The following is a 58,373-nucleotide window of genomic DNA, read 5'->3' as shown; positions in this document are numbered from 1 at the left end:
AAGACTGTATTTATTTCTAAGTCTAATACTTTCTTTGCTGTTATCTACAATTGAACTTTTGCTCTTTAGGGACACAGAAAAGGGTAAGTACATCAATATTAAGTCTATGTGTTTCAAACACCTGTGTGACTAATTTTACTTAAGTGTGATATAAATATCACCTTGTCTCAGACCGAAACCAGAATAGCTTCCGGCTGTAACTCACCTCTGTCCTCTGTCTGGCTGTGAGTCATCTATGTACTCTAAGTATTTATAGAAAGTTGTTAAGACATGCAGTAAATGATTCAATAAATGTGTGTGAGACTGATAGTGCTGAGACTTTCAGCATGTATTTCCAGCACATAATGTCTGCCTTTACCTCTGCAGCTAGTCACTGTACACATCTCTTCATATTTAAAGCTATCATTAGAAAATAGAAGACAGTTCAGAAAAACTATGCCTCCCTTTATGGTCCTTTGAAGGCTAAGACTTTGCACTGGATTGTCCATAGTGCTGGCTGGGTTTTATTCTCAAGAAATGACTAGGCTATCCTACCCAGTTAGACTATAACCAATAAGTGGGTAGGACAGACAAAGGTCATAATGCCCCTATTGCAAGATCCTTTTAAGCAAATTAAGTTTCCAGAATAAACTGTGTTAGTCCCAAAAGAGTTTTATGTTTTATGTGTATGTTTGTATGTCTACTGTGTGTGTGTGTGTGTGTGTGTGTGTGTGTGTGTGTGTGTGTGTGTGTGTCTTACTCAATCATGCTCCACCTCACTTTTTGAGACAGGACCTCTCACTGAATCTGGAGCCTGATGATTTGGCTATACTGACTAGCCAGAGAGTCCCAGGGATCCTCCTGTCTCTGCCTTCCCACCACTGGTCTTACATGTATGACTTTCTGGTCTAGATTCTGGGAGTTCCAACTCAGGTCCTCATAGCCATGTGAGTAAGACTTGTCCCTTGCCCTGATTTTATACTCTAAATGTATAAAGGGTATTTGAATTTGGGCAAGCTCATTAAGTCATCAACAGTTAGAGCACAGTAATCTCTCCTTGTTTTCATGTACTTTGTGTACTTTGGTTGGGATTTCCACACAACAGTGGCATTATTTGACTCCTGATTTGTCCCTGATGAGATAAGATCAAGTATCAGTTCTAGAAGTCACAATGTAGGATGCTCTGGGGGAGGAATCACCGACAAAAATCTGACTCTCAACCAAATTTGCTGTTGCAGTCTTGAATCTCACTGCTTCCTACATTGACCTTAGTGAGGGAATGTGATATTCTGACTGTTAGTCTACCACAGGAATTCTAAATAAATATATATTTTATTTATACTTTGAGTCAATATATGTGGATAATGGAAATGTGGTACATGTGTAGAATGGAATACTATTCAGCTATAAAGAAAAAGGAAATTTGCAAGTAAAAGGGTAGAACTAGAAAATGCTAGGTTGAGTGAGATAACCTAGACCCAGAAAAACAAAGAGTATATATGCTCACTCACCTGCAATTCATAGAAACATACCCATGCAGGCTACACTAAAGGGATTCATTGATTTCAGTTATATGTTGATTCATTCACATGTATATGTATTTGTAGCAACAATGACTAAAGAAGATGAGGCCTTGAATTTGGAAGGAGCGAAAGAAGAAAAATTATGTAGTTGTGTTTTAGTTTATAGATAGATAGATAGATAGATAGATAGATAGATAGATAGATAGATAGATGAGAGAGAGAGATGAAAAAGATAAAATAACAATAACAAACCCACCTTAAAATTCGATCTGGAAGAGTCCTTCCTCACCAATCTCATCAAACAGAACTGTACTACTTTATCCCCTAAACAACTTTCATTATGTCCAGTGCAAAATTCTATTTTTCTCTCTACATCCAAAAAGCATTATCAATTTTCATGCTTTCAAGGAGCATTATAGATTTTCATGAGTGTTGGCATGGTGAGATCATAAGCTTGGATATTATTCTCAGCTATGTCGATGTTTCCCAGTAGAGTACTTTGAATGAGTTGGGGGTCTGAAACTCCAGTTGAAGTTGGTCATCTGCTTGTCCTTTTCCTGTGAACTTTTGGTGACCACTTCATGACCCTAAGTTATTAACAAAAGGAGAAGGTTTAACCAGACCTCAATCACCTTATCAACACATTCAGGCTGATCTGTATGGAGCTGATGACTACACCAACCAGTATCCATTTATGTTCCTTCTGATGCATCCTATGAGAGAGTCCAAGTGAAGAAAAAGTTATCCATATTATTTATTGAAAAAAAGGGTAGGGGTGTGTGTGTGTGTGTGTGTGTGTGTGTGTGTGTGTGTGTGTGTAGTATATGTGTGTGTGCACTCACAAGTGTGGGTATATATTATGTGTATATATATATGTTTAGGCCAGAGGCAGATTTCCAATGTTTTTCTCAATTAGTTTCTATCTTATGTATTGAGGCAGGGTCTCTCACTTGTGCCTGGAACTAACTGTTAGTTATTTAGCTGCGTTGTGTTCTTACCCTGCAAGGAAACGTCACGAAACACGACAGAATCCGCTTATAAGAGTTTATTAGAAATAAAGGGATAGAGTGCGCAGGCCTGTGGGAGAGACACGTGCGTGGAGAAGAGGGACCGGGAAGCATGGCGCTCCACTTTAAAACCGGCTGGGGGCGTGGCCAGGTCACGTCACTACTCCACGCTTGTGCGTAGATCACATGGTCACGTTGCGCGCTTACGTGACCATGTAACGTCACGGACCCTGATCACGCGAGACCCCTTGGCCCGGAACTTGCTAGGTGGAGATGTCCGGGTCCGCCGGGTATCCTGGCTACGAGAGACGCTTTGATCCGGAAATGGCTAGGCGGAAGTGTCCGCCTGGTAAATAAACCCTTCATTCCCGACTCTTTTATTTTTAAAAAAAGAAAAATTGTGGTTGACTGGGTACGGGGGCGACGTTTCTCTCAAAGACTGCTTCCAGCTGAATAGTGGGCATTGGTTGGCTCTTGGGGGGGGTGAGGGGTATCTTGTGAAGTCCGGGAATGATGGTGGAGGTCCTGGAATGACATTCTGCCGTCTCCTGGTTCTGCGGCTGTCCATCCATGCTGTAGCTGGAGTTGGTGCCGAAACCGAGCGGGCGCTCCCAGGCGCTTTGCACCTGGCAGCCCGCAAACCGGGGAATCTGCTCCGTACGCGACAGACCGCTCTCCATTCGCCTGAATCGCATCCAAATTGCATCCAACACCACTCGGATTGGTGAGTTCCCCCATTTTTTGGCCAGCGTAAACGGTTTCCTGAACCTGTGAGACCGACCGTTGATTGTCCGGTGCCTCACACGTGTTCTTGAGACCGGGGAACCCCCGACCACGGTCTTCACTGGCTACGGTCGGCCCCTATCGCAGGCCTAACTTTTCTAGCCGTCTCCCACGTCTGCAGCCTGAGATATTTTTCGTGTTGGGGCCACCGTCGGGGTGTGTCCCGGAGAGCCACGTGAGGGCCGACGGGTTTGCTTCTCCTGACGGGGAGACAAACGCTGTCCGAATTCTCAGAAATTCCTCTCCCTCACCGTGGAGGAGGCCACTGCCTCCTGCTGACGAGCGGTGACGCAGATCGTGCCTGGAATCTGCCCTTGGCCTTGGGGACGCCTGGGGCCTTGGCTCCGGATCACGTTTCTTTTTTATTTTTTTTTTATTATTTTTCTGCCTCTGCTGCAGACATGGGAAACAAGGCTTCCAACCCTGTTAGTCCTTCCTCTCCATTGGGCTGTCTTGTTGAAGCTTTAAAACCTCTCAGTTTAATGCCTTACATAAAGATTTCTAAGCTAACTCGTTTATGTACGAAAAAGTGGCCAAAATATACTTTAGAGAATAACAAAAAATGGCCGCCTAACGGCTCCTTGGATCCAATTACTGTCAGCATTCAGGCAAATGGAAAGAGTTACCCTATGTGATAGCATTTTTCTTTCTCAGTGCTAAACCGTCTCTTCTAGATTCTTTTTCTCCTGCTCATATGATGTTAGCTATGCCTAAACCGGAGGATTCTCTGACTCCAGACTCCCTAACTTTAGACCCTGCTAATGAACCTCCACCTATCCGACCTCCGGCTCCAGCTCCTCCGTTCCTTCTGCTCCAGACTCTTCGTCTTCTAAAGCTGTTTCTTCCTCGGCAGCGGCTGCTTCCAAAAAAGCCCTGCCCTGGCTCCAAACTTCACTCCCCCTACCACCTGCTCTCGAGCTGCTAAATCAGCTGATTCCAGCCATCCAGAACCTTCCACTGTTCTCCCTTTGCGAGAGGTGGCGGGTGTGGATGGACTGGTTAAAGTTCATGTTCCATTCTCTCTAGCAGAACTCTCTCAGATAGAAAGTAAGCTGGGTTCTTATACGTCTAATTCTGCTTCCTTTATTAAACAATTTCAATATATAACTCAATCTTATAGTCTCACCTTTCATGATATATTCATGATACTTTCTAATAATTTACTCCCGGAGGAGCGCAGGCGGGTATGGGAGCAGGCTAGGATTCACGCAGACGAAACTCATCAAACTAACCTTTCACACCCCCCAGGAGCCGAGGCGGTTCCTGACCGGAAGCCACACTGGGACTACAACACCCAGAGTGGCTGTCTAGCCAGAGATAGGTTTATTACCTGTCTCCTGACAGGCCTCCGTAAGGCTGCCCTAAAACCAGTAAACTATGAAAAACTAAAAATGGTAATTCAGGATAAGGATGAAAATCCCTCTAAGTTCTTAGAGCGGCTCACCAAGGCTCTACTTCAGTTCACCAGCTTAGACCCGGAGAGCCCTGAGGGCAGGCAGCTGCTAATGACCCACTTTGTCTCTCAGAGCTTCCCTGACATTAGAGACAAACTTAAACGTTTGGAGAATGGCCCACTGACTCCGCAGGCAGACATGCTGGCGATAGCTTTTAAGGTGTACCATGGTAGAGATGAAAAAGCCCATAAAAGGAGCTGCCAGATGCTGGCAAGCACTGTCCGACCAGCTCCCCGAAAGCCGTCTGGTCCCTGTTACAAGTGCGGGAGAGAAGGCCACTGGGCATGGGCGTGCACCACCGGCACACGAAAGGCACCAGCAAAGCCTTGTCCAAAATGCCACAAAAGGGGTCACTGGTCAGCTGACTGTCCTGATGTCCCAAGTGACACAGGAACGCCAGATGAGGACGAATGCGACCAAGACCATGACCCTCCGGCTGACTTTGTAGGCGTGGCTTACAGCGAGGACTGACGCTGCCCAGTTTCCGCCCCAGCCACTCCCATCTCACACAGGGAACCAAGGGTAATAATTAAAGTAAATGGGCGCCCCATCTCATTCCTTTTGGACACCGGAGCTACCTACTCTGTCCTGAGAGAGTTTTGGGGGCCCACTTCTCCTGCTTGTCTCCCTATTGTCGGGGTTGGGAGACAGCCTTATCTACCTCAGCAGACACCGCCACTTAATTGTATTTTCAGAGGCATCCCTCTCACACACACATTCTTAGTGGTGCCAAGCTGCCCTGTACCTTTAATGGGGAGGGATCTCCTAGCTAAGGTAGGGGCGTCCATTTCTTTCGCCCCACACATGTGCCTCATCCCAGATGCGCCAGCGGCTCCCCTCCTCCTCCTCCTAGCCACTAACTCTTCTGACTCTAACAATTCTTTTCCCTTACCAGCTTCTCAGGTAGACCCAAAAGTCTGGGATACCCAAAATCCTTCTATTGCTAGACACCATCAGCCTGTTATTATCCAGCTACAAGATCCTGCCAGGTATATCACCCGAGCTCAGTACCCTCTCTCACTCCAGAGCCTGAGAGGACTTAAGCCCATTATTTCTGACCTCCTCAGGAAAAAGCTGCTCTGCCTAACCTCTTCACCTTTTAACACCCCCATACTTGCAGTTAAAAAGTCTAACGGCATTCAGGGGAAAAGGTTAAGGATGTAAAGAATCATTGTTTTCATGCTTTTGCTTACATGGGAGTGCCAAAATGCATAAAAACTGATAATGGTCCCGCTTACAGTTGTACGGGATTTTCAAAATTCTGCCAAGATTTTTCTATTGTTAATAAGACTGGTATTCCTTATAATCCTCAAGGACAGGCTATAGTAAAACGCTGCCATTGTACCTTAAAAACTTATATTGCTAAAGTAAAAAGGGGGGAGCTAGGGGCTCATCTCTCCTCTCCACATTCTATTCTTTCCCTTGTTTTATATATTTTAAATTTTTTATTGGTGGATTCTGCTGGAGTATCTGCTGCAGATAAGCACTGGAGGGCTCCTGTTGCAAATCATCCTCTGGTGCGATGGAAAGATCTTTCTACTGGCACTTGGAGGGGACCCGATCCGGTGTTGGTGTGGGCCCGGGGATCTGTTTGTGTCTTTCCACAGGACAATGAAGTTCCTCTTTGGGTTCCTGAACGCTGTGTGCGCCCTGTGGCTGCTGCTGAATCCCAACATGGCAGAGACCTATTGGGCCTTCGTAAAAAACTCTCCCCTTCTGATGCCAATGGGGATTGAGAGCCCAATACGGCCAGCCTTGGCAAACATTATTCTAAGTCTAGGAACTGTAGCCATGTGGTTGGATTCCTCAGAAGGTAATATATGGTAACTTTTTTCAAAAAACATTGAGAATGTACCACACCTTGGAGATTAAGGATAACTCTGAAGGTCAATGAACTTCAGTTGTAAACAGTAGCATGCCAGCTAAGCCTTTTTCGCATTTTGCGACCCCCTCAAGCTGGTGTAGTACCTACTTTTCAGGAATGGCTCTGTGCAACATTTATTTGCCTCCTGAAATTCATCTAGCCTTTTTGAAGATACCTCAAAATTTGTGAGCCTGAATGTAGCCATTATTGAGGCCATTAGTTCTGCTCCTTGTTTGCTGTTTTTGTTTTCTGTTTTCTTTATGTTTCTCAGTTGTTCTCTTGCAGACCTGCCAGCCTAAGTAGTGCTGGGATCAAGAAAAATGGGCCTTGGTGGTTCGTGTTCCTGGAGCCGTGTCCATGCCAGTGGACCGTGGCAGCTAGACACAGATGATGTTCACACGCTCCAGAAGAGACTCTGACATCGCTGTTGCTGTTGTTGCTGTTATAGCAGTGGTGGTCACTGCTGCTATTGTTTCTGGGATTGCTATTTCATAATTGGTTACTACAGCTAGCACAATGGAGACCCTGGCAGCAAAAGTAGCTACCACAGTTAGTTAATCTTTCTTCTTATTGGGCATGATAAATTTAATTCCACTTTTATATATTATAATTGGCTTTGAAAGTTATAAATTATTAAAACTCAAGTTCCATTTGCTCGAGATACCACCTTACAGGACTCCAATTTGCAGTAAGGCTCGTTTAAGAAGGGAATGGTTCAATTGCCTTTAGCCTCCTGGCTATGGGTGGGTTCGGACTTCTGTTGGTCTTTTCTGTGTCGCACAGATTGCAAGCCCAGTGCCACTTTGAGATCTTTGGCAGCAGTCACTCTACAGCTCACATGGTTGAGTCTGTATGATAATGAGTATTCAGAGACGGGTAATGCTTGGGGGCTGCCATCAACCTAAGACAGAGCACTTGTGTGGCCTGGGCAAGTGTCTCTATGACGGGTAAGGTGGTCTGCTGGTCCCACGCAACCTAAGTCAGAAGCTCATTTAATAAAAAGGGGGGACCTGTGGGCGCCATGGGCCCTGGCCCCCGACTGGGAGTGGCTGCAGCCTTGCTTGCTTGACCTTGATCAGATGTCCTCCCTATTCAGATTCCCTACCGGTATCCACCCTTCTGAATGCTTAAGGGAAGTTCCTTGTGTCCTCCCTATTCAGATTCCCTGCCGGTATCCACCCTTCTGAATGCTTAAGGGAAGTTCCCTGTTTGTGTATCCTGCATTTTGGGCGTTAACTACTTAGATGCAAGAAGGTAGAACATTGGGTCTGGAATGTAGACCATTGACAGCGAACTTCTGCCCTCCGGGGGTTCCTCCATTTGTGCTGTAAGCCTGTATGTATTTAAGGTTTCTTCCCTCTTTCAATAAACGGCATTCGACATCCAATCGTAAAAAAAAAAAAAAAAAAAAAAGAAAAAAAAAAAAGTCTAACGGAACCTACCGCCTGGTTCAAGACCTCCGGCTCATTAACTCTGCAGTGGTCCCTCTCCATCCTGTAGTGCCTAACCCTTACACTCTCCTATCCACTATCCCCTCAGGAACCTCTCACTTCTCAGTTCTGGATCTCAAAGATGCCTTCTTTTCTATTCCTCTCAGTCCTCAATCTCAAAATATCTTTGCTTTCACCTGGACCGACCCTGACACTCACCGGTCCACACAGCTGACCTGGACTGTTCTGCCACAGGGATTCATAGACAGTCCACACCTATTTGGTCAGGCTCTGGCCTCTGACCTGCTTTCTCTGTCTCTCCCTGATTCTAAGTTAATACAGTATGTAGATGATATTTTACTCTGTAGCCCATCTTTACAGGTTAGCCAGACTAACACTTCTGCTCTCCTTAATTTCTTATGGAGCCGGGGTTACAGGGTATCTCCTTCTAAAGTTCAGCTGTCAGCTCCCCAGGTCACCTATCTAGGTCTATCCATTACTCCAACTCACAAGGCTATTACTGTAGACAGGAAACGTCTAATCCAGTCCCTTACAGTCCCTTCCACTAAACAGGAAATCCTGTCTTTCCTAGGAATAGCGGGCTTTCTACGGTCCTGGGTTCCGTCTTTCTCTCTCCTTGCCCGCCCCTTATATGAGGCAGCTCAGGGCTCGCCACATGAGCCCCTTCTTCATTCTGTCACTAAACCTTTCCAAAGGCTTCAGCAGGCTCTTCTTCAGGCTCCAGCGCTCCATCTCCCAGACTTAACTCGTCCGTTCTCCCTTTATGTAGCAGAGAAAGGAGGATTTGCCCTGGGAGCTCTAGGGCATCAGCTGGGACCCTCCTTTGCACCTGTAGCTTATCTGTCAAAGAAGCTAGACCTTACCAGTCAGGGCTGGGCACCTTGTATCCGTGCCTTAGCAGCTGCAGAGCTCCTTATTCGGGAATCAAAGAAGCTAAGTTTTGGGTCATCCATTACTGTTTTCTCTCACCATAACCTGTCCCATCTTTTAACATATAAAGGCTTACAAACTTTACCTCCTTCCCGAGTTCTTTCTCTCCAGGTGGCATTACTAGAGGATGCCACACTTACTTTCCGGACTTGTCCACCTCTTAACATTTCAAGCCTCCTTCCTCAACCTAACGCTGACTATTCTCCTTCTCATTCGTGCACTGAAACCTTAGAAGAGCTGTTACCTCACCCTTCACACATACAGGAGGGCACATTGCCTCAGGCTACTTATACCTGGTACACAGATGGCAGCTCCTTCCTATATGAAGGGACCCGTAAGGCGGGCTATGCCATAGTGTCAGACACTCAGGTGGTAGAAGCACAGGCATTGCCCCCACACACCACTAACCAACAGGCTGAGCTGATAGCTCTCACCCGTGCCTTCCAATTGGCAAAGGGACAATCTCTAAACGTTTATACCAATTCAAAATATGCTTTTCATATCCTCCTGTCCCATGCTGCTATTTGGAGGGAGCGTGGACTTCTCACAGCAAAAGGAGGATCCATATCTAACTCAGGTCAAATAATGGCCATGTTGGAGGCTTCCCACCTCCCCAGGGCTATAGGAATTGTCCACTGCCGGTCTCATCAGACTGACAGCTCCATCATCTCTAGGGGAAACAACCGGGCTGACCAGGCAGCCAGAACAGCGGCCCTCCAGGGCCAACTCTCACCTCACCCACCACAGGGAATCCATACAGTACAGCCTACACCCTCACAGGAAACTTTGGACACCAGACAAATTCTTTCCTATCTACACCAACTCTTTCATCCTAATAATCTTGCTCTGTCTCAATTCGTAAAAGCTCACCTGCAGCCCACCTCTGAGGACCTACAGTTTTTAAGAACGATTACTGCCTCATGTGAGATCTGCCAGAAAACAGATCCCAATACCAAGTACAGGAGTCAGCCTTTTCCCACCCACCAGGCTAGAGGTTCCCTTCCAGGGGCTGACTGGCAGCTTGATTTTACCCATATGCCCACTGTCAGGAAAGCTAAATATCTCCTCGTGATGGTGGACTCATTTTCAAACTGGGTGGAGGGATTTCCTGTGTCTAATAAGCGGGCCCAGACAGTTGCAGACCTCCTTCTCCGAGAGATTATTCCTTGGTTTGGAGTCCCTGCTTCTCTCCAGTCTGATAATGGTCCAGAGTTCACTTCCCAGATTTCTCAGACACTAGCTAAGGCCCTTAATATCTCATGGAATTTCCATATTCCATACCGCCCCCAGTCCTCAGGAAAGGTGGAGCGTACCAACCGGTCTTTAAAAACTATTCTTACCAAGATATCACAGGAACTTCATCTCGACTGGGTAAGATTATTGCCTCTAGCTCTCCGCAGGCTCAGGGCTCTTCCTAAAAAGCCTCTTTCAATCTCTCCATTTGAACTAATGTATGGAAGGCCAGTTCTAACATCAGGTCTTTTTTCCAAGCCGCCAGTTGTTCCAGATAGTCTGTTAACCTCTCTTTTATGTCATCTAAGGTCTATTCTATGGAGCTATTTGGACTGTTCACTGCCTCAGCCGTGTGACAATCCTTGCCCATCTCCAATACACACTGGAGATCAGGTTCTTCTCTCTCCTCCAGGTCAGCGTCCTTCACCTCTTTCCCCTAAGTGGCAGGGACCCTTCAAAGTAGTTCTTGTAACCCCTACAGCTGCTAAACTCGAGGGCTTTCCTCACTGGGTCCACCTGTCTCACCTAAAACCTTTTATCTCACCTCCATCCCAGAAAAATCTCTCTTCATATACAGTGAAACAAACAGGGCCTCTCACTCTCAAGCTCCAGAGGACATCAGGATCCACTGCTTTGTCGCCAATTCCAGAGGAATAAGGTACCACCCACCCCTTCCTTTTCCAACCAGGGCCACACAGAGCCGGAGGCAAAAGGACCATCAAAAATATCCAGGCAGTAAGGAATAATGTAATACAATAATTTATCATTGTTCAATACTCAGCAACTGATCACCTGTGTTTCCCAAGTGCTAACCTAATAAGGGAAACAGGTGCCTTAAATAAACTACCTCCATCAAGGCTTGCCTAAGGAAAACAGGTGCCTTAAATGAACTACCTCTAATGAGGCTTGTCTCAGATAGAAATTAAGCAGAGTACTAAGACCAGATCTACCTCAGGTAAATGTCACATGCCTCTATCTGGGCAGGCCAAATCTACCTCAGACAAATGCCAACTCCAAAATAAAATAATAATGATTCTTTCTCTCTAAGCTCTCTCTATGTCAACAGTATCTTGTTAAACGGGAGGCCTCCAGCTACAGCATGGATGGACAGCCGCAGAACCAGGAGACGGCAGAACGTCATTCCAGGACCTCCACCATCATTCCCGGACTTCACAAGATACCCCTCACCCTCCCCAGGAGCCAACCAAAGCCCACTATTCAGTTGGAAGCAGTCTTTGAGAGAAACGTCGCCCCCGTACCCAGTCAACCACAATTTTTCTTTTTTTAAAAATAAAAGAGTCGGGAATGAAGGGTTTATTTACCAGGCGGACACTTCCGCCTAGCCATTTCCGGATCAAAGCGTCTCTCGTAGCCAGGATACCCGGCGGACCCGGACATCTCCACCTAGCAAGTTCCGGGCCAAGGGGTCTCGCGTGATCAGGGTCCGTGACGTTACATGGTCACGTAAGCGCGCAACGTGACCATGTGATCTACGCACAAGCGTGGAGTAGTGACGTGACCTGGCCACGCCCCCAGCCGGTTTTAAAGTGGAGCGCCATGCTTCCCGGTCCCTCTTCTCCACGCACGTGTCTCTCCCACAGGCCTGCGCACTCTATCCCTTTATTTCTAATAAACTCTTATAAGCGGATTCTGTCGTGTTTTGTGACGTTTCCTTGCAGGGTAAGAACACAACGCAGCTAAATTTAGTTATTAGTTATTATAACCAACCCTGGCACTTGAACTAGCCAGCTTGCTCTGGGGTTCCTTTCTCTCCATCTCCCATGCACAGGAATTCAAGCAGGCTACCCTATCTGCCTTGTATGTGTGCAGTAGATCTGAGTGGCAGCTCTTATCTTGCTCTGCAAGCATGTTACATTGAGTCATCTTTCCAGTCCCCAAATTAGCCAAATTCCTAACTAAAAAGCATCCTTGTCTTTGAAAAAACTTCATGTCCAAGATCAACATACATGGAATGACTAAAGAGAATAGTAGCCTGAAAGGACAGATGGACCACAAATACTCTGGCCAGTAATCTATGAAAGATGTCACCACATGTTGCGGTAGCACCCATGCCACCACTACCCATTCACCATGTCCGAGCAAGGGGCTGTGGATTAAAAAACAGAGACAAAAGACGGCGGCGGGTCATTCTCCCCAGCAGAATGCCAAATGCCGTTTATTGAAAGAGGAAGGAAATCTTAAATACAGGCTTACAGCACAATGGAGGAACCCTGGAGGGCAGAAGTTCGCTACCAAATGTTCTACATTATTGCATCTAAGTTGTTTACACCAAATGCAGGATACAGAGACAAAGAACCCCTGGGGGGCATTCAGTAAGAAGGAAAGCAGCAGGGAATCAGCATAGGGAGGACATCTGGACAACACACAGGACACCCAGGACTCCAAAATAAAATGCAATAAAAATGATTCCAGCTCTAATCTTGGGAAAAGGATTGTCAAAGAAAATATTCTCCTGCTTTGTGATGGATGTCTGATTGGGCACAGAGCAGGCTCTGAGAGGTGGTTTAGAAAAGCCTGCCAGAATTTTTACAGTTGGGATCCTGACTTTGAAGGGTGTATTTTATCTCATCAGATCCTCTAAGTTCCTCGGTTCCCCACTTCCTCTCCTCATCTCCTTCCCAGTTACCATTGAGTAAATTGTTTTTCTCAACCATATACTCCATGTCATGATGCTCTATTCAGACTGACCACATGCCCACAGCAATGGAGCCAATCACCACAGACAAAAACTTCTCTTTAAAATTTATTTTTGGTTTGGGGAATTTAGTACATGCACATGATGAAATCCAATCATATATAACCCCCTATTTCTCCCTTCCAGCTCCTCCATACCTCTCCAATATGTCTTCCAGCCAACTTCATGTCTTATTTTTGTTAATGCCCCACTAACTCCATTTAGTGATGCCCATAAATGAATGCATGTGGAGCCATCTACTGGAACATGGAGTCCTCACAGTGACCACATCTTCAAAAGATATCTCCTAGAAAACATCAACTGCCAGCAGCTCCTCCATGTGAGGAGGTCTGGAGACAAGCCACCCCATCTGTGCCAGAGTTTTGAGTGGCTTGATCTTTGGCAGATAACCATAACTGTGAGCTCATAACTGTGATAGCCCTGTCACATTCAGAAAACAGCATTTCTCAGCATTCCCTTGACTCCTAGATTCTTCCAGCCTCCCTTTCCACAGGACCAAGGAAGGTTGAACACTCGGTCTCTGTTTCTTAGCACTTTGACCAGTTCTTCATCCTCCATTGACCGTGGGAAAAACTTCTCTGATAAAGTGTCCTGAACAGGCAAATTCATAGAGACAGACAATCAATACCATTTGTGGCATACATGTTGATAGTTTTTAATTATGGAGGAACCACAGGTGTAAAGAGGGACAGTCCTGGGCACACTAGGACAAACAATCACTTTAACTATGGGATTCTCCCAAGTCTGCTTTGGATAGATTCTTCATGTTTGTTTCCAGGAGTATTTTCCAGGAGTGGTTTTTGTATTCTTATATGGTCACAGACCATACACACACACACACACACAAAAAAAAAAAAATCCGTAAAAACTCAAAATCAGAAACCATAATAAACAAGTAAAAGACCAGTAAGGTTTAAAAGAAATGCCAAGACAAAGAAATATAAAATTTAAAAAAAAAAAAAAACTCCAAAAATACCATTGAGTTCGTTTTACATTGACCATCTACTGCCAGGCATGGAGCCTGCCCTAAAGTGTAGTTTGTATGCCCAATGAGACTCCTTGGAGAAACTAATTTTTCCTTTGTGAGCGGTTGTCAACTGGAGCTATCTTCTTGGTTAAGCATGTGAGTGTGTGTCTATTTCCCATTGAGTGATTGCTGCGGCCAGCGCGCAGCTGGAGCTGCTGGAGCACGAAATCTGGTGAGGGATACAGAGGTTAAACAGCACTCTAGACACCCAGTTTCAGTTTGTCAGGGAAGCAGCTTTCTTTATTTGTACCAACATGGGCTTATATACCCCTCTAACAGCAGGGGTCAAGAAATGGTTACTCTGTATCCAGAGGCAAGCCAGACACTGTTTTCCAATCAGGAAAAACCACAGGGGAACTGATCCCCAGCACCCTCTGGAACCCAACTGCACATTTTTCACACAAACAACTTAACTGGGACAGGACAAAAAAAGGGCATTTAAATTTAAGGCAGCAAACTTACTGCTGCCGACAGGGATGACCCACTGAATGTCTTGGTTCTCTTTTGGTCCTACCTTGGTCCTGGGGACACCCACAACTACAAACTGCAGTGACATGTTCCTTCTCTCTCACCCATGAGACTGTTTTCAACACTCTCTCAATCTCCCTTGAGATGCCTCTTAGAAAACCTCCAGCTTCTCTATCTGACACCTGATCTGAAGGACCCTAAATTTATTCATTTTTGCAATCAAATTTGGCTTCAATACCCCTTAGATAATCAATCCAAGGGGCTACCTTAGATCCTAATATTATTTGGGACCTTTACAAATACTTTGAATGGGGGCTGGAGAGATGACTCAGAGGGTAAGAGCACTGACTGCCCTTCTAAAGGTCCTGAGTTCAATTCCCAGCAACCACATGATGGCTCACAACCATCTATAATGAGATCTGGTGCCCTCTTCTGGCATGTAGGCAGAACAACTGTATACATAATAAATAATAATTAAAAGGAAAAAAAAACAAATACTTTGAACGATGGGGGAAATGGAAAGAGATTCCCCATTCCCTATTTCTCTGCTCCAAGCCCTGTTTGTTTTTGTCTAGTCTCCCACATAGGCAGACAGACAGAAAGACACACACACACACACACACACACACACACACACACACACACACACTGTGTAAATGCCCTGTCTTTTAAGTTACTGCAGATGGATCCATAAGTTTGTTGCAAAGTGGGAGCTAGGAGCAAGACCAAGCAGGAGGGGGAGAAAGCAAAGGAGTAGGCCAGCTGCAGCATGCACACACCCTGTGCACACTCTTCACTGCCTGGTGCCTCTCTCAGGTCACTCCTGGATCATCCTCTGTCTGTAACCAGGACTCAAAAATTTCCTATCCCTAAGCCTTCTCATGGCCCACAGCATTTGTTTTCAGCTTACGAGATTCAGTTCTATAAGGATTCAGATGTCTTTTAGGTATGAGTGGCATTAGACTGTTGTTTCATGCTGTCCCACTTGAATTTAAAATCTGGCTCTAGAGTTAGTGTATGGCACCCTCTCCTTTAGACCCAAGCATGCTTGTTTAAAGGTTTCTTCCAAAATCTCTGTCCCACATCAGGTAAGCCATTTGCTGTGTAACAGAGAAAGGAGAACAAAAGAAAAAAAAGGGACAGACTGTTCCCAATGGGGACTACTGCTACTCATCTCATACTGTTTTGGTTTTAGTTTAACTCTCTAAAAATTTTGCTAAGGTATAAATCTTATCTCAAGATTTATAAAACTAATGTGTAAACTTCCTGTACTTCAAGATTTGTAAGATTGTATGGTTAAAACCCTATAAAATCTGTAACAAAACAATCTAACACCAGGATTGATAGTTAAAAATCTATACATAGTTAATCTTAAAGGGAACATGTGGCTTGCTGCTACCTGAGCTGCTTTTCCCCCAACTGGGATGGAGGCAGCCACTTGGCTGACAATCATCTTTGCTAGGGTTGGAAAGGATGGACTTTATTTACCAAGTGACCTCACTCCTGTCTTGATAAAAGTGACCACAGGACATGAGAGAGGCAGCCACTCTCCTGGATTCCTCCCTCCCAATAAATCTCTTGAATGAGTTTTGGGTAAAGACTTTCACTAGAGTGGAAAGGAGAAGAGAAGTAACAAGTTTTGCAGGAGCAGAATTGCTACATCTCTCCATATAAACCCCTATTTACAGGGTTGAACAGAGCTGAGCTGTAACAGCTCTCTTGGAGAGGAACAGGATTGCTACATTCCTGCTAGGAAACCATCCCCCACCAGAACAGAGCTATAGGTATAGCCTGGCTTCCAATAGCCAGGAAACCTTTCTCTTTAGAGCTGTAACACTTAGAGGTATATCCAGGCTTCCAAAAGCCAGGATACCTTTCCCTCCAGGGCTGCAACATTTACAATTGTTGTGTACACACACACACACACACACACACACACACACACACACACACACACCAGAACCATTAGGAGTCATTTCATCTTCCAATGTGGGATCTGCGGATAAAACTCAGGTCATCATTTCTCTCCAATTATCTTGCCTTTACAGTTGCACTGAACCAATCTCCCAGGTCTTGGAAAACTTTTATAAACAGTAAGCATTGACTATCTCCCCAATATTATTTGGGAAGAATCTGAAGAGGAAAATTAAGGGAGAAGTATTGGCAATGGATGCTAACTCACAGAAATAGAATGGTTGTCCAGCTATATCTATTATTACCAGATAATACCAACTGGGAAATGTCCACTAAACAGCAGTGACAAGGTCATAGAATCAGTTACTAGTGAAGTGTTTAGATAGATATCTGATATGGATGGACGTGCTCTGGCCTGGCTCTTGGCTGAGAGAGACTAGTCTTGGCTGAGCTGATTTAGCTCTTCCCCATACATCCTCACACACCTCTCATAGACTTAGAGGTGAAGACACCAGTGTGTGAGCCAGGATGTTTTGATTAGAAGCCAAATCTTCGATTATCAGTGAAAGACCCCCACTCCATTATGAGGACATGGGGTGTTGGGCCAATGAAATGCCCCCCCCCCCGGTCCCAATAACTTAGCCTAAGAAATGCCATTCTGAAAGGCAAGATCCAGAAAAACAGGAGTTCACAGCTGTGGCCGGCCACCCAGCCTTGAGAGAGATAACTGTGGTCAGCCACCGGCCTTGAGAGAGATAACTGTGGTCGGCCACCGGCCTTGGGAGAAAAACCGTTGAGTCAAAACAGGATATTTATGGTTGACCACCTGGCCTTGAGGAATAAGCAGCTGGGCTGGAAAAACACCCACTGTACCCTAGGCAAGGCCAAGTCAGCCACACACATCAAATTTCTGAGAATTAAAAATACGTCCCCAAGTTCACCCTGGCCTTCTTTGAAACAACCAATAGGAACCCTGTAACTATGCTTCTCGCTTCTGTAACCGCGCCTCTGCCCCTGGGATCCTATAAAAAGTCCCCCTTGCCCTGGGAAGGCGCACAAGTCCTCCGAGAGACTTCGCCCCAGGTACCTGTGTATCTGAATAAACCCTCTTGCTGTTTGCATCTGATCTGTGGTTTCGGTGTGTTCCTTGGGTTTGGGGTCTCTCCTGAAGGAAGATCTCCCCTGGGGGTCTTTCATCAGCTCTTGCCTCCCATCTTGTTTGAGACAGTCTCTGGTTTTCATCATTGTAAATGCCAGGATGCTTGGCCCTCAAGTTTCTGGGCATTCTCCTGTCTTTGCTTCCCATCTCACCATAGGAGCATTGGGATTGCAAGTGTGTACTACCTTGTCTGATTTTATGTGGGTCCTGGTAATTCAAACACATCCTCATGTTTACAAGGCAAGCATGGTAGACAGCAGAGAAGAGGCTGGGCTCATATTAGGACATTGTTTGTGCACTGGAGAAGTTAAAGTGTAGAACGTAGAACATCATGGGCTTACTAAGAATACCAGTGAAGCAGTAAATCTTCCCCAGGAACAACGAGATCGCTCGGTAGGTAAAGGAGCTTGCCATCAAGTCTGAGGACTTGAGCTTGATCCCCAGGACCCATATGGTGTAAGAAGAAAACTGGCTGCCACAAGTTTTCCTCTGATGTCTGCATGCCCACTGTGATACAAGTGTACCCACATAAACACACACACTCACAGAGAGTGGGGGAGGGAGAGTCAGGCAGACAGGCAGAGAGACAGAGAGACAGAGACAACAACTCACATGCAAGATGCACACAAAGTAAATGGAAAACATTTCCCCACCATTTCCCTTTTTCCAAGAGCTTTAGGTGCAGAGCCCATGGTCTCAATCACTGTGCGCTATTATTCTGGCATAGTAAACAAACAGAACCAGTAAGGTTATACAAGAGGTATGAATAAGATGTTTAAGTCAATAAACGCCTATGTTTATTTCTCCTATAAAGAATAACAAAGTAAAAGAAAATTCTGTTCTAGGAACTATTTTTCTTGAACTATCTGAGACTAAATTGCCAAAATGATAGATATAAGCTCTTAACATTTCTACAAACTAGTTGTATTAATTACTTACCTTGTAACTGCAACAAAAATGCCTGACCAAAAAAAAAGTTTCACAAGCACGTGAAAGCAGGCTGGAGTCTTTAAAGCAAGGGCCTGTCTATTAGTTACTTTTCTGTTGCTGTGATAAACACTATGGCCAAGGAAATGTATAGAAGAAAGAGTTTGTTTAGGTTCATGGTACCAGATGGATTAGAGCCCATCATGAGAGGGAAGCATGGTAGCAAACAGTAGGAGCAGGAAGCTGAGAGCTGACATCTTCAAATGTAAGCATGAAGCCCAAAGAGGGAACTAAAAATTATATGAAGCTTACTTTCTTAAAGTCCACCTCTAGTGACTATAGCGGAAGTTTTCCTGGTCCCACCCAACTCCTGTGGTCCCTCAGTCTCTCAGCTGCTCAGACCCAAATGAACACACAGAGGCTTAATATTAATTGAAACTGCTCAGCCATTAGCTCAGGCTAACTACTGACTGTCTCTTACACTTAAACTCAGCCCATTTCTGGTAATCTATATGTCGCCATGTTTTCTGTGGCTTTACCTATGTGCCATTACATGCTGCTCCCTGGACAGTGGGCTGCAATCTCCTCCTCCGTTTTGTTTTTCCTACCCAGAATTCTCCTTGTCTGCTTATTCTGCCTATACTTCCTGCGTGGCTACTGGCCAATCAGCATTTTATTTATCAACCAATCAGAGCAGCATATTCACAGCATACAGAACATCCCTCAGCAAGTGGCACACTTCCTCCAGTAAGGATGCATCACCTACTGCTCCTCAAACATCATCAACAACTGGCAATGTATTCAAAAGCTCAATATTGTGAGGAATCATTCCCATTCAACCCATTACAGGCTGCGATGAGGATTCTGGTGTAAATGGGCTCTTGAGATGACTCACAGGAGCATAAGTGTGAGGAAAAGCTGAACAGGGAAGGAGGGAAAGGCTGATAAAGATGTGAAGCTCTACCCCTCCCTCATAATCTACAGGGAGTTAATGATAGCTCAGGGAGATATGTTTTCTTCAGTGATGTAGCCCACTGGTAAGTGGTCCATGTTGTTGTAAATGACCCCTTATCTTTACTACCTATATACAACATTAATTAACTCATACACCCAAAAAGACAGAAAAGTACAAGGGGGAACTGGTTGGGAAGAGAGAAGGGATCAGTAGAACTGAGGTAAATAAAGTCAAAATATATTAAACATGTGCATAAGATGCTATAATGAAACTCATTATTATACACAATTAGTATAAGCTAATAAAATGCATAAATAAATTAACTGAACAACAAAATAATTAAACAACAAAAATAATAAATTTTGACTGAGTTTATCAACCCATACTGTCGTGTATTTATTTATTTATTTATTTATTTATTTATTTATTTATTTATTTATTTATTTTTTGAAATGAAAATTTCATCCAGGGAAAAACTCATTAAGATTCAGAAGTAAATGAGGCTAATCAGACTCAATAAGTAAACAAAACTCACAAGTTTCAAGAAGTTCCTGAAACTTAGAAGAGTCATAAGCTCCCAACTCCCAGGTTATGTAAGTAGAAGGATTATAAGGAATTAAAAGGGAACTTCAGGGCTGTAGCTTTCTTGTATCAGAGATGCAGCAGTCTTCAACCAAGACTCGGTGATGGAGCTGTTTTTGAATCGCCTGTGTGTATGTAAGCAAGCCCTCATTCATGCTCTTGTAAGTATCCCTAGAAATTCACTGGTTCACTAAGATAGACTGGAGTGGAATCATTGCTTTGGTCTCTCTTTGGTGCCACATCTGGAGTAGATAGTTGTTCCTTCACAATTCTCTAGGAAAAGTCAACACCATTGACATCTCAATTTATTAATTAACTATAGTATGCTGCAAATAAAAATGTTTGCTAAAAATTTAGTCATTAATTTACAACCTACAGCTCTAGAAAAAGCTCACAAGGAGGACCCAAAGAGGGACAAATGGATAACCCTGGGAAAGGGAAATAAATGAGATCTCCATGAGTAAACTGGGGATAAGGGTTGGGCAATGGAGGGTAGGGGATAGGGGATGAGAACATAAGAGAACACAATGGTCAAGCTGGAACAGAGATGGAGTGGGAGAGCAATGAAAGAGATACCATGATAGAGGGAGACACCATGGGAATAGGGAGAAACCAGATGCTAGAGAAGTTCCCAGAAATCCACAAGGATGACCCCACCTTAGACTACTAGCAGTAGTAGAGAGGGTGCCTGAACTGGCTTACCCTAGTAATCAGATCTGTGAATACCCTAACTGTCATCATAGAGCCTTCATCCAGTAACTGATGGAAACAGATGCAGAGATCCACAGCCATACACCAGGCCAAGCTCCAAGAGTCCAGTCAAAGAGGAAGAAGAGGGATTCTATGAACAAGGGCCATCAAGATCATGATGGGGAAACCTACAGAGACATCCAAACCAAACTAGTGGGAACTCATGAAGTTTAGATCACCAGCTGTGGAGCCTGAATGGGACTGGACTAGGCCCTCTGCATAATTGAGACAGTTGTATAGCTTGATCTTCTTAAGGGGCCCCCTGGCAGTAGGAGCAGAATCCATCCCTGGTGCATGAGCAGGCCTTTTGTAGCCCACTTCTATGATGGGACATGTCTCACGGTCCTGAGGCAGGGAAAGGGGCTTGGACCTGCCTCTACTAAATGTACCTCCCCATGGGAGGCCTTACCTTCTTATAGGAGGGAATGGGGGGTGGGTTGGGAGGGGGAGTCTGGAGGGGCAGGAAGAGGGAAGAGGGGGATCTTTGGTATGTAAAATGAATTTTAAAAAGTTCTTAATAAAAAAATTAGTCATTAGCATCACTATAAAAATTCTCATTTTCAGTAGTAGTTGATAAAACTAGTAATTGGTGTTTATTTTATCAACATAAATCAGGGGATTTGGTGGTGACAATGAAGTAGAAATAGACAGTCCCACAAGAACCAGGGAGTTGAACACATCTATCTTAGATTAGTGTTATCACATCCTTATGTTCCATGACAAGCTCAATGAACACCCAGAATCCTGCATGAGTGCACAAGGTTACCACAGTCTTCATCTTTGAATTTATTCACAATCTGAATTGGTTTCTGGTCCAGTGGGATGCAGCATCATAACAGACATCAAGCTCCACTTACAGTCTCATCTCTTGACACAACCTTTAGAAGGATTGGTTTTTCTGGTTGAAGAAGTCCTTGCTTGCCTATTTTTAAAGGGATCTGCAACAGTTCCGCAAGCACAAGAAGCAGTCAGTGAAATAACACCAACCACAAATACAAAGAGACATACAAATGCCAAGGGTGCTTTACAAGCACACAAAAACTACTTTTACCTCCTGTGCCCTTCCTTAGGTATTATCTACCTTTTTGGAGACAGGGTTTCTCACTAGCCTGGAACTCACAAATTATATAGTCTAGGTGCTTAGTAAGCCCTGGGAATCTGCTGGTCTGTCTCCTCAGTGCTGGGATTACAAATGCATGCCAACACACCTGGTTGGTAATAGGTGGGTTGGTTGATTGGTTGGTTGGTTGGTTGGTTGGTTGGTTGGTTGGTGGTTGCTGGCTGGGTTTTGTTTGGTTAGTTTGTTTGCTTGCTTGCTTGCTTGTTTTGTTTGCTTTATTTTGCATGGGTTATGGGAATTAAGTTCAAGTCCACATGCTTTCAAGGCAAGAACCTTACTGACAGACCTATCTTCTGAAGCCCCTGAAGTTAGACAGTCTTTGTACTTAGGTCTTTATAAAGCAAAAGATACAAGTCTAAAACTGAAATACTTAAACTATCCAATAGGCATTGCAAAGAAATTCCTTAACAAATAGATCAATATACTTTTTTGCAAAACTCCCAAAAAATATAACTTACTGAAAAAGCACACTCACCTGAGTTTCCTTGCAAGGCTGGAAGGAGAAGTTCTGCAGGACTCTGACAAGAGCAAGTTTCATGTTCATGAGCGCAAACCTCATGCCAATGCAGTTCCTGGGTCCATCCCCAAAGGGCAGGTATGTGTAAGGATTAATGTTACCCTGATTTTTCTTGCTGAACCTGGTCCCACAGGAGTAGATGAAGACAAGTTAATAAAGGCTAAGAATCCACAACAGTCACTTGCTTGGTATCTTTTAGATACTCATAAGCAGTAGTAAACAGAAAGCTTTCCTGAGTCAGTTGTGGAAATTCTGGTGTGACTTTTAAAGTTTCTTACTTGTATACAATGCATTGTGATTATTTTCCCTCCCACATTAACTTCCTGTATACCCTCCCCAACTCTATTCACTGTCTTCTTCACAACTTGTCTCCCTCCTATTTTCATGTCTATTTTGCGTGAGTCTTTCACAGGTAGTCACAGACATTGTTCATGACAGCAAAGGCCATGTTCTAACCAGAAGACACCATTGGCACACCTCCTCTACTCTTTAGCTCCTACAGTCTTTCCACCCCCTCTTCTGTGATGTTCTCAGGCCTTAGAGTGGGTGATAGGCCATAGGAATTATACAAGTTACAAGTGTGGGTGATAGGCCATAGGGATTATACAAGTTAAAAGTCTTCCCTCTCGCTTTACCATGGAGGAGCTTAGTCATATTGAGATGAAGTGAATGCTGTCTAAAACAAACATTCATCTTTAAATATGATCTTTGCATTTAGTATGATGTGTTCATTCTCTGAGACATAAGAAATGAGACCAATTGAAGAAAAGTATGTTATTGGCTGAACTAACACTCATTAAAGCAGGAGGATAAAATTCTTACCAGTACTGAAATTGTTTCCCTTGCACTGTCTTCTCTCTGTTATTCTTTTTTCTCTTTTCCATTATTATTTTTTCTACTGCTTACCTTCCCTTTCTCCCCACTTCTTTTCATTTCTCACTCTGTTTCTTCCAGCTTCCCATCCTCCCTTCCTCCACCCTTCCCTTCCCTTCCTCTTTCCCCTCCCTCTCTTCTTTCTTTATTCCTCTTCCTTTTCCTTCCTTCTGTCCCTTCTAGCCTCCCTTTTTCTTCCCCTCTTATTCCTTCTTTTTCTTCTTGCTCTCCCCATCCTTCTTAGGAATAGTTTAAGTCAGATGATTTACAAAGACATACAATGCTACTCTAATATATTATCATTAATTTATTGCTCTATGTGTTCCTTTGAGTATAAAAATCTAGGAGGATAGACAACTTTCATTCAAATAATATAACATATAAATGATACTTAAGAGAATTTTTTGTTTCTAGAAAAGTGGCAATTACAATATGACTATGTGTTTTAAGCTATTTTTTAATATTTTGGAAAAATTCTAATGTATATAAGACTATTATATTTCCAAAATCATAATGATGGTTTGGGGAGGTGTGTGAATAAATACCACACATGGAAATGGTTACTGGTCACATAGAATTCCATTGAGAGTGCTGTGGATGTTGATTTGTATACAGTCCCCCCGTGAATTTGTCAAACTTTCTCTGTTGTAGACATTTATCAACATATTGCTTTATTAGTGTTTGGAGTAGTCCCTCATACACAGTAAACACAGGCTATCTGTCTCATTATTAAATGAATATAACAACAGTTTGTCAATCATCTGTGTGTCACAAAGCTATAGGAGGTGTAATTACTGAGACTAGAAGGAACACAAAAGCCATCTGGTCCGGAAGACAGAAAAACTGATGAGCTCTGGTTAAGTTCTTCATAGACTGTACATAGACTTAATGATGTCTAAATGGCACATCATGACCAACAACATAAGGTACCAGAAATCAGGAGGTGTATAATTAGAAGCAATGAATGTCTAAATCCTAGTCCTTTCAGCTTGCCAGCCTCTGCCTTAAAAACACCATTCTTTATTTTGCTTACCAAGAAAACAATTAGACTGTAGAACTATGACTGAAGCCTGACCTTGCCTCTGGGTTTCCAGAAGAGACCACCTGAGCCACATCCAAAAGAAGGGTGTCTAGGGTCTCAGACTCCTAGACAGCAGGCAACATGGCTTTGGAAAAGTCACATAGGGTAAGAAAGTGGCCAGGACAACAGCCAGAGGCAATAATGGAAGGACCTGTGGTCTCCTCTGTCCTCAGCAGGGCTGCTCAAATGACAAGGCCCTCAGATGACACCATTACAGCCACAGTGAAGGACCCAGGAGGCAAAGTGTAGTCAAATGGAAAATGTAAATATTCTCTAAAGGTGAGGGGAGCAGCTAAAGGGAACAGCAAGAAAAACCTAGGCATGAAAAGTCTAATGCATAAAATGAGATAGTGTGGAGGACATTGTGACAGATGCTACTCTTGTCTTAAAAGTTTGAATAGGTAGATAGATACGTAGACACAAAGACAGACTGCTCTTGCTACTTATGTGACTTCAACACCAAGAGACAGCACATCATGCTTGGGACTAGTCCAGTTTTGGGTAGTTTATCTTTCCCATATCCCTGTACCTTTCAGGGTGGAACTCCTCAGGCTCTGGCCAATGCTTTGGGTCTCTGTGAAGAGCAAAGGTTGGTACCATCATCACAGTCCCTTTGGGAATGAGTACCCCATTGATTTCAACATCTTTCTTACAGACCCTCTCAAGTCTTCCAGCAATTGGATATAATCTGAGAGTTTCATCCACTACCATGTCCAGATACTCCATCTGGACCAGGGTATCATAGGTGGCAGGTGCCTGCAAAGAGAGAGAGAGATTTTCATAAATTAAGATTTTGAACTAACTTTCATCTGTAGAGAACTACTAAGGGGTTACACTACCAAAGAAAAACTCCTGTTGATGAAAGACCTTAGCATTTAAAATGCATTTTAATAACTGATACTTGAACATGCTCAATGCATCTGTAAGAAATGTAGGATAATTATGAAATATGGAGACTTTGTGACAATCCCAAACCCAGGACCTAAAATCCTCAGCATTACTATATACTACTTTTTCTTTCTTATGTAGGGAATCATAACTAACAGATCATGATAATTAGAGTCAACAACTTGACACATTTAGAGTTACCTTTTCACAGAAAGGGCACACACATCTACTTGAAGGTATATAAACATAGGTAGAAGAAAAATCCTTATTGTACTTACTTGAAAATATCCCATGTGATCATTCTTTTAATTATATATAAAATTTGGAAGCACTAATAGGATAAAGTTTTAAATGATCTGAAGAGATACTGGTCTCTTCTATATTAAAGGTGACAAAAGACAGATACAGTCATTGCCATCAAAATGCTCAGTTCCAACCCTGGTAAAAGTCACAATGAGAACAGGATCCATCACTCAGCCACATTCTCTATTGCTGGTCCAGCCCACTGGTTGTTCCCTCAGGGTTTGCCTGTGAGCTCTGAAGAGAACGATAAGCCAGACAGCCCCACAGACCACATAACCTCACATCCCAAGTCTCCCAGTTTGGGCAGAGTTGTAAAGACCAATGTGAGAAACTTTTGACTATTTTATGGGACTTTTAGACAAACTGTAATGCACGTAAGGTTAAGAGTTTGACTCAGGCCGCCTATGAGTGGAGAGAGATTGTGTGGGACGGAACTAAATCAATCTGCCTTGCTCAGTCCAGCCAAGGCCAGTCACACTCAGCCAACAACAGGCAACAGCACACCCCATGACATCAGCAGAGCTGACTACTGAGACACTGGACTAACCAAAGCTATCTTCCATGCCACTGTGATTTGGTGGTTGTTTCTTGATAGGTTTTGATGACACAGAATGGATAAATCTGTACCAACATTCATGAACAAAGACATTGTTTTCCTAAAAGCAGTAAGTAGCCAATGCCTGTTTCCTATTCATTTCTCTTGTTAGAACCTTAAGTAAAGGTGGTGAAAGAATCAATGCTTATCACTTCATTAAAAAAAACTCACTGATATGGAGTCATTCATGTCAATGTGTCTCCTCTTCCCTTCCTCCCTCTCCAGGTCCCGTCCCCTCACCTTATTGGGCAGAGCTGCATCAATTTCATCCTGCAGTTTCTTCTGGACATCAGGGTGAGTGGCCAGTAAATACAAAGCAAAGGAAAGAGCGCTGCTGGTGGTCTCATAGCCAGCAAAAATAAAGATAATAGACTGAGCCACAATCTCCAGATCGGATAAAGCTAATGGGAAAGGAAATACATTTTATTTTATTTCATTTGTGTGTGTGTGTGTGTGTGTGTGTGTGAGAGAGAGAGAGAGAGAGAGAGAGAGAGAGAGAGAGAGAGAGAGAGAGAGAGAGAGAGAGAGAGGAGTGGGGAGGCATTCTTGTGAGGGTCAGAGGGCAATTTGCAGGAGTGATTTTTCTCCTTGCAACATTCGGGTCCTCGGGTTTGAACTCAGGTCTTTGGCTTTGGCTTGGTAGCAAGTACCTTCTTTTTTTTTTTTTTTTTGGTTTTTCGAGACAGGGTTTCTCTGTGCAGCTTTGCGCCTTTCCTGGAACTCACTTGGTAACCCAGGCTGGCCTCAAACTCACAGAGATCCGCCTGCCTCTGCCGCCCGAGTGCTGGGATTTAAGGCGTGCACCACCACCACCCGGCTGGTAGCAAGTACCTTTATCTGTTGATCTATATTGCTGGCCCAATAGACACATTTTAGGTAAAGGAGATCAGTATTTTTTTAAAAAAAAAAAAATTATGATTTGTGGCACAGGAGACCACTTCCTAAATATAACACCAGTAGCACAGACACTGCAAGGAACAATGAATAAATGGAACCTTCTGAAACTGAGAAACTTTTGTAAGGCAAAGGACATGGTCAGTAAGACAAAACAACAGCCTACATAATAGAAAAAGATCTTTACCAACCTCACATCTGACAGAGGGCTGATCTCCAAAATATATAAAGAACTCAAGAAACTAAATATCAAAATACCAAAAAATCCAATTAAAAAAAATGGACTGCAGAGCTAAACAGACAATTCTCAACAAAAGAATCTCAAATGGCTGAAAGACTTTTAAGGAATTGCTCAACATCCTTAGTCCTCAGGGAAATGCAAACCAAAACAACACTGAGATACCATCTTACACCTGTCAAAATGGCTAAGATCAAAAACACTGAAAACAGCTTATGTTGGAGAGGATGTGGAGCAAGGGAAACATTCCTCCACTGTTGATGGGAGTTCAAACTTGTACAGGCTCTTTGGAATCAGTATGGCAGTTTCTCAGCCAGAAGATCAGGGTGTTCTGTGAGATTGTGTCTCCTAGTTATGTCAGAAGCTATACCCATAAAGTCTTGACAACATGACTGCCCAAATACGAGCTGAACAAGGATGACACCAACAGATATGCCAAGGTGGATGGGGAGAGTTCATGAGACCTCAACCCTACACAGAGAATGACAGGCAACTAAGGAATGCTGAGAGGGGGAGAAATAGTCTTCTCCAGGGAACAGCACAGTTATTCGGTACCAAATTGCCATCCCTGAAGGCATACATATGCGTAACGTCATACAGACTTAGCAGATTATATTTAGGAACATTTATGTATATACATATGTGCATTCAATAACAATGAAAAAAGAGAACCTGAAGTCGAAAGAGAGCATGGAGGGGTATATGTAAGAGTTTGGCTTATTCAATGCACATGCCTGAAAGAACCTGAGTGTCAAAATAAGTAATGATAGTGAGGGAACAGAATTAATGCATGGGATTGTGCAGGAGAAGGTGAGGAGCAGGAGCAGGAGAAAAACAAAGGGGAAAGAGGAGGAAGAAGAAGAGTAGGAGGGGAGAGAAGAAGGAGGAAGAATTGTGGAGAATGAAGGAAGGGAAGGAAGAGGAAGACGGAGGGCAAAAAGGAGGAAAAAGAAAAAATAAAGCAGAAAACAGACGATTGCCCCTCTCTTACATAGAACATAACTCCTGGCTGCCTAGGGTGGATGGCATTAGAGAGCCATCGTTTTTCAACCATCGCAGCAATGGCTTCCTCAACAGCCACCCATGATGGGAAAATAAGTAGGTGGAAAGCTAGTAAGAGTAGTGGGGTATGTGCTTAGTCCCAACGCTTTCTCCACATGTTCCTTATCAACTACACAGGAAATCAAAGCGTGGCTGTAAATCAAGAGCTGGACAAGCATTCATCCCAGGTTTCCAGTGACCATCACCACTGTGGGGCTGTTCCTCTCACTGGGTGTCTACATGAAAATCTCCAGGCAAAGCTTTTGACTCAGTGGATCTAAATGAGGCCCAGTTGGTATCTGTTCTGTAGTACAAGACCCAGAGACCATTGGTGATCTCCAATCCTGAATTCCATGCTTATGGCTCCCCTTCAGGCTTTGAACACAGTAATAATCCTGTGCTTCTAGAAAGTTTGTTTGTATATGTTATATGTATATGTATATGGCTGCTGTATATAATGTCTACATCTGTGGGTTGGGGTGGAGTTTTTTTAAGGGGTTGGAATTGTTTGTTTGAAATTTGGAGACATAGTCATCTACTTGAAAATCCTTCTGAATATTTCCAGGACAAACTCCTCACTCTGAGGTTCCCCATCAGTAAACATGAAACATCCTTGCTTACCTTTATGAGACTCCTTGATGTTGGAACTCTGGGAGTTTATCATCAGCTGAAGAAAATCCACTCTTTGCTGAAAGAAAAATAATTTTTGAAAGATTCAAGGTCAGTTGAGAGATCAGAGTCAGTCACAAGTGCAGAACTAGTCACCATTCTGACAATAATGCTTATTTGAAAGTCCAGAAGTCTGACTGGGACTCCCAAAGTCAATAATAAACAAAAAACATGTCCATACACATGCTTTGGAGAGCAGAATGCTTTCCTGAGTGAACACTGGCTCCACGTCCAATGGCTTTGGTCTTTCCTGTCTTTGACCCTGAGTTCTCTGGCTTCTGAACAGTCCAGGTCAGCCCCTTCCCTTTGCATGTGTGCTCACACAGACGTTCTGGACTTCAGTCTGGTGTCCTCCCATCTTAATCTCAAACCATTGTCCTTATGATGAAACTTGGAGGCAGAATGACTGAGAGAGACGAGCCTGGGTTTCATAGCAAGATTATCTCAAAAAACTTAAAATTAAAAATAAAGCAGACTAAACTGTGCTGGGTAGAATAAAATAACTTTTTTTTGAAAATGTGTAAAATGATAAGCTTGGAAATGACATGATTTCTTGCCAGTATGAGATCTGGGGAGTTAAAGTACCTGGAAAGAATTTGTAAGCAGAATCATTATCCTTTTAGGAAAAGGAGGTGGTAATTTTGTCTCACATTTTTTAAATTTACATTAAATTTTGCACACAAAAAAATTGTACATGGAAATGGAATAAAATGAAAATTTGATGCATGCATATATTGAATGTTGCCTAAATCAGGTCAAGTATATTTTTCTCAACATCCATTACTCATCTGTGATGAGAAGTTTCAAAGTCCATTCCTCTATAGCTTTGGGGATTTTTAGAATGACTTCAATGAGCATAGGAGTACAAATGCCTTCCACACAAGTTTATGTCATCTTATGACTGACAGGAAGATGGCTGGATTACATGGGAGTTCTATTCTTAACTTTTTGCTCATTTTTCCTCTGATATGAACTAAGATCACTGAAGACTTAGTCTTTGAAGAAATTATCCATTAATAATGGTTGTTCCTGTCTGGGTGTGGTGGCTCACACCTTTAATCCCAGCACTCAGGAGGCAGAGGAAGGTGAAAACCAAAATAATAATAATAATAATAATAATAGCTTCTCTGTTGGGATCTTCCAGTCCAACATTAAAGTCATAAACTCTGTTCCCAATATGAAACTCTAGAATAGAATTGAGCTGGATACCCAGGGCAACTTGAACCATTGTTCAAGGATGACATGTTTGCTGATCACATGTAAGGATCTGAGTTTTGTTTTATCTCCTCCACTAAGAAAATAACAAACTTTGATGTTTTTGAGATCTATCCATATAGCTTTCCATAATCCCAGTTTACATCCCCACAAATCATATGCAAGCAATATCTTTTTACTAGCATGTGGTGAAATTCTTGCCCTAAAATATTTATTCTGTGGTACACTAATTGTCAGGCATATCATTAATTTTAAATGCTTTCTCTGGCTCATTTTATTTCTCTATTCCCAACCACTACACTCTTCATTCTCTTCTAAATATCAAAAATTCCCTGTCCTTCACCTACACTCCTCATGTAACTTTTAAAGATGTAGAGGAAATATATATATGCATATTTGTTTTATAGAAAGAGGGAGAAATGCATTATCAACAAATGGAAGTCCTAGTGTGAGCAGTTATTACCTTTGCTTTCTCTTGCATGCGATCCTCCTTCATTCGCTGTACAGAAGTTTTAAAAAAGCTTATAACATCTTTTGGAAACAAGCAGATATTTAACGCATCAAATACTGGGATAAGGAATGGAAAGAGTGCTAGAGGGGAAAGAAAAGAGAAACCGTGGTGAAAATACAAATTTTACCTGTGCGCGTGCTCAGGTTCCAGGCCCCTGGCTGGGAAAGGACGTGTCAATGTATGGCCACTGACATAGAAGTGATATCAATGGCACCTGCTGCATGGTTTCAGGGTTAAATCCCTTGACCTCTCACCCTTGACATGTTGGACTAAGGTCTTTTTGGATGAATCAGGCTTCAGTCCAGTTGCTGCAGTTAATCGTGATGTTCAAGAAAGAGCTTTCAAGCTGGAGAGATGGCTCAGTGGCCTAAGTGTTTGCCTTGCAAATGTGAGGCTCTGGGTTCAGTTCCCAGAACCCACGTTAAAAGCCAAGTTCAGTGCCTCAGGAATGGCAACATGAGAGGTGAAGACGGTGAATTCCAGGAAGCTTACTGGCTAGTGAAGCTTGGTGAAGTTCACCTACCTACTTGGTGAAGTTCCAGGCCAGTAAGAGAGTCTGCCTCAAACAAAAGGTGACAGATGCCTGAAGTTGTCCTCTGACCTCTGCATACTTATGCACACCCATATACTCCAGTACACCTACCCACCCACCCATGAATATGACACAAATGATGATGATGATGATGATGATGATGATGATGATGATGATGATGATGATGATAACATTAACCAAAAGCACAAAACTTTATAAGATAGAGACAAAACAATATCCAGAAGGGGATTTATGGGTATTGAGGAAAAACTGATGACATATGACAATACTTTATAGCATGCACCACTAAAAGAGAAGAAAAAACACACTTCAGGTGGAGAGAGAGTGGATACTACTGACTAAAGTGCAAACTAATAAAATAAAAAAACATGGAGGAAATCAATGAAAACAAAAGATTCTTCTTTGAAAATGTCTTCAGAGTTGGCAAAACGTTAGCTGTTTTGTTCTAGATCGTTCTAGAATTAGAGTGATGGCTCAGATTACCAGCATGCATAGTGAAGTGGGAGGAGAATAATGTTATGGAGAACACAAGGTCATATAAAGGAATCCCACTAGTAATTGAGGGACTAGGACAATAGCCTCAATTATACATCTTAGCCAGAATGTACAAATTCCTAGAAATACACAAATTGTAGAAACTGACTCAAAAAGAAATGCATACAATGAATAATAGACCGGTGACATAATGAGAAGTTATTTGTTGCAAAGCAAGCACACAGAGATCCATAGCATTCCTCACAATCTAGAGAAAATGGAAAACTATGACAAGAGGAGATTATCATGTCAATGTGTTCCAGGATCATACTTAATCTTACCTCCTCCTATCTAGCCTTAAGTACAGAATTTAAAGTGCTGCTGATTTTTTAAAAAATGCTACCCACAAGGAAAGCCTAAAACAAGAAGTTTTCAATGATTAATTTTGCTAAATATTTAAAGAAAATCATATGCCATTTCTTCCCAAATATGTCCAAAATATAGAAAGGACATGAAAACATCTCCAAAATTTTCCATAAGATGAGTAGTACCCTAATACTGAGACCAGACGAATATCTCACAAGAAATCTACAAACTAACATCACTTGTAAATGTGGTTGAAAGATTTTTCAACACAATATTAGATACTAAATAAAGTGACTTTAAGAAGAGTTATATTACCCTAACTCAGTAGGATTCATCTCAAGGATGCTCTGCTGTATAACTGAGTATATCAATGCAAATGAAAATGAGCAAAACAGATGAACAGATGAAAAAAAAAACCAGAAAAGCCAACACTCTTGTAATTAAAGACATGTCCTTAATTAGTTCAGCCCATTATATTAGATATTACTATACAACTCAGGCCTCCCCCTGAGTATACATCAAAAAACAACTGAAAACATGTTGAAACACAAACTTACATAATATTCATAGCAAGGCCAGGTAGTGGTGGCGCACACCTTTAATCCCAGCACTTAGGAGGCAGAAGCAGGCGGATCTCTGAGAGTTCAAGGCCAGCCTGGTCTGCAAAGCGAATCCAGGACAGGCTCTAAAGCTACACAGAGAAGCCCTGTCTCAAAAAACAAAAACAAAAAGAATATTCCTAGCAGCACTGTTTCACAACAGCCAAAAAAGTCAAAACATTCCAAATACCCATCAGTCACAGACAGAACATGACATGTCCATAAGATGGAATATAATTCTGTCATAGAAGAAATGAAATGCTAATACACACTTAAGATGCAAGAACCTTTAACACATACTAATTTGAAAGCCAAATACAAAAGGTGACATCATACAGTTCTGTTTGTATGAAGTGTCCAGACCAGGCAAATCTGTGCAGTTGGAAAATAGATTTACTTGTTGCTTATGCCTGAGGGAGGTAAGGAGTTAGTCATTAAAAATACAGTTTCTGTGATAACAAAAATGTTCCACAGCTGACAACAGTGATAGATAGCTGAAAATATTTTAAATATACTGAAAACCGTCTTTTGGCCTGTTTAAGTGGACTACTGACAACGTATGCAGATTATATTTCACTACACTGTTACTTAAAAAGACAGAAAGAATGAAATGTTAGGTCACGTACTCACTATGAGGAACAATGGATCAAAGATATCAAATTTTAAGATCTTCTTTATTTTTTCCACAAAAGGATCCTGTGGATTGTTGAGGGAATCAACATTCACACCAAATGATGTGGCAGTGATCACATCCATGCTGTAGGCCCCAAAAATGCTGAGGACAGAGAGAAATAGAAATTATCAGCTACACCTCTTCCTACTCTGCCTAAGACACATAAGGTGTGAAATAGTAGTAAATTCATGTCCAGCCAAGATAATCAGAGTGCCACACAGAAACCCTTCCTATGAAGGGTTCTCCATACGTTACCTTACCTTCTTATAGATGACACCCCTTTGCAGGGTGGCCCATTATAGTCCTAATACTGCTACAAGGATGTCTCCAGTTTCCTCTGGTCTCAAACTTCAGTAGTAGTCTGAACTGTTGTAATCAGTTGAAACACCACACAACTCACTTTTGACCTAACAATAGGAACTTCAACTCCACAGCCCTTGTTCCAATCATACTCAATTGTGAGAAGTTTTTCAGGTGACAGTGTTGTACCTGTCTTTGTGCTGTGAGATGGCATGGATATTACGATGGTTAGTTTTAATTATCAAAATAGCATACTCTAGAAATGCCTGGGAAGAAACTCTCAAGGAGGAATTGTTTATACCAAGCTGGACAGTCCTATGGGGTATTGCCTTGATTGTGTTAATGGATGTGGGAAAACATGATCCACGTCAGCATTCCCTAGATGTGGTAGTTTGAATGTAATTGGCCCCCAATAAGCTCATAGGGAGTGACTCTATTAGGAGGTGTGGCTTTGTTGAAGTAGGTGAGGCCTTGTTGGAGGAAGTGTGTCACTGCGAGTGTGGGCTTTGAGTTCTCCTATGCTCAAGATTTCATCCAGTGTCCAAGTTCACTTCCTGTTGCCTGTGCAAGATGTAGAACTCTCAGCTACCTCTCTACCACCATATCTACCTGTACACCACCATGTCCCACCATGATAATAATGGACTGACTCTCTGAACTGTAAGCCAACCAATTAAATGTTTTCCTGTATAAGAGTCATTGTGGTCATGGCGTCTCTTCACAGCAATGGAAACCCTAAGTCCTGAGCTTTGTAAGTGTGGGAAAGATAAGCTAAATATTAAGCCTATGTGTATTCATTTTATGTTGTTCTTCACTGTGGATGTCAATTCTCTCCCTCTACCATGTGGCTCCCAGGGATCTAACTCAGGTTATCACTTTGGTGGCAAGTGCCTTTACCCACTAAACTGTCTTGCTAGACCAAGGAAAGATTTACTATTTCATTGATAGTCTCAAAAAGTTTATGATGGAATATAAATTGTTTGACATTTTAACTTTCCTGGTACACACACACAGCATCCTAATATGCACCGAGTAGTTTCTCTATCCTTTTCTACTGAATCAACACTAACAAGTTTGTTTAGATAATGTCCCTTCTTTTTAAATTATCTTTTTTTTTCTAGAATTTCAAAAATGGCAATTGAGTAGACAACTTAATAATGGATCCTGTATACAGAGGTGAGACTTGTTCTCCATACGTTACCTTACCTTCTTATAGATGACACCCCTTTGCAGGGTGGCCCATTATAGTCCTAATACTGCTACAAGGATGTCTCCAGTTTCCTCTGGTCTCAAACTTCAGTAGTAGTCTGAACTGTTGTAATCAGTTGAAACACCACACAACTCACTTTTGACCTAACAATAGGAATTTCAACTCCACAGCTGGCAGTTATGGCATCTCCTAGCATTATTGTTATGGTTTGAATGTGCACTATTCCCCCAGAGGATCATTGCTGTGGATATCACTCTATATAAATAAAACACTGATGGCCAGTGACCAGGCAGGAAGTATAGGCGGGACAAAGAGAGAGGAGAATTGGGGAAACAGGAAGAAGGAGAGGGGAGACACTGCAGCGACCGCCAGGACAAGCAGCATGTGAAGACTCTGGTAAGCCACCAGCCATGTGGCAAGGTATAGATTTATAAAAATGGGTTAATTTAAGATAAAAGAACAGTTAGCAAGAAGCCTGCCACGGCCATACAGTTTATAAGTGATATAAGCGTCTGAGTGATTATTTTATAAGTGGATTGTGGGACTGCGGGGCTTGGGGAACCTGGAGAGAAGCCCTCCAACAACAGATCATGTATTTGAATACTTGGTCCTCAGCTAGTGGCACTGTCTGGGAAAAAATGTGGAAACTCAGAGCCTCATTAGAAGAAGCAGATCACTTTGGGCAGGTCTTGAGTCTCTATAGCCTGGCCATACATCCTTCACCCTGATTGTAGATGCAATGTGACCCACTAGCCTCCTGCTCATGCCACCATGTCTTCGTGCTGTGATATACTGTGTCCCCTAGAACTGTAAGCCAACATTAAACCTTTCTTCCTTCAGTTGCTTTTGTCAGGGTCTTTTGTCACAGCAACAGAAAAATAACTCACACAACAACCCAGCCCCCAACCATGCCAGCACTCACTCTTTCATGGAGATGGAATTCCCATTCTCTGATCCATGCCTCATGTTTCTCACCAACACATCTGCATACTGGTTAATGATGGGGAGCATCTATACACAAAACAAAACACCATCCATAGTGAGCTGAGGGGGCTCAGTTCCCAGTGGACACGGCTTTCCCAAGGACAAAGCAAGAAGTTCCATTAACACAAAGAGACATTCTTAGAAAGTTTCAACTCAGAGGACACTGCTTGGAAAAGGACTGTGATCTTCCATTCTACTTGTCCCCAGATTTGTTCCTCGTATTTCCAATGACAAGCTTATTACTTCATTACCTCCTTGAGCTTTCCACTGGTGAATGTTGGAGACAGCAATGCTCGGATTCTCTTCCATTCCTCATTCTCAGCGATGGTGATGGCTTTTTTCAAAATTCCTGATGGACCAAATACCTAGAATCCAAAGCAAAAGAGATGTTGCCCTATATAGATTTGGAGAACTGCCAGGTTGTGGGGAAATGTTAACAGACATCACTTACATACAAATTATTTATAACCAAGTCATTAAATGGCACAAGAAATGTGGGTTTCAAATGCCTTATTCTCTAGGAGGCTGGCTGTAGAGAAAGGAGGGTGTGTCAGTTGTGGAGGTTTGGCAAAGATAGGCTTGAGTTGATTGATGTATCAATATGCATGCATTTCAATATTATGCCTAGCTCTACAAATAATATAGGATTAATAAATGAAATGAAAAATTTTAAGTGTATATGTTGTATGGAAAGTCACAAAAGCAGCAGATAAAACTAAGCCCAACTGTGGAAGAATAAAGTTTATCTCCTTTAAAAGTAAATGCACACTCAACATTCTGTTCAACATTGTACTGGAGCTCCCAGCTATCACAATAAGTGAAGAAAAATAAAATAAAAATATATAGAAAGAAAAAACTTTCCTATTTTTTATGAAAATAATGTCAAGATATAGAATTCATGGAGGACGCAAACAAATATCTGGAACTTACAAATGAGTCAATTCGCAAAAATTAAGGCACACTGCTAAGTGAGGCATATACAAAACTACATTAAATACGTAATGACTTTCACAATCATTCCAAAGAAAATGAAATACTTTAGGTATGAATCTAACAAAATCGAACAACAGCAATAAAAATGCTCATTAAAAAAAATCAATGAAAATTTGAAGAAGTGAAGAAACGTCAAGAATTCACAGATCAAAACAACCTGTTGAGGAGATGGCTCTGAGGGTAGGAGGGCTTGTTCTTTAAGCATGAGGACCTGGGTTTGAATCTGCAGCAGCCACATTTTAAAACATTTTATGGCCATGGGTACCTGTAACCCAGTGTTGGGAGAATGGAGACAGGCAGATACCAATAGCTCACTGACCCACCAGACTAGCCAAAACAGCAGAGTAGAACAGTAGAACATGTAACATCCTCCTTGGGGCCACTGCAGGTTCACACAGGAACACACATGTACACACACATTCATACAACTCTCGCAAACACAAGATTCAGAATACTAAAATATTGTGCTATAGACATGCATACACACACACACACACACACACACACACACACACACACACAATGGAGTCTTATTCAGCCATAAAGAGGAACAAAATTATATCATTTACAGGAAAATAGATAGAACCAAAGATCACATTAAATGAAGATAAATTCAGAAACACAAATATCACCTATCAGTGTTGATAATAGTTTTTTTTAAAACTATGTTCATACAACAAAATATTACAGAGACTGGAGAGAAGGGTCAGCACTTAAGACTCAGCCTCAGTGCAGGGGGAGGGGCTTGGACCTGCCTCAGCTAAATGTACCAGGCTCTGCTGACACCCCATGGGAGGCCTTACTTTCTTGTAGGAAGGAATGGGGGTGTAGGTGGGGGGGAGAAGGCTGGGGGAGGGGAGGAGGGAAGAGAGGGGAATCTGTGATTGGTATGTAAAATGAATGAAAAAATTCTTAATTAAAAAAAAGAAGACTTGCTGCTCTTGCAGAGGACTGGAGTTTGGTCCCCGACACACATCAACTGGCTCATAAATACAAGTAACTACGGCTCTAAAGGATCTGTGCCCTTTCCTGGCCTCTGTGGGCACCTACACACATATGCACATGCACACATGGAGAGAAACACATACAAATATATACATGAAATAACTATTTTTAAAAAAAGTCACAAGAAAGTCCACTGTTTTGCACAATAAATATATGCCAATGCTGTAGAAACTAAAGATAAAATGTTCTCCAACTAAAAAGAAAATACAAGCTGTGTGGCAACTCTAATAGACAAGGATGTGGGAACCTCGTGGTGAAGGAACAGTTCTGTACCTTGGCTGTTGATGGTTATACATAGATGCACCAATAAACATGCATGGGGTTACATACCCTTGTGCACACATGCTACAAAATAAAGAGATGTAAGATTGGTACTGAATAAAATGTATGGATTATACAAATTTCCTGTCACAGAAACATACTAAATTTATAGTTACGTAAAATATCACCATTGAGACAAACAAGATGAGGAACATATGGACCATTGTTATGTATTTTGGGCCAATGCCCTATAAAATTATAATTATTTCATGATAAAAAACTAACATATTGCCAGGTGGTGGTGGCTCACACCTTTAGTCCCAGCACTCGGGAGGCAGATGCAGGTGGCTCTCTGTAAGAACAAAACAAGTTCCGGGACAGCCAGAGCTGTTATACAGAAAAACCTTGTCTCAAAAAAAAAAAAAAAAAAGAAAAGAAAAGTAAAGAAAAACACTAACATATAAAAACATAGGATCTGAGTTTGAATATCAAGCACATATTTAAAAAGCTGGACGTGGCCCTGTGCATCTGTAACCTCAGCTCTGTGAGGAACAGAAACTGGAAAATTGCCAGTGCTTACTGACTGACAGCCTGGCTCCAGGTTCAGTGAGAGACCCTGTCTCAAGGGAATAAGGCAGATAGAGCAGGACATCCAACATCCTCCTCCAACTTCCATATGTGTGTAGGTATGTGCATGGGCACGCATATGCATATACCTCATGAACATGCACATAAACATTCACGCCTCAAAAAGACGCTAATATATAAATAAATAGAGACTAAGATGTTTTAAATAGGCACCTACCCGACGATTTGTGAAGGTAGAATAACATTCCTTCACCAGTACTGTTTTGATCATGTCTGGATCCGTGATAGCCAGCATAGGCTGTCGGCCCTCAAAAAACCTGCATTGACAAAGCAAAGAGAATTAAATCCAGTCATCTAGATTTGATAGTTGGAGGCATGCCAAGGAATCCAGAATCTGATCCAGATGTTATATAACCAACACCTTAGTTATGCAACATGCTACAACATGAGCACCTAGTTCAAGTCAGGGATTCTGACCATAGGTCACTGGCATCTCATGAAACGAAGTGTAATGTAAGACATTCAGGAAGGGGCAAACACAAAATAGCTCTACACAGAGATCATAATTAGAACTAAATTGGAGCATGTGTTACCTGGATGGTGCCTACATGAATATTGCCCATGTACTCTTTTTCATAATTTTGCATGATCAAAATATTAGAATACCAAAAAGGATATGAAGTGAATGGAAAATTGAAAGTAAGTAACTTAAGTTCAAAATAGTGGAATATCCAGACACTGGACTGAAACTCAGGTGAACCATTCCTGAACCATCAAGTCCTGGAGAAAAGTCAAAATATGCGACTTTCTCCACCAAATTCTGTCTGTGAAGCACAACACTGGGGGACATATGGGACCTTTGGTAGGAAAAGCCCCCCAAAATCTTCGTAATACATAGCTTATACTCAAGATCCTGTGGGCTTTGACATTTCCTGTCTTCCCAATGGAAGTTGCCATAATACTTACCCCCACATTTTCCCATATTTTTTATGACATTGTTTGTCAAATTCCCAGAAGCCCTGGAAAGAGAAAGAAAATAAAAATCCATAGCTATTTTAAATATACTCTTCTCACCTCTAGTTGGGGCACAAATGATTTGGATCTTACAAAATCAGGCTTACTATCTATCCCTAGACAGCATTGAGAGGGTCATTGTTATTTGTAGCTGTGGGAGTGGAAAGGAGATTAATTGCTAGAGGTATTTGAAATGGGGATATTAAAGTTTCCCGAATTTTCTCCCAACATTGCAAATGCACAAAAATTCACCCTTGATTGTGAATAATTGCCTATGCTTGGCCATTTACCCTTCACTACAAATAATAGCTAACAGCATGTCTCTAAAGATTTCACTTCTCCACATGCTGTCCCTAAAGTCACAAGACTCTCTGAACTGTTCCTTCCATAGACACAATGGAGAAACAGAAGCTAAGGGAATGCCAGTGAGATCCATTAAACTCTTTACCCAGCATCTTTTTCATTTATTTCATGCCTCTTTCTTTAGAAGACTAACAGAATTATGACAGCGAAGAAACCAGTGGCCTCCTTTAATTTAGAGCATTTAGTCTCCAGCAGGTTTCTGAGTGAGAAGGCAAAAGAATAAGAATGATAATGTGTGAGCTGAAGAGATGGCACAGTGGTTAAGAGCATTGCCTGGTGTGCCAGAGGACCAGGGTTCAATTCCCAGCACCCACATAGTAGTTATCTGTAATTCCAATTCTAGGGGAACACCTTTGTGGGCACCCAGAACTCATACACAGACTTGTATGCAAACAAAATACCCATAACACATAAAAATATTTTTAAAAAATAACAAAGAGAGTTTGCCTTTATGGCTCCCTGGTAACATGGGAAAATGGGGAGAGGCCACCTCTATACAGAACACAACAAAGGAAAGTACTTTCTCCTCTACACATAACATTGGAAATGAAATACTTGCTATGAGTCTCTGACACTTCAAAAGAAAATTTCTGCTAAGTTTCAGTTATAAGTTCTAATTATGCAAATAAAAATTCCAGAAGCATGGCTGTCCCTTGCTAAAATCTGCACTGGGAACAAAGAACATTGCCCTTGGAGGATCACAAGTCTGAACATCAAGTCCTCAACATGAGTGTTGATATATCAAAGGTCTGAGCTGATGAACTGTGCCAAACCGGATTTTCCAAAGACTAACAGCAAGGCCTTCAAGAAGCTGATCTTGTCTCAGATGAAAGCCAAACATAGTTTCTGAAATGCTACCTCAGTTCTACTCAAGATCTTGTCTTTTTATTGATGGAACTAAGCCAACCTTGGCAAACACAAGAGGAAAGACAGGGATCCCAGTGAACACTCACCTTCTGGTGGTAAGCAAAAATTGAACCCAAGAAAGGCAGAGGCTTGGGCCCAGGAATTCCCAACTTTTTAAAAATCCCATGTGAATGGGTTCCATACCTATTAAGTAAAAGAGAAAACTAGTACATTGGGACTGTCATTGTATGCTATAGTGGCTCACAAGCTGTGGATACAGACACTATAAAATTCAAACATAGGAGGCAACATGTAGGCAACAAATAACAAAAACTCCAACAACAATAATTATTTTTAATCTTCACATCTTCTCCATGGGACTCTCAAAGACAACAACCAGCAAGTGTATCTGAGAGTTTTCTCTTGAGAGAGGAAGCATATTCTCTACTTCCTTGTAACTCATACCTGAAGGAATTTCATTTCATCACTGGCCCATCCTCTTCCTTATCCACGACCGGACAGACAGGTATATCAAACACTGATGAATTTTTTTAAAACCTGATAAGCAAGTTTATTTCAAAGCATACATGTGATCTATACCACATATTTGTTTATGCATTAGGCTCCCATTCCTGGCACTATCATAAACAAATGAGTAAATACATCAGTTGTCGCAAATATTGAAAGCAACAGCCCCACTTTAACTTTTTGAAGGAAGGTCCTGGGATATCTAGAGCTGAATAGAAAGAAGGAAATGAAACATTTCCATTAATTGTAAAATATCAGATGGAAAAGAGGCCTCCTAACATACACAGTGACCAGCTATTTGTAATCTTCTTCTGCTGAGCTCTGGTTGGTTTATCTGGAGAAAAACCAAGACTCAATCAGAGGATACCCCAAGTCTAACTGAGGTCACTCTATCCTCCTATCCACAGAAAGTGGAGTTTAGTAGAAGTGGAAGACCTATGTATCCCCTTGGAGGGATTTGCATAAGGCCAACAGCAACACCTTAGGTCTAAGCATCTTACACTCAAGCGATGTCCCCTTCATTTTCTCTTTGGATTTTCCAAACAGGTAGAGGAAAGAATTATCCAATTCGCATCCCCAAGTCTTGATCACTGAGGAGAGGAGCCTGGGCAGTTTACTCACAGGTAGAGGAGCACCAGGCTGGTAACCAGGAGCATCCAGGTTTCCATGGAAAAGTTTGGGATCAGGTCCATTGCTGCTTTCTTTAATCAAGTCTCTCTTTTGTGTTTTATTCTCAACTCTATGTGCTGCACCTTGCAGGTCTGAGCCTGATGAGTTCCCTTCCCCACCCAGCTGTGATTCAAGGAGGCCAGCCTGCAGTGCTTAAGTACTGGGAAAGGGGTTGGGCTGGCCTTGCAGCCAATGGAAACACCCATTGTGCTCCACCCACAGTTCCATGAGTCAGGTGCACTCTCTATCTTAGCAGTTGGCATGGTACCATGGATGTGCCCACTTTGATCTTTGAATTCATTTGGTAATAAATATTAACCAAAAAAAATGCAACCAGTGATTTCATTATCACTGAGTGCAAAGGTTGTTGCTTATCAGAAACTCAAGTGAAATCCTTGGCTTTAATTCTTTTCTAGTAGTTCTGTCCTTGTTTGCTTTCTGTAGTTGTGATTTTAAAAAAAAAAACACTATGATGTAAAACAACCTGGGGAAAAGAGTTTATTTCATATTGCAACTTATGAAGGGAAGTCAAGGCAGAAAATTAAGGTATGAATCTGAAGGTAGGAACTGAAGCAGAGCCCATGGCTATCCACAGACTCCTCCCTGTGGTTTGGTCAGCCTGATTTATTCCCCCCTGGAAATGGTTCAGAGAGCTGGGAAGGGTCCAAGGATCAAAGACACTGGGACATGAGAGTTCCCCCTCCTTTATAGACAATTTACATAGTGCCTTCTGAGTTTTTTGGAGGAATGTGCGCGCGTGTGCGTGCACGTGTTTTCAAATTCTGTTTTGTTGTATGCAGCCCATGGTCAGAGGATTTGGTGGTTTAAATGAGAATGGCCCCTGCAGGCTCACTTATTCCACTTGAACACTTATTCCACTGTTTGGAAATAGTTAGGAGGTCTGGCCTTGTTGGAGGAGGTGTGTCACCAGGAGTGGGCTTTGAGGTTTCTAAAGGCCACACCATTCCCAGTTAGCCATCTCTCTCATTGCCTCTTGCCTTCGGATTGGATGTAAGCTCTCAGCTACTGCTCCAGTGCCATGCCTGCCTGCCACCATGCTTGATGATCATGGACTCACCCTCTGAAACTAAATTGCCTTGGCCATGGTGTCTCTTCACCATAGTACAACAGTTACAAAGAAAAGGGGGTTTCTGTCCTTCCTCTGTCAATGGTTTTCCTATACGTCAATCTTGATGCCTCTGGAACCTCCTTTCCTGCTGTTCTCCTACATCAGGTGTAGCTGACAGGTTTATTTCTGCATCCTCTCCTGCATTCCTATCATTGTCAGGAAGATGAATGGAACCAGAGATCACCATGTTAAGCAAAATAAGTCAGATTCAGAAAGACAAGCATTGCATATGGAATCTTTTCAGGTTTTACTTTATTTTTTCAGTCATGTTAGGAGTGGATGCACATGATGTACACCCATGGGTGAGCATCTGCAGAGGCCAGAAATGTACAGTGGACTAGAACTCCCCTAGAACTGGAGTTACCAACAGTTGTGAGCTACTCAATATAAATGCTGGGCACCAAACTCCAGTCCTGTAAAAGCAGAAAGTGTTCTTAACCACTTAGCCATCTCTCCAGGTCCCTCATATGGAACCTTACAATAAAAGGCCTAGATAGAGAAGAATGGTTATAAAGGAATAAAGAGGGGACCATAGGAGGGTAACAAGTTTGAGTAATGAGAGGAAATATGATCAAAGAATCTTATGCAAAATTTCATACTGAACTCCCTTAGAATTTTGGACAATTTATTACACTAATTTTTTTTAAAAAGGAGGCCAAATAATTTGTGGTAAGACAGTAGAAAAACTATCTTGACAACATCTCAGGTACTGGCTGCATTGTACCTCACCCATCACAGGCTCAATGGTGTAAAAACTTAAAGTCATTTGAAAGATTGCTTTGGGAGTTTCAGGGCAACCCGCTCACACAGAGCCACCTTGCTGTGACAGTTTCCCTGAGAAGATGGAACACAAACACCTATTAACCCCAGATAAGGAGCTGATGACAGACCAAAAAACAATTACACCAAAGTCCAACTTGGCAAATCAGCTGGTTTATTGAGATTACCTGCGGGAGTAGGGGTGAGAAGTTCCTTATCAGAACATAGATAGATAACTCAAAGACATCACGCAAAGTTTGCTCAAAAAAAAAAAAACCTTGAGTCCTGTAACTCTCTGGACATTTTTCAGGTATCTTAATAGGTCATAGAGTCTCCTCTCCTCAGCAATCCTTAGTGCTTATAAAGCTTTGAGAAGGGAGGACCTTGTACATCTAATCAACATCAGGGACTAACTGAGCCTTTTGTGTTGTTTCCTTCCTGAGTCTTAATAAGCTTCCCTTTAGAATTTCATGAGTGTTATCCAGATTCATTTTTGAATTTCCTGAGATTTAAGGCATTTAAAAGCATTGTAGGATGGAATGACTCAGAGAAAACCGCCGCATAACAACCCAAACAAGTGCTTGTCCACATTCAACGATCAAGCCACTCATAGGATGCCACAGCTGTGGTCCAAATTGGCCCTTTAACAGCTGTATCTGTTAGCAGAACTTGTCGGCATCTGAATTTCATAGGAATGCAGATTGTAAGCATTGATGGGACAGTCATGGAGGTTTCCATACTGCACAGGAAAGCCGAGAGGACAGGGCCTGTGTTCAAGTCACAATCCCCACGGCAGTTCCTGAAAAGGGGACAGGTGAAACTGTGACAGTGAAAATAATGCTGTAGTAGAGACCCCCATGAAGGGACTCTAGCCAGCCCAAGCATGGCAAGCATGGCTCTGGCAGGCCTTGCCCTTCTCCCCCACTCTGTCTTATTCCTAAAGCTAGCCACCAAGGTCTATTCCCTCATTTGACCTCTTCCTCCTCCTGAAACTGACCACTGAGGTCCAGCTATCAAAGTATTGAAGTTCAGCAATCAGAAGCCCCCTTTGGCTGCCATAATTAACATGCCTAATTAAAATTAAACAACTCATCCTAACATGGGGTTTCTCATTTTACCTTTATAAACCACACTTTGCCTATGAGCATGTCTGTCACCCTCTATCCAGGTGCAGTCCTTTGTCACCACAAGACAAAGGGCCCTTCCCCGCCTCTTGTCCCCTTCCCCTTCTCCCTCTTCCTCTCTCTCCTGTCTTTGTCTCTTATTCCCGCCCTTTGTCCCTCTGGGGCAAATAAATCTCCCTTGTGCTGAGAACTTGGTCTTGGGGTGTCCTGAGCAGATACTGGTCCCTACTCCCCAGATGCTAGAGATGGGCATCTACAACATCTACTGAGAAAGACAAGGCCAGTCCGCAGAGGGTGACATGAATGGCAGCCAACAAGGCCGTAGGGACAGAGCTGTGTATGCTACAATCTGATCTGAATGACAGATGAGGAGCCAGAGGACTTGATTCAAGGCCCAATGTCTGAATACCCTGTGGACTAGGTGCACCACTGTCCTTTTTCACATGGTCCTTCTATTTCTGTAGAAGAAGGGGGCCTTGATTAAAAGCACACATGTGGTTCACCTCTGGAATCTCTGGGATGAAAGGGTCCTACACAAAGGCATGAAAAGAAGTAGAAAGGAACTTGGGTATTTCTTGCAGGCCGCAAGAATATATTATAGAGATTCATCTGTGTATTAAAGCTATTCCATGACTGGCCAAGAGTCCTATCAAGAAGCAATCCATTTATTACGAATATTTGGTGCTACCCAGCCTTTAATATTCCATCTGTCTCCTACTATGAAATTCCTATGTGCTCGAATATTTTCAGACCTGCTGAACTTCTAGGTAACTTCCCTGCAGGAGCCAGTACCTGGAGTCAAGCTGGCAGGAGACTCACAGCTTTGTTTCTTGTGCAAATGAAGCCCAGACCATCCCCCAGACCATCCCCCTGACCCGAGGCCCAGCGGCTCTCCAGAGCAACTGACTGAGAACAAAAGAGGTTTTTACATATCTAGGTGAGAGTTAGAATAACATTCCTGAGGAGGCAGAGAACCTCTGTGCCCAGGGAAAGAAAGGGCAGGCATTTTCTATAGAAACGGACAGAACGGCATGGCGAGAGAGAGAAGAGGAAGACAGAGGTTCCGTAGAGGGTAAGCAGATCTCGGCTAGAGTTTTCTGAGTGCCAGGAGTAGAGAGTAGCAGAGATGGAGAAAGAGGATACAGAGGACGAAGATGAGGCTGGAAGCATAGGAGTTTAGTCATTAGCAGGACTCTGAGCTAGGGAGCTGGACAGAACTGTAGTTATGGAGACAGGATTTCATCCCAGAGAAATAGAGTAGACAGATATAGAGTTTGGTATGTCTAGAGTTATTCCTCCTGCCTTGAACGCCTGGTGGAGCTATAGCTGAATTGATAGAATTTTGTCTTAGAGGAATAAAGTTAACAGACATAAGAACATAGTGTACGTAGATTTTTTTCCTGATATCCCATGCCAGATGAAGCTAACCCCCGGGAACCCTGGGTACTCCATAGGTATTAAAGGCACACATGGGAACCTGAAGATGTGCAGATGAACTAGGGTTGAAACTCCACTGAATTTTCATACATTTCTGTCATTTTCTTTCACTTCCCCAGGCAATGTCATGTAGAGTCCTGCTGCTGTCTCCATTTCAGAGGTGTTAAAACTGAGTTTCAGTGACTGTCAGCAGCTTTACAATTGCAATTTTTAATTTTTTTCAGATTTTTTCAATTGTATGTGTGCGAATGTTTTACCTATATGTATTTATGTTCACCATGAGCATGCTTGACGACCTAGGAAATCAGAAAAGGGCATCAGATCCCCTGGAATTGGAATCACAGATAGTTTTGAGCCACCATGTGGGTACTGGAAACCAAATGTAGGTTCTCTGTAAGAGCAACAAGTACTCTTAACTGCTGAATCATCTCTCCAACCCCACATATCAACCTTTACGGCCACAAAAACATTATCTATTAAGTAAATATGGGGGGACATTTAGTTCCTTTAGTTGGGACTGGGGATATGACTCAATTGATAGAGTGCTTACCTATTATGCCCAAGACCCTGGATTTGATCCCAAGTACTAGATATAACCTGGCATGGTGGCACAAACCTATAATCCCTTAGGAGGTAAAAGATCAGGAGTTCAAGGTTATCCTCTGCTATATAAAAAGTGTGAAGCCCACTAGTGGAAGCCCATGAACTGTGGCCCTCTGGATATGGAGGATGGTTGTTTGGCCCTAACTGTTTGGGGGGCAGCTAGGCAGGGGGATCGGGATCTGTCCCTGGTGCATGGGCAGGCTTCTGGGAATCCTGTGCCTGTGGTGCGATGCCTCGTGCAGCCTTGGTGCAGTGGGAGGGGCTTGGACCTGCCTAGGCTCAGTGTGCTGGGCTCTGCTGACTCCCCATGGGAGACCTTGATTTGGGAGATGTGGGGATGCGGAGAGGCTTGGGAGAGAGGGCTGGGGGGTGGGAGGAGGGAGGAGGTGGGATTTGTGGGTGATATGTGCAGTGAGTAGAAAATTTCTTAATAAAGAAAAATGAAAAAAAAAGTGTGAAGCCAACCTGGATACATGAGTCTCAGGCTAAAAGAGGGAGGAGCTTGAGAGATGGCTCAGTTAATAAAGTGGCTGCCATGCAAGCACCAGGATATGAGTTCGGATCCTCAGAACATACATGAGAAGTCACATACGGTTGTGAGCCTGTAGCCCCAGCCTGGTGAAGACAGGCAGATCTCTGAGGATCCCCTACCCATCAGCCTAACTTAATCAGTGAGCCTCATATTGAGTGAGAGACGCTCTTTCAAAACATAAAGCTGAAGAGTATGGAGAAATGGTTCAGTAAGTAAGAGCATTTGCTGTTTTTTTGTTCGGCTTTGGTTTGGTTTGGTTTGGTTTGGCTTGGTTTGGTTTGGTTTGGTTTGGCTTTAGGCAGAATCTCATTATGTAGCCCTGGCTATGTGGGCTACAACCTCCCTATGTAGACCAGCAGGCCAGCATCAGACTCACAGAAATCCACCCACTTCTGCCTCCCAAGTGCTAGGATGAAAGGCATGGGCCATCACACAGGGTGTGTTTGCTGTTCTTGCAGAAAATTGGAATTCAGTTTCCAGCAGTCACTATAGGCAGCCTGCAACTCCAGCTCTTAGGAGGTCTGGAGCCTCTGGCCTCTGTGTGCAATTGCGTGCATGTGGCATACACACACAGACATAAGCATGGGAGTAAAAATAAAATAAATCCTTAAAAAGAATAAAGGTGGAGAGTGATTGGTAAAGACAACTGATGTCTGTCTCAGGTCTCTACACACACATGCTTGCACATGTACTCATGTGCATACAACACATGCACACAGAGAATTGTTGTGGCAGACTAATAGCATCACCCATTCCCTGGCTGTGGGAAGATGCTGGATTTTCAAGATTGCAACAGCAGTCTGACTGAAGTTCCGATTCTTGCCTGTGGCTCCCCACTCAGCAAACCCAGTAAGTGTCTTCTAGAACTAATACTCATTCTTACCATGGCAGGGGCAATCAAGAGTGAAGTCACAGCAATGTTAGGGTGTTGTATGGAAGCTCCCTTTCTATGCCCCCAACCAAAGAGCGCAGAATCCACGAAAATAGGAAGGGATTACTGTGTCCCAACTGTTGAGGACTTAATGAGCTCACCCAAATCCAAAACCCTTTTTGTACTTTTAAAATGTAAATCCAGGCTAAGGAAAAAGCTCAATGAATGGGGTGCTCATCACATAAGTTTGAGGATCTGAATTGGATCCCCTTAAATCCAAGGATAAAAAGCCATGCCTGTGCCACCAGCACTTGAGAGGCAGAGGCAGGTGGATCTCTGTGAGTTTGACTCCAGTCTGGTCTACAAAGTGAGTTCCAGGACAGCCAGGGCTGTTACATAGAGAAACCTTGTCTCAAAAAAAAAAAAAAAAAAGCCATGCCTGTGACCCCAGTGATAGGAAACAAAGACAGGAAGGATCCCTTGGGGTTACTGGCCAGTCAATGCAGCCAAATCAACAAGCTCCAAATCCAGTGTGTGACCCTGTGTCAAAAAGTGAGGTGGTCATGGGAGGCCTGCCCCCACCCCACCCCCCAACCCCTTGTCTTGAACAGAAGCAGAGGAGGAGGGGATTGGGGGTAGGGGGAGGTGGGAGAAGGGAATGGGAGGAGAGGACAGAGAGAAAACCATGGTCAGGATGTAAAATAAATGAATAAATTTAATAAATAAATAAAGTGAGGTAGAGCAGTAATTGAGAAAAACACTCGATATGAACCCTTGGTCCCAAACCCACAGTTTCACAATGCAAGAGCAAACAGACACACAACCATACACAAGAGGTAAAACCCATCTGTAGTTCATCACGTTTTGCTCTGAAAAACATACTTAGTTAAGAGGATCTTGTGATATGTAATATGGCCTTCCCCTGTCCTATCCACTTATTAGCCTGTCGTCTCTCTGGGTGGGATAGCCTGGTTATTCCTTGAGATTAAAAAGCCCAGGCAACATTAAGGCTAACTCACTGTGTAAGCTCTTAGCCTATTAATGAAGGAATGTTTTTGTGGACCTTGTTCTATGTGAGGTAATAATTTTCAGCATGAAGAAACAGGTACACTGAGAACTGAGCTGAAGATGTGAAGGTACATACTGTGTGCCGGAAGCGCATCCTCACCTCTGACATGTACCAAAGCATTCACTGCCTACTGTACTTGGAATGGACAGATGACTCACAGCCAGGCGTAAGCTGAGCAACAGCCAGATGCAGCCCTGGTTGCAGATAGGAACAGTTGTTAACGAAAGTACACTGAGCTGAAATTAATCACCCAGGTATTAGATACATACAGCCTTATCAATATTGAATTGCTTATCTTTTTCTGTGTTCCTAACAAGACAAAGTTCTGTCTTTCATAACAGTAAGAAATCATTAAGCTCAGAAATAAATATAACCATGCTTATTGATCTGTTCCCAGTTTTAGTACAAATGCCTGAACTCTGGGAATCCCATGAGAAGAGGTTGAGCCACCCATCCCCATGTGAGAATTGAGGAGATGGATAAATTTGAAGGACAAAGAGGGAGATTTAATACCTGGAACCATGTTAGGAATGGATAAAAGGATTCATTGACTGCAAGTCTGTCTTCTAAGGGCTTTTGGAGTGTGTGTGTGTGTTTTTTTTTTGTGTATTGTGTGTGTGTGTAGTTGCACCCACCCTTATGAACACAGGTGTCTTCCTCTATTGCTTCTACATTTTTGTATATACTTTTTAATTTTATTACATTTTAAAGTCTGTTTTGGGATGTGTGGGTGTGTGTTACAGCATGCATATGAAAATCAGACTGACAATTTATTCTCTCCTTTCACTATGCAGGTGCCACAGATGAAACTCCAGTCTTCAGACTTGGCCACAAGTGACTTTACCTGATTGAGTATATCAAATTCAAATTTCATAAGACACAATCTTTTTTAATATTTATTTTTAATCATGTGTATGGGGACAAAGGTGCACATGAATGCAGTTGCGAATCCAGGCCAGAAGAGGGAGACAGATCCCCTGTAGCTGTAGTTACAGGTTGTCAACAGTGAGAAGCAGAAGCTAGGAATGAGGTCCCCTGAAAGAGAAGTATACACTCTAAGCCACTGAGCCATCTCTCAGTCCCACCTCCTTTTTGTAGATATACTCTTTTTTTTTAAATGTGTATAAGTGTTTTGTCTGAGTGTGTGTATACACACTACATGCATGTTTGGTTCCTGTGGAAGTTAGAATGAGTGTTGAAGACCCCCAAAATGGAATTACAGATACTTGTGAGCCACCATGTGGGTGCTAGAAACACAGCCCAAGCGTTCTGCAAGAGCAACAAGTGCTCTTAACTGCTGACCCATCTCTCTAGTACTCCCCCCCCTCTGTTTTTAGTGTGTGTGTATGTGTGTATATGTATCCACACATGTATAGAGTAAAGTACATTTTATTAAGATAAGGTGTCTCACAGAAATCAACTAAGCAGATTTCATAGGGGCTCACAGAGACGGAAGCAGCAATCACAGAGCCTGCATGGGTCTGTGCTAGGTCCTCTGCATGCATCTTATAGTTGTTTAGTTTGGGGGTTTTGTGGGACTCCTAACAGTGGGAGTAGGGGTTGTCTCCAGCTTTTTTGCTTGAGCTTGGGACCCTTTTCCTCCTACTGGGTTGCCTCATTCAGCCTTGATACGAGGGTTTGTGCCTAGTCTTATTGCGTCTTGTTATGTCCTGTTCAGTTAATATCCCTAGGAGGCCTGCTCTTTTCTGAAGAGAAACAGAGGAGCAGTAGTCCGGGGTGGGAGGTAACTCGGAGGAGTGGAGTGAGGGGACACTGTGCTTGGGTTGTATTGTATGAGAGAAGAATAAAAATAAGTTATCATTGAATGTGGAAAAAAGATGTCTCTCAACTGATATTTTTAATATGTCTGTATGTGGTGTACGTGCATGTGTGTGTGTTCATATCTGCATTGTGAGATGCACATGAGGTTAGGGAGGTTCATGGATATGTGTGCACATGCCTGTGGAGGCCTGAGGTTGGTGCGGAGTGTCTTCTTTGTCACTCTCTACTTGTTCTAGTTTGACTTCTCTTGCCCAAAATCAACACAGGGAGGAAAGGATTGCTTGGCTTATATGTCCAGATTGCATCCACCTTTGAGGAAAGTCAGGCAGGATGCCACTCAGGAAAGCAGAGGCCGGAACTGGAGGGATGCTCCTGGCTGCCTTGCTCACTTGTTTGCTTGCAGACCCATGCTTAGTTTTATACAGCCCGGGACCACATGTTCAAAGAATGGTGCATCCCACAGTGGGATGAGCCCTGCATCAATTAATAATCAAGACAATCACACACACACACACACACACACACACACACACACACACACACACACACACACACGTGCCCAGGCCAATAGTCTCTGGCAACTCCTCAGTTGGGGTTTTCCCTTTTGAAAACACCACTCCAGGCTGAAAACTAAGGCTAACCACCATTGCCTCATATACTGAAGCAGGAGTGGTCAGTTGAACCTGGAGTGAGTCAATATGGCTAGTGTCACTAGCCAGATGTGCTAGGCATGCCCTGTCTCTTCCTTCCAAGGGTAGAATTACAGGAGGCCTGTCACACCCACATGAGTTCTGAGAATCTCAACTCCAATTATCATACTCGTGCTTAGAGCTTTAACTGCAGAGCCATCTCCACAGCCCTGGTTGTTTTCTTTAATTGTGCAGATTAATAAGGTTTGCTCTGATAACACAATATGCATAACTGATCATATCTCTCCATCCTCCTTCTATCCCTACCCTCTTTGGTCCCATCACCCACTTTCCAGCCTCTGATAATCCCTCTTCTATTTCCAGGGTGTCGCTGAGATCTACAATAACCTCACATGCTCAGATATCAAAAGTGTGGCTCCCAGTGGGATAGTGTTGAGACACAAAGCCTTTGGAAAGTAATTGAGCATGAGGGCTCTGACCTCATCAGTGGATCAGCCCGCCGATGGATCCGTCGTTTCATAGGCTAATGGGAAGTGGTGGAGACTTTAGCTTGTGCTACTAATTGTGCTATTACCATCCCTTGCCAGGAAGGTCTGGCTTTGGGAGTTCCTAAAAGTCCAAGTCTGGACATGAAAACAAGAATGGAAAAGAAGTGATTATGATTGGTATAGTAAAGCCAGGAAGGAGCAGAAGGGATGCCAGCCACCCTCAGTTCTGTCTCCCAGGAAACAGTGGTGGGGAATAAAAGGTAGGAGGCAAGAAGTGTGCAGAGTCAAGCAGTCTCAGCATTTAGAAATTTTCTCTGGATTGACTACACACTATTGACAGCAGTAGGAACGCTGTTGTTGCCTGGGGGCAGTTTCGTCTCTAGTCAAAAGATGATTATTCGTCACACCTGCTGTTCTTGGAAGCCAAGGTCAATGGAGGAGAACATGACTCACAGAAAAGGACAAGTCTCAACAGCAAGATGGAGCTGGTTCCCTTACGGTTAGTGCAATGACTAAGGAATCCTAGACCGTGCTCCGGTCATGGGGAGCAGGATAACGTAAACCTTGTGGTTAACAACATGCTCATTATTGTGTACCTGTAAATCCTGAAAATATCTTAATAACCTTGGTGTCTTCAATCTTGAATAAGGATTATTTATTATCTGTCTGAGTGCTTGTTCAGGGATTGATTGACATGTGTACACACAGAGTTGAGCAAGAATCCAGCCCAAAACTGAGATACAAAATGAACACTTAGGTGGCAAGCTTTCATCCTCTCACCAGGACATCTCTGTTTACTAGAAGATGCTGTCTCTAAAGTTGGAGGGAGCCAGGCTCTTGAAGGGCATATTTTTTCCTTAACTCCCTGTTTCTCTTCCTGACTGCCGTGAGGTAAGCCGATATCCACCACCTATTTCTTGAATCACCACAGACATGAAAGCTATAGATCCAAATGACTATGGACTGAAACCCTGAGAAAAGGAGTGAAAATGTTTCTTCCCATGAGCTTATTTTTCTCAGGTCTTTTAGCAACAGAAAACTGTCTAACACAAACTGCTGAGAAATAAGGTAGTTAGTTGCTCTCTCTAGACCTAATGCTGCGATTCACACGCTTTTAGAATTGATTTGTGATAAATGATGAGAAAATATACAAACTCACAGAAGCTGAACAACTCACCACCTGATGAAAACTGGGCCAAAACAGAAATCAAGAAGGAAATTTAAAACTTTTTAGAATTGAATGAAAGTGAAAATACAGCATACCCAAACTTGCGAGACGCAATGGAGGCAATTTAAAAAGACAAGTTCATAGCACTACATACCTACATCAAAACACTAGAGAATTCTTGCATCAATAACTTAATGATATTTTTTCTTTTTTAATGCTTTTAATTTAAATAGAATGACATCACTTCCCCCTCCCCTCTCTCTCCCCAAGCCCCTCAGCCACCTTCCCTTGGACCCCTGTCATGCCCCCGGCTCTCCAGTTGATAGCATTTTTCTTTTACTATATTTGTAACATACACAGATAAATAAAGACAACCTACTGAGTCCGTTATTGTTGTTTACCTGTATAGAGTTTCAAGGCTGCCACTCTGCACTGGGCAACCAATAATGGGGCTCATCATTTATCCACCATGATTAGCATCACCCCAGAGATTCAGAGATAGTTCAACCACATAAACATTATAAACATAATCCACCATATATAAACAGACTAAAAAAATGATCATCTCATTAGATGGAGAAAAATCTAATATCACTTCCTAACAAAGTCCTGGAGAGACTAGTGATATAAGGGACATATCTCAACATAATAAATACCATTTACAGCAAGCCCACAGCCAACATCATCCTAAACAGAAAGAAAATCAAAGTATTTCCACTAAAATCAGAAACAAGGCAAGGATGTCCACTCTCCCCATACCTATTCAATATAGTACTTGAAGTGTTATCCAGAGGTATTGTAGTTTTATCTTAATATTTTGGGGTATGTCATTAGCCTTTATATGTCTTATTGGGGGTTGGTTGGTTGGTTGGTTGGTTTTGTTTGGGTGGGTTAATTTTGAGGCTAAAACTCACTATTTACCTGAGAAAAACCATGAACTTCTGATCCTCATGAGTTCAGAGATCACACACATATACTACCATACCCAGTTCCATGCACTCCTGGAGATCCACGCCAAGATTTTGGGAATGCTAAACACTCTACCAACTGAGCTGCATTTCCCTATGCCTCCTTTCAAGACATTTTGTGTGTGTGTGTGTGTGTTGGGTTTGGGTTTGGGTTTTACTTTTTCCTTAGTCCTTCAAGAGCTTCATGGTATGTACCCAATAGTGTATGTATTAGAAAATAGATGACAAGCCGGGCGGTGGTGGCGCACGCCTTTAATCCCAGCACTCGGGAGGCAGAGCCAGGTGGATCTCTGTGAGTTCGAGGCCAGCCTGAGCTACCAAGTGAGTTCCAGGAAAGGCGCAAAGTTACACAGAGAAACCCTGTCTCGAAAAATCAAAAAAAAAAAGAAAAGAAAAGAAAATAGATGACAAACCAGAGGAATCTGAAGTCAGAAGCTTGTTCAATAGAAGTTACGAGCTTATTGTGGAAAACCTAAGAAGGGCTCACACCCATATTCAAATAATGAGAGTGTTTCTCTTACAAGCTAGGGAAGTTTTGCTGGGTTTGAAGATTGAGAAGGGAGGGGATGTATGTGTGGTCAAGTGTGTAACATGAATATTAAAAGGTCTTATTAATAAAAAAAAAATACTCAGAACCAGATATTGGGGTGGAAGCTGAAAGATCAGAGGAACAGAAAAGCCAGCCATGTTCTTACCTCTACAAAATCCTCACCCTCGAGAGAGACTTCCTGTTAACTCATGCCTTATATAACTTTCTGTGCCCTGCAATCTCCCTTCATTCTGAGTGCTGGGATTAAAAGCTTGTGCCAACACACCTGGCTCTGTTCCCAGTGTGGCTTTGAACTCACAGAGATCCAGACAGATCTCTGCCTCCCGAGTGACAGGATTAAGGATGTGTGCCACCATGGCCTGATCTCTATGTCTAATTTAGTAGCTGGCTCTGTCCTCTGATCCCCAGACAAACTTTATTGAGGTACACAATATATCACCAGACAGGTGGCAAAATTTCCTCTTTCCCTGAAGGCATTGTTTATTGTGGTGTGGTTGATTTTCAAGCACTTGGAATGTTTTCTAGAATACTCTGTGTCATTCTTAGAACAAAAAGTTCATGTTAAGGGTCAAAGATGGCAGAACAGCTATTCTATCAGCTTGCATGATGGAAATTATACTACAATAGTAGAGTTACACGTTATCCATGTTATTTATGTACTAGTCAAAAAGGATCAGGAATCTACTCAAATCAGTTTAAGGCAAATCCTATTCAAATATATATTCTGAAAAACTACAATAGTCACTAGATGAGAATATCTCTCCTCAACACTTTCTTCAGAGCCTTAGCAACATCCTTATTCCTGAGAGTATAAATAAGAGGATTCAGGGTGGGAGTAATGATGCTATAGAAAACAGAACCAACTTTGTCTTGCAATGGAGTGCGCTGGGACCTGGGCCTCATATAGGAGAACATGCAGGCACCATACCAAAGGGAAACCACAAGGAGATGAGAGCTGCATGTGGCAAAGGCGTTTCTCTTACTCCCAGCTGAACGCATCTGAATGACACTGTGGAGAATGAATCCATAGGATGTAGAGACAAGAATGATGGGAAGGAGAAGAAGTATAATGCTGCTGATATAGACTGTGTTCTCATACACAGTGATGTCCCCACACACCAACTTCAAAACAGCAGGAAATTCACAGTAGAAGTGGTGGATGATTCTCGAACCACAAAAAGGGAAGCTCATCAAGATGGATGTGTGGATTAGGGAGTTCACAGATGCACTCAACCATGACATGACAGCCATCATCACTCCCACTCTTCTGCTCATGAGCACAGTGTACCTCAAGGGGTGGCAGATGGCAACATAGCGGTCATAGGACATGAGGGCCAGGAGGAGACACTCTGCACCACCCAGAGACAGGTACAGGAAGTGCTGGGTGGCACAGCCCACAAACGAGATGGACTTCTTGCCAGACAGGTAGTTGCTAGCCATCTTGGGAATGGTTGTAGAGACGTGCATCAGATCCATGAGGGACAGCTGGCTGAGCAGGAAGTACATTGGCGTGTGAAGATGGTGATCGGCGCAGATGAGGAGGATGGTGAGGCTGTTGCCACTCACTGCGGTAAGGAAGACCAGCATGATCAGGAGGAAAAGACAAAAGTGGTTGAAGGAGTCGTCAAAGAGCCCTTGAAGGATGAAGTCTTCCAGAGAGGTCTGGTTCCACCTCCACATGCTCCCTTCCTCAGCCCCTGAGGGAACAGGGAGAAGACGGAAGTGTCATGCAAGAAACACAGCTTCACAATGAGCACTTCATATCTCAAGAAAAATGTGAAGAATATTTTCTCTATTTTACATATTTGAAATGTCTTTGTATGTATTCACTGGACATGATACTAGGTCACATGTGGACATCTTGTACAAGTGTATATCTATTTCTAATGTGTAACTATTCTAATATCCAAATCATCCTTTTAAAAAGAGAAACCTAAAACACTTTCTTAAAAATCATCATCTCTGTAAAGTTCCAGCATATCTGCATTCTATTGAAAGCCCAGTTTGGGACTGTGGTGATACTTCACCAAATAACAAAAGGTACCCTGCAAGCCTGAGGACCCAAGATTGATCCCTGAGACTTACCTAAAAATTATCAGATTTGGATGGGAAGAAACACTGTCAAATGCTGTCATCCAGACATCGTATGCCCACTGCACTCATGAACTCACCACAGTTAGGACCACCTGCAAAAAGTCAAGTCAGCAAAATCAACCAACATGCATCCCACCAAGGAGTGTAAACCAGACTGAGTAAGCTACAAATAAAAGGTGGGAAGACCTCATGAAGGTAGGGGAGAAACTTGATGGAGGAGGGAGAGGAAGGAGTCAGGGTGGGTATGATCAGATACATATGGAATGTTCTGAGGGTTGCTGCTTCTGCATTCTTATTTTCTTAAAAGATTAGCGGGTTTTGGTTCTATAAGGGACAGTCATATGAGAGTCACTGTATTTCATATTGTTCTTCTGCAGAGTCAAGGACAGTTTAAAGTAGTGGTTCTCAACCTTCCTAATGGTGCAAGCCTTTAATACAGTTCCTCATGTCGTGGTGAACACCCAACCATAAAATCATTTTCATTCCTGGTAATTTTGCTACCATTATGAATTGTCATGTAAAGATTTTCTGTGATGACTCACAGATTGATAGCCACTGGTTTAAAAAAACACCAATGAATAGTGAGATAAAACATAACGAAGCCGCTCCATACACACACACACACACACACACACACACACACACACACACACAGAGAGAGAGAGAGAGAGAGAGAGAGAGAGAGAGAGAGAGAGAGAGAGAGAGAATGAGCAGGAGATAACGCCTGCATATATTTGTGACCATCAAATTGTGAACCATGAACAGGAGAAACTAGGATTGTAGCATTTCATCAGCCAAGCTTCCCTATCTATACTTTATACTCTCCCATCTGAATACTGCTAAGACTGGCCATTTAATCTCCATGGTGAAGCTGTATAACAAAAAAGAAATCAGATTGATCTTACAAGTATTACCTACCTCTCTTTGGTTTTCTTTTTTCCCTCTCTATTGTTTTATAGCAATGTCCAGCTGATTGAAACATTCCCTAAAACATGAAGGAGGAAAGATGCTGGTGACACTCAGGAAGTAAACAAACTTCATACATCTAGGAAAGCT

General features: G+C 42.7%; 2 protein-coding genes across 2 annotated transcripts; both read right to left on the bottom strand.

Moving 5' to 3' along the window:
• Window positions 1-21,273: 21,273 nt before the first annotated feature.
• On the bottom strand, window positions 21,274-42,237 carry LOC114685037 (cytochrome P450 3A9). The gene is made up of 13 exons (XM_028859643.2): window positions 42,046-42,237; window positions 41,004-41,100; window positions 39,640-39,692; window positions 38,891-38,990; window positions 36,078-36,191; window positions 35,765-35,853; window positions 33,286-33,434; window positions 30,620-30,747; window positions 28,894-28,960; window positions 26,340-26,500; window positions 24,843-25,069; window positions 22,318-22,480; window positions 21,274-21,660 (listed from the first exon to the last, which is right to left on the bottom strand). The coding sequence occupies exons 1-13, from the start codon at window positions 42,114-42,116 to the stop codon at window positions 21,565-21,567; spliced, it is 1,515 nt and encodes a 504-aa protein (XP_028715476.1). The 5' UTR covers window positions 42,117-42,237; the 3' UTR covers window positions 21,274-21,564.
• Window positions 42,238-55,967: 13,730 nt separating this feature from the next.
• LOC114685017 (olfactory receptor 2AE1-like) lies at window positions 55,968-56,903 on the bottom strand. The gene has a single exon (XM_028859608.1). The coding sequence runs from the start codon at window positions 56,901-56,903 to the stop codon at window positions 55,968-55,970; it is 936 nt and encodes a 311-aa protein (XP_028715441.1).
• Window positions 56,904-58,373: the final 1,470 nt, after the last annotated feature.

This window comes from Peromyscus leucopus, chromosome 23, assembly GCF_004664715.2.
Source record: "Peromyscus leucopus breed LL Stock chromosome 23, UCI_PerLeu_2.1, whole genome shotgun sequence".
Taxonomy (NCBI): Eukaryota; Metazoa; Chordata; class Mammalia; order Rodentia; family Cricetidae; genus Peromyscus; species Peromyscus leucopus.
The sequence above is the reverse complement of the archived record's forward strand: the minus strand, read 5'-3'. Positions and strand labels throughout refer to the sequence as shown.

Coding starts and splice junctions, on each gene's coding strand:
- LOC114685037 (XM_028859643.2), bottom strand. CDS start 42,116: ATGGACCTGATCCCAAACTTTTCCATGGAAACCTGGATGCTCCTGGTT. Junction 41,101..42,045: donor AGCCTGGTGCTCCTCTACCT/GTGAGTAAACTG, acceptor TTTACTTAATAG/GTATGGAACCCATTCACATG. Junction 38,991..39,639: donor AAATATGGGAAAATGTGGGG/GTAAGTATTATG, acceptor TTGTCAATGCAG/GTTTTTTGAGGGCCGACAGC.
- LOC114685017 (XM_028859608.1), bottom strand. CDS start 56,903: ATGTGGAGGTGGAACCAGACCTCTCTGGAAGACTTCATCCTTCAAGGG.